This window comes from Neofelis nebulosa, chromosome 15 (genome assembly GCF_028018385.1).
Source record: "Neofelis nebulosa isolate mNeoNeb1 chromosome 15, mNeoNeb1.pri, whole genome shotgun sequence".
Classification (NCBI taxonomy): domain Eukaryota; kingdom Metazoa; phylum Chordata; class Mammalia; order Carnivora; family Felidae; genus Neofelis; species Neofelis nebulosa.
In genome coordinates, this window is record NC_080796.1 from 36,384,667 (window position 1) to 36,456,755 (window position 72,089).

At 45.8% G+C, this 72,089-nt stretch overlaps 1 long non-coding RNA gene and 1 pseudogene across 1 annotated transcript; one reads left to right on the plus strand and one right to left on the minus strand.

Moving 5' to 3' along the window:
- Positions 1–7,439: 7,439 nt before the first annotated feature.
- Positions 7,440–24,651, plus strand: LOC131495829 (uncharacterized). The gene is made up of 9 exons (XR_009254141.1): positions 7,440–7,643; positions 8,092–8,171; positions 10,190–10,281; positions 12,761–12,790; positions 14,344–14,481; positions 17,111–17,279; positions 17,760–18,093; positions 20,337–20,437; positions 23,204–24,651. It is a non-coding gene; the product is annotated as an uncharacterized LOC131495829 (long non-coding RNA).
- Positions 24,652–47,450: 22,799 nt separating this feature from the next.
- On the minus strand, positions 47,451–49,213 carry LOC131495546 (small ribosomal subunit protein RACK1-like; annotated as a pseudogene).
- Positions 49,214–72,089: the final 22,876 nt, after the last annotated feature.

Genomic DNA, 72,089 nt, shown 5'->3' on the forward strand with positions numbered 1-72,089 from the left:
GCGGCTTCCAGTTCCAGTGCTCCTACTCACTCCCTCTGTGACCTTGAGCAGGTCCTTAGCTTAGCCAGGTTCACTCAACAGTATTGCGGATTCAAACCTTTGGTACTATTCACTCTCAGGAAGCTGTGGGGCTCAATCAGGATGGGGCCCCGCTCAGCAGTTTGGAATGCGAAATTCATGTGTAACTGTTGGCAGCTTTGACTGAAAAGCACAGAGGAGGGAGAAAATCTGAGCGTTCCACAACCTTCAGCTCCAGCCAGATTTTTTTTTTGTATTCATTAAGAAAATTGAGGCTAGCAAGGGTGATGGCCCTCAACTTTCCAACCCCAATCCCTACCTATACAGGGATCTTTAAGCACACCCATCCTAGTATCAAAGGATGGGGAGTCAGTCCCTCTTCTTCAGGTCTTACCGGGATGATCTTGATTCCACCCCCACCCATATCTTCAGGACCTTGTTCCACTGGCCATTTCTAACCTCTTTCTCTATGAGCAAGGCTTCCTTTCAGTCCATGCACATGCTCAATATATCTCATCCTATAAAATAATCAACAAAAACTCTCCATGCAAAGAAAAACATCTCCATACAAAGATGCCCACAACCCACTCTCTTTCCTCCCTTTCTCATCCACTTCATGAAAGATTTGTCTAGACTCCGAGCCTCTCTTTCTATAGCTCCCTCTCCTTCTCATAGTAATTTCAGTCTGCTGGCAGCCTTCACTACTCTACTGAAAGGACTCTTGCCAAAGTCATTAGAAAATATCAAGTGCCAAATTCAAATCTTGATCATACCTCTTCACCGAAATAACACACTTAAAATGCCATTTTTCTTCAAATTTTAGATTACCTTAGCTTCTGTGATTGCATACCCCTTTGGTCTTCATCATATCCCTCTGATTTATTGCTCCTTCATTTCCTGAGTGGGGACCTCTTCTTCTGCTCACCCGTGAAATACAGGCGTTCTAGCATTTTATCCTAGACTCTTGTCTTCTGACCTCATCCGGTCTGAATGTTTCAACTACCACATGTAAACGAGTAACTCTCAGATCAATATTTACAGCCCCAAACTTTCTCCTCAGCTTCACACTTGTATAGTTGGGCTAGATTTTTTTTTACCCAGATGGACCACTCAACCTATCCAATTGTGAACTCATCATTTCTCATCGGCAAACAGCATTACTTTGACCATTTCCAATCTCAGTTGCTGGCGTTTCCATTCACCCTGTGACCATACTACCAGAAATTTGAGAATCCCTGTCCCTCCACTCAAATGCCATCAAACTTGAAGTCCTGTCTGTTGCACCTTCTTTAAAAACTCTCAAATCTGCCCCATCCTCTCTATTTTTCCCATCAATATGAAACATTCTCCCAACTGATCCCCCTGCCTCTAATCTTATCCCTCTCAAATCCATCCTCTAGACAGCCACCAAATTTAAAAAAAAAAAAAAAAAAAAAAGTCCATTTAAATGTCGATCTGACCATGGCACTTCCTGGGTTGAAGCCTTTTTTTTTTTTTTTTTTTTTTTTTTTTTTTAATCTTATCATAACCCCACCCTGGTTCCTATGGACCTCCAAGACCATTCTCTTGCATACAACCTCAGTCTCATTTTCTAGTTTTCTGTCTTGCATTTCTAGGGGTCTTTGTTCCTTCTAACTTCTCTACCCAGAATATTCCCATCATGATGTTAGAACCTGGATATCAACAGTGCGAGAGAGAGTTTGGGGTTAGGTTATGCTAGGAAAACTCAAGAGCCTGCCCAAGTTCCAAGTTATATACTTCTTTCCCTTCTGTCTTTGTTTACTTCTTTAAAATATAAAAACATAGAATTTTCATTTTCCAAGATGCAATATTTTTTTTTTATCCCATGAGCACCCAGCTCTGTGGCACGGAGGAAAGACTCTCCATAATAACTCTTCCTTGGGAAGACCATCTATATAAGGAATCAGTCAACTTATATATGCTGGACTGAGTGGGGCAGGTCTCCAAATTCACAATCCTTCTTCTAAAGGGAACCCTACTAAAAACTCACCAGTGACTATAAGCCAGTCTCTGTATGATGGGACAAAACAACTTAAATAGAGTTGCCTGCCCTTCCTCTGGCTTGGCCCATTCATTGTTTTTCCTCTCCTACCTTTTAAGGCCAAGATGGGGCAAGGATGAGGGATGGAGTTTGGGGTAAAAATCCCAAGAGGAGCTCTTGTAAATGAGGAAGTGAATGAGAGAGAAAAAAAGAGGAAGTGGGGATAAATTGGCATGGTCAATGTATTTATTCATTAATTTAACAAAAACATTATTGTGCATTTAGTATGTATCAGTCATTAACTCAGAGGCTGGGGATATAATAGTGAATGAGGAAGACAAAGGTTTGAAAATACAAGTAGAAAACGAGTTATTTTTAAAGACTTTTGCTTGTTGATGATTTGTTTTTAAACAACAATAACCCAATGGGACTTGACCACATGGTCCATAGTTATAAAATTATAATCTGGGGAAATGTCATCTAGAATTCTAGACTTAGGGTACCATAACCACCTGTACCCAACATTAGAATGATTATCCTAAGTTGGTGCTAAGAATATTTGAATCCCTAGACGCTGAATGTATGGATAAAAAAAGTAAATGTGGGCCCAGTTATGAGCCATGATGACTTTTAAGAAAATCATAGGCACCTTGAAAAGACCATGGTAAGATTAAAATTACAATTTAGGGGAGAATACCGTTAGGTAGAGAACTTTTCATTAAAAAAAAAAAAACTAGACTTATATATCATATTAAGTTTATAAACCTAAGAGAGGGAAAAAGTAAAACCTCCCTAAGAAATAAGGGTCAGAACTGATTTTTATCTGGACCCTACAAATACTCAATTTCTTTTTTTTTTTTTTAACATTTATTTGTTTATTTTGAGAGAGAGAGTGGCAGTGAGCAGGAGAGGGGCAGAGAGAGAGATTCCCAAGCAGGCTCTGCACTGTCAGCAGAGGCTCGAACTCAAGAACCATGAGATCATGAACCTGAGTCCAAACCAAGGGTCAGATGCTTAACCAATTGAGTCACCCAGGTGCCCCACAAATATTCAATTTCTTAGTTGAGTCCTTCCAGTTTGAAAGAGGATATTGGTGCCAGGTACTCTCAGGCCAGTTCAAGGCATTCTTTTTACTCCCCTGGTTGCCACTAGACCCTGTGCCTTGGACGCTAGTCTGGGTCAGCCAAACATTCAGTCTGTGGAAGGACCAATGCAGACAAAACACATTATCTTCCGTCAGATCCTAGAGAAACCTGCTAGAATGTGGTGCCAGCTACAGGTGGCAAGCACCTCCACAGAAGCTACACAGGGATGGACAAACTGTGGGCAGAGGGAGAGAGAGAGAGAGAGAGAGAGAGAGAATTATGCATGAGAGAGCCTCCAGGGCTTCAACACTAAGAATTTTTCATGGGCCCAAAGCCATGAAAGACTAAAGTTTCCATGTGGTTCTGATTTAGAAGCTCTCACGCAGGGGTGACAGCAACTGGGATTCATATGCTAGATTCATAACCATGGATCAGCGGCCCCGTGAGATGCCCTGCGCTGTTACTCCTGATTAGAAAAAATGCCTCAACTCCCCATCTGCCAGGGGACTGTAGAATAAGGCAAGTCAGGTCTTCTCCGGGAAACACACAATCAGACACTGTGTGTCTAAACCACCCTGGATTTTAAACAGCACTGGATTTCATTGCTTGTCTAGAAGCCACTTAGATTTTCACTGTTGGTAGATCTCATCAGTGTTGAAGAGGAAAGAGAGGTGAATCTGTCAGCCACCTGAGAACAAGACAGACTAGCAATGCTCACACTAGAAAAACTTCAGTGGATGTTAGAAGCTGGAAGTGATGAGGGTTTGGCTTTAGAATCTGATGACATATCCCTGGCAGGTGTGGGTTCTGAGCATGAAATAGGCATGTTCCCCAGTCAAGGTCAGGCACTCTTACAAGCACTATCTATAGAAATTCCGACCAGGGTGTCTGCCCCATGACCAGACCTAGATGCGCAAGAGGAGGGTAAGACTCTTAGTACAAAGACATCTCCCTATGTCACGAGGTTTCAATATGTGCTGGAGAAACAGCTCCCTCTTCCTGGCTATTAGAGAAGCCCTCTACCTTTAGTGTGAAGTAGGTTTATTTTCCCTTTCACCAAGTTTCTCTCTTTCTAATGCATCTTTCATATTGCTGCTGAAGTGATCTTTCTAAAATATATGTTTAATTGTATATTCTTCTCTCAAGCCTTTTTTTTTTTTTAATGTTTATTTTCGAGAGAAACAGAGAGCGTGTGTCAGAGGGGCAGAGATAGAGGGAGACAGAGGACCCGAAGCAGGCTCTGTGCTGAGAGCAGCAGATGCGGGGCTCAAACCCACAAACCATGAGATCGTGACCTGAGCCGAAGTCAGACACTTAACCAACTGAGTAACCCAGGCTCCCCTCTTGTCTCACGCCTTCCAATGGCTTCTTAAATTTCTCACTCAACTGAATCTACACTATCCTTTGTGATCTGGCTCCTGTCTTCTTCTCTAGCTTCCTTTCCAATTCTCTTAAGGCTCTAATTGAAACACGTGTCATTCTCTGAACAGAACATGCAGAATTGGGGCCTCCATACCTTTGTGCATGCTGTTCTCTTTTTCTAGAATAACTTTCTCTTTCTTAATGCAAAAATCAGCTTAAGCATCCCTTTTCACTCCCCAGGTTGGTGAGTGCTCTATGCCTCCAATGCTCTAAGCTCCCTCCCCTTAGCACTGGTCACATGCGGCCCTACTTCTGTCTCCTAGAGTCCTTAGAGTCCTTGGGGGAGTACCAATCATTCGTCTTCGTGCCTCCAGTGCTCAGGATGGTGCCTGTCACGTAGTAGGCACTACAAATGTCTCATAGCAATTTTGTCTGAGGAATGGAGATGAAAGAAAGGAGCTGCATGTGCGGAGTTGTCTTCCTGTGGGAGAAGGAAGGTAGGAAGGCATCAAAATACTTTGCAACAACTTAAAGTTGTGGTGAGGGCTGAGCTCTAATTCAGCAATGGACAGATGGTCACAGTCCTCTGCCCCGTTGGCCTTTAGGTCCCCTAGGTCAGCTGTTCACACCACTCGAAGTCACCTCCCCGTTGCCCAGTCTCCCGTTGTATTTGGCCCTTTTGGATGAGGGCTTTGGATTTGACCTGTTTGGAGCTGCTTTCTAAACACTGGAACCTTGTCACTTCTTCTCCAGCTTTTCTGTACCTCCCACCCCGCCCCCCCCGTACACCTGTTCGTTTCTCTGTGATCAAGTTTTAAAATGCATCAGTGAAATATCCCCCAACCAGAGCTGATCCTTCTGCTAATACAAAGTGGCAGCTTTTAAATAGGGTAGCCTTCAATTGTCACTTTCAATCACAGGCTCTGCTGAGGGGGACTTAGAAAGACTTAATCGTCTTAAGAAAACAAACAGAAGCCCTCTGCCATGGAACAGCGTGCCGGCAGATAGACAGATAGGAGAGAGGACAGGCACTGGCAGGCCCAAGATCCTTCCTGGGATCCACCAGGGTTGCTCTAGCAGGCACAGACCAGGTCCCTGCGAGTGAAACTGACAACTCGACATGTCCCTTATCCTTTCCAATTAGCATCCAGCTCCCGTTCTTTCCCTCTTGCTGTCTGCCTCCCTCTGTGCATCTGGCCCTTATAAAGAAACAAGGTCTGTGCTGTTATTCCCCACCCAACCCTCCCTCTTCATCTGAGCTGACCCCGGATCATTAAAACTTAGAATGTGATAGCTGAAAATAGACTAGTCCATGAGAAATCCAGTCCAGCACCCTCACTGTACGGGTGTTAGGAAGCTCAGCCAGCGACAGCCATGTGTAAATGGTCACATAGGCTAGAGTGAACCCAGGTATCCTTCCAATTCCTAGCCCAGTTCTCTTCTGCTACAGTAGTACTTCTCAATGGGCTACACATTCAATCACCTGGGGATCTTCAAACAAACAAAACTTTGCCAGTATCCCTACAGAATTCTCATTTCATTGGACTTTGGGGGATGCAGGCATCAGTATATTTTAGGAACTCCCTATATGATGGTCATGTGGAGCTAGAGTTCAGGATCACTGTATTGCATGCTCCTTCTCAGCCTCTTTCCCAGCTTCTGTTCAAATTCATTGAGTCTATGTTTGGGGTGGGGTTGGGAAGGGTAATTAGGAAGAGGAAGGCTGGGTTGCTGTACATTGGGAGGCAGAAAAGAACTCAGGTAAGAACCTCCGTGGGCCAGGTCAGAGACCCCCTACTGGTGATTGCTTAACACCTTCTGAAGGAGGGATTTTCCCTTTTGTTCAAACCCAGGCTATCAACCATTTTTACTAACTACGGAGCCAGGTACTAAGCGTCATTAGTTTGTATGGGTCGTGTTTTAAAAACAGACAAAGGGGACTGGCTCTTGATTTCTGGGAAAACAGATAACAGAAAAACATATGCAAAAAACTTAAAGCCTCTACAAAGAAACATGCCTCCAGAACCTTGCATACACACAGCCAGCTCTGGACTATGAACACAGTCATTCCAGCGGCCTTAAGTTATTGGTCTCTTAGAGCAAGGGTGTCCTGCTCACAATAGGCACTCCATAAATATTTGATGTGTGGACTGAAACACTGAGTCTGAAGGTGAGGAAGGCACCAGAGATCAAAATGGCCCCAGAGGACAAGGAAGTAATGAATAAGCCATCTGCAAGGTCACTCTGGAGGGCAGCTGGGCATGTGTCCTAAAGCTGACTTCCCACACCTGGTTGATGACAAGACTCAACTGAGGATTGAAAAAATACAGATTTTTGGTCTCGCCTAGACCTACAGAATCAGTCTCCAAGAGTGGTGCCTAGGAATCTACATTATTTTATAAGCACCCTGCACAATTCTGATGACCAGTCAGGTTTGGTCATTTCTGCTTGAGGGAACCTTAAACCTGAACTTGATTCACCACGTGGTGAAGCAATTTAAAGTTCTACCTGGGATCACCCTGACTTAACTGATTTCAGTCATGACGTCACAACTTGCTAGCTATCCCCTTTGAGTAAGTCACCCCACCTCTCTGAGCCTGCCCCGTCGTTTGTAACATCCACAAAGGACAGCAGTCGTGTGGGTAAAATGTTTAGCGAGATCCCAGGCAAAAAGCAAGCCCTCAATAACCGGAAGCTGTTAGCATTTCAGCATCCTTTCTATGCTAAAGAAGAGAGAGGAGTAGCCAAATGTCAGAGGCCTCACATCTACCGAGTGGGAGGCTGGCTGCTTCCCTCTCCAGCCCTGGTCAGTTCAGGCTGAATAACTGGGTGCTGGGAAAGGAAGTGAGGACTTCCATTTTATGCCACGTTGCCCAGTGTCTAAGGGGCGAGGTAAAAGGCCGCAATGTTTGTGTTCTTAGAACTCACTGGCCTCTATTCCTACGTCCTTCATTGTGTGGCTAGGATCTCTTTGGGTTCCAGTATTCTCTTTGCGAAATGGGGATGATAACATCCAAAGTCCCGCCAGCCTCACTGAGAGCCTGGGAAGATCAAAACACACTGAATCACAGTCTACCCCGTTCAGGCTGGTAGTCAGCGCATGTTTGCGACGATCCGGCACCACGCTAAGCGGCTTACGTGCACTATCTCGTCTGACCATCATAAGGGCATTAGAGGTAAGTTTTATCTTATACCCACTTTGCAGTTAGAAAAGGAAGGCTTGATGAAGACTAGTGACTCTAAGTCTCACAGCTGGTAGAAGGTGGAGTGAGCAACCAAACTCAGGCCGGTAGGACTTCCAAGTATAAAGTCATATCCATGACAGTGTCTCATGTCACCACAGTCTGTCACTGACATCTCAGTCCTCTCCTCGGCCAAAAGGGCTAAATGACCTTTCTCTCTGAGTGTCTGAGTGTCCTATTTGGAGCCCAGTTTTTGACTCTGAGGCCCGAGTTTTACAACTATCCCCATGCTTTCCCCCAAACCAAACGTGGTAGATAGGGGAGAGCTGGCTACATCCGACTGCACTTTTAAGAATCAATTCATCATAAAAATCAAACTTGCTGAATTTAGCTCTGTACTTTCATTAAAAAATAAAACCACCCGGCTGTTTTGATTTGCTAGGGTGCTTTACCGTGGACGGGCCTCTATTTGGGAAAACTTGGCATCTAAAAGCCCATAGTGACAAAATCGATATATTAAGGGTGAATATTCACACGTTGTAAAAGGATTCGTTTCAATGTTCGTTTCAACTGCTCTTTCCTAAATTGGTTTCTTTTTCTCTTACTAAGTATTTGGCAGAGTGACTGGGGTGGGGAGAGGGAGGCAGAAAAAGTTCACATGGTACAGAAAGAGCAACCCGGAAAGTCTCTAAATGAGTCACTGGAAACACAGGATCACGTTTACCCAAAGAAATGATTATCTACAACTTGTCAGGAACGCGACAGTTGCACAAAGTACACGTGAAGCTTCTTGATGTTTAATCGAAGGTTACGACTAAGACTCAAAGGGCTGGATTTGTGCCTAGTAAGTGAAAAACGGCACGAGATGTGAGTCAGTCGACATCCCTCTCGTGCTGAATGCTACCTTCTGAGTCCCAGTCTGGCTCTCCTGGTCCAGAGATCTGTTTCACAGGAACCTGAAAACCTGCCAAATCCATCACCGGTGATGAGCAGGTGAGCTGAGGAGCCCCTGATTTATGTCAAAGCATCCTAGGGGCAGAGCTGCCTTGCAAAGGACTGTCAGAACTGATCAATGACTAAACGAAGTCACTGACCAGGGGGACAGCTCACTCTCTTCGTTTTTAGGGATTTTGTAATGAGAGAAATCACTCAGATTCATTTCAGGGCACGATGATATTAGCATACCCCCCCCCTCCCTTTTTTTTTAAATACTTTTCTTGGGGCTAGGGAGGAGAGAAAAGGGAAGGATGGAAGTCAAGGGATTTTTACCAAGGGAAAATCTATTCACCCAACTGGGGGGGGGGTGAGTTTGAGATGCTGCTCAGGGACTTTTTGAAGTTGTGAGGCCCTGATCTGCATGGGAAAAGACCAGACGTGTTGCACAGATACTCATGTGTCAACTTCCTCTGCGGCTGGGCTCAAAATGGCTGTGTAAATAACTCAGCCAGGGAGGATGGCAGAACAAAGCTCTGGCAGTTATTGCGCTACGAAATATGCACTAACTGCATTAAACATTCAGTCTGAAACTCAGCAGGGAGGCCCCTTTTGTCAGTTTTCATGGGGCACGGACAGAGACACCAGGATGCGCATGGCAATGGCCTTCTGTGTAGACCCCGATGCCGCAACAGCCCAAGCTTCTGCTCAGATGCTCCAGGAGAGGCGGGCGGCGCCCTGCTCGGCAGCACGGTGCACACGAGGCCAGGGTCACCCGCTCTCACTCCCCAGGAGCCCCCCACCTCTGCTCTGCTCCCCAGACGCCACCCGCCCCGTCTTGAATTCCAGCCAGTGAGTCATCTCCTACATGTCCGCCAGTGACAGAAGGGTTGGATGTGGAGGTGGAGGGCTCCGTGGCGTCTGTCCCCATGAGGGGTAAAGCGACTTCCCTCAAACAAGGGAAGGGAGCTCTCGTTTGCAGTTGATTACGACATTTGAAAATTCGAGGTGTGCTTTATCAGGGGGAGACATCATGTCAGGGCAAAAGAGCCGGAAGTGTAACAGATGCTTTTGAAGAGAGATATTGGAGAGAGAGAGAGAGAGAGAGAGAGAGAGAGATTTTTTTTTTTAATTTTTTTTTCAACGTTTTTTATTTATTTTTGGGACAGAGAGAGACAGAGCATGAACGGGGGAGGGGCAGAGAGAGAGGGAGACACAGAATCGGAAACAGGCTCCAGGCTCTGAGCCATCGGCCCAGAGCCTGACGCGGGGCTCGAACTCACAGAACGCGAGATCGTGACCTGGCTGAAGTCGGACGCTTAACCGACTGCGCCACCCAGGCGCCCCGAGAGAGAGAGATTTAATGTGTGCTAGAGGAGTCAAGCCTTAGGATGTAAAGTGCCTTTGGTCTTACCACTTGCACAAAATGAATCACAAGAATCTCACTGGGGCATTCAAGGCCCTCTTCAGTTAGGCCCAACGGAACCTCCCTGACCTTGCTGTCTACGGTTTCCCTACGCTGAAGCCACTCTCTAACCAAAGTGGATGACGCGTTTCTTAACTTGGCTTTTCTATCTTCCTGCCTTTGATTACACGATTCTGCCAAGCAACCAGTCAATCACGGTTTGCCGAGGACTGATAGGATTTTAACACCGAAAGGCCCAAGTCCCCGGAAACCCTTCAGTGCTAAGCACACCAGGTCAGTTGGTTCCCCCCTGCTGTTCCCTCTGCCTGGAATCAGTGGCCTTCCACTCTGCATTTTCGCTCAGATAAATCCTTCCAAGTCATGTCAAATACCATCTCCTCCATAACCCATTCCATACTTTTCCACATCGACTTCTCTCCCGCCACAGACCTCTAACAAACCTACCTCATTAACGTCTGTCACTCTGTCAGAGCGTTCAGTCCCCAACGTTTACAGAGAACCTCGTCCTCTTCTGCCTGGCCACTCGCCACGTCCTCTTCAGGCGCCTGCCCACAAGGAGCGCCCGGTCTGTGGAGGCCGCAGAGAGGTCAGCACTCGTAACACGGTGGAATAAACCTTTAACAAGTGGATGTGCAAATTCCATGGTCTAAGGATGAAAGAGTCGTCAAGACTGTCAAAGATCAGAGATTCAGGACTAGGGAAATTGCTAAAAGGAAATACAAAGTTCTGCAAATTCTGCAGACTCCCTTCCAGAACAGTTAATTCCTGGGAGGTCTAAGGTCTTTGTTAATTTTTTCCCTTCACCAGAATTCTTGGTGCAGTGAGTGGGGATTCTTTTGCATTTATACATCTAATCTTTATGGGGGGGGGGATAGAATCTCCTAATTCTATGTTTAAAGAAAAAATAACATGTTTTTAAAAAAAGTTTTTTAAGTGTTTATTTTTGAGAGAGAGAGAGACAGAGACACAGAGAGCAAGGAGGGTAGGGGCAGAGAAAGAGGGAGACACAGAATCCAAAGCAGGTTCCAGGCCCTGTGCACAGAGCCTGACATGGGGCTGGAACTCATGAATGGTGTAATCATGAGCCGAAGTCAGACGCTTAACCAACTGAGCCACCCGGGAACTCAACATATTTTTTTTAAGTGCAATAAAATCAATGGTCATTTTGTTATACACACACACACACACACACACACACACACACACATTGTGTGTGTGTGTGTGTGTGTGTGTGTGTATTTGTGTTTATCCTATGTCATCATCCAAGGATAACCACCATTCACGTTTTGACGTATAATCTTCTAGACTTTGTACAGAAGTGAAGATAGAGATTTTAAAGCAGAATGAGATTTTACTACACATACTGTTTTCCACCCCAGTTTTTTTTTTTGTTTTTTTGTTTTTTTTAATTTATTTTTGGGACAGAGAGAGACAGAGCATGAACGGGGGAGGGGCAGAGAGAGAGGGAGACACAGAATCGGAAACAGGCTCCAGGCTCCGAGCCATCAGCCCAGAGCCTGACGCGGGGCTCGAACTCACGGACCGCGAGATCGTGACCTGGCTGAAGTCGGACGCTTAACCGACTGCGCCACCCAGGCGCCCCTCCACCCCAGTTTTAACAACAAAATACCTCTCCACATATTTGTGCATGTGCATGTGTGTGAATGTATACACACATCTGCCACATCATTGCTAATAGTCGTATATATTGTATTGGGTAGATGTGCCTTCATTTATTTAAACAATCCTGTAATAGGATCTAGTAAGATCATTTTTTATTTTTACCATTATAAATAATACTGTAATAAACCTCCTTAAAAATGCACATTTTCATAATTATCCAATATGATCAGACAGATAAAACCCTCCCAGTGGAATTACTGGGACAAAGGATGGGCATAATTTAAGGCATTTGACGCATATTGCCGTTTACCCATCTAACTTACATTTCGTAAAAATCTGTTTTTCTGTACATTTTTTGCCAGCCAACATATATTTTGTCCAGCTACAATAGCTAGAGATCCCAAAGAGCATTTTTTCTCAGCGAATGCCAACTTCCGTGATCGCCACCACACAAAGTAAAGGAGAAATCAATCCAGGGGTGGCGTAAGTGAAGGAAAACCCCAAACAAGCCTACTCGCAAGGCAAAGTAGTTAAGCTGTCTTCTTAAGCTCACTCCATCAGAGTTATTGCCACTTATTCATAAGGGCATCCAGCAACAGCTGTTCACCTGGCCAAGCAACCTCTCCAAAGAAAGATCCCCATATGTTGCAGGGAGATGCACGTGAGCTGGTTCTTAGAGAGAAAATGACCTTGTTTCCTGGTTCTGTGTGATGATGCTTCAATCAGAGAAGGGGGCGGCGGGGGGGGGGGGGGTGGGGGGGGGAAGAGCCCAAATTCAAGGCTTGTGGAGGAGAAACTTGTCATCTTCATTATTTTATTGGGTTCAAAGGGCTCACCCATGCTTTGTTTCATCTGGAGGTGGACAAACAAAGCAGGTCTGTTAGTGACACTTTTATCACTGGGCTTGCCCAGAGCCCACAGGCAGCAAGTGGCAGAACCAGGCCTGGAACCCAGGGTTTCTAGAACAATCTTGTCATTGTAAATCTCAAAAAAAAAAAAAAAAAAAAAAAGTTCCGTGAAGTTACAACAGAGAGAAAACAGGAGTAGAATTCTAACATTTTTGCAAATATTTATATACGTAATCACAATATGTTTGTGCTACTTTTAATTTCTTTTTTAAATGTCAAAGGAGGTGCGGGACCTCTGCTGCAAGGGACAGGTGGGTATGGAAGTTGTACAGTTGTGGTTGTCTAAGGGCTATGGGGAAATGATTGGCCATGTACTTAGCCCCACCTTGTGTTGCTAGAAAAGTCTCAGTTTGGTCATCTGAAAAATGGGGATCTACCTCCCAGGGTTTCTGTGAACATGAAAATGCCTCAGAGCCAGTAAGTACCCAATGACACTCTATCCTGTGCTTTTTATTCTTTGAAGCAATTTCATCCCCTCTCCTGGACTCTAAGCTCTTTAAGAGCAGGAATAACATCTTGTGGCTCCACTGCTGAGACCAGGGTCCTGGATGACATTCCTCCTACACACCCACAAGCGTATGCAGACTACATGCTATCTTCTGAAATTGTACTGGAACATTATTTTATGTTATACACAATGTTTAATGGACATTAAGTAACATTTCATAGTAATATATAGAAGTTTTTAAATACATGAGTTCATAATATGGATATTTTTTCTTTAACTTTTTTTTCCCATTTAACACTACAATTTGGACATCTTTTTATGTAGGTGCATGTAAATCTTCCTTATTCTTTGTATTGGCTACATAATATTTCATCGAAATATTGGACTAAAATATCCAATGGACTAAAATATCATAAGTTTATTTTAACTTTTTTTTGGTAGATTGTTGGATACTTCAAATTTGTCACTTTCACAAATATTGTCATGAAACATTCCATATATATGCCATTGTCTACATATGTAAGTGCTTCTTGGAGTCAAACCTGGAAGTCAAAATTTAGGGTCAGAATTCTTGTATCTTTCACATTTTCATCAATATTGTCAAACTGACCTTCACAAGGCTGCTCTGAAATATTCTCCTATGCATCTGAATATTCCTGTTTCCCTGGGTTTATAGACCAGCCCTGGGTTTTATAATCTTGGACAATTGGGAGAAAAATTCTATCTGTTGTCATTTTAATTTCTTTTTTAAATAGTGAAGCTGAACATTATACTGGCAATTTGTACACTCTTTTGTTTAATTGTCTGCTCCTGCTTGTCAATTTTTCTATTGATTTTTTTCCTTATTGATTTATTTGAATGCTTTGTGTACTAAGGATATTAACTCTTTTATCTGCAAGTTTTAGGTACTTTTGTTATATTTTTAAGTTATTTTTAATTTTGACATAGGGATTGTCTCTTTACTCTCTCTGGCTTGGTATTATGCTATAATTGTCTTATTTCGTCCTGACCTAATTAATGCATTCTCCATTCGTAAAATGATAGGACTTGAGCAAGGTAATTTCTAAAGATGTTCTATAGAGTCAGGATTTTACATGATCTAGAACTGCATTGATTCAGACAAATATATGGCAGCCAGTGTAACTTTCAGAAAACACTGTATTGAAAAGATATATCTTAATAAAACATTTAGTCCTTCCATATGTTAAAATGTAACCATAATGTTGGCCAGAAAATATTGCACACGAGGGGCCTTCAATGGATATTTTTAATTTAAAAAATAAAATTAATTCATTCAAAATTCAACATATTTGATGAACTCCAAACTAACGATTTAATCATGACTTGCTTTCGCAGTTCCACGAGGGGGCATCCCAGGAGTCCACGTTTTATGCTGAGCGGCTGTGTCTTCTAAAGCTACAAATGATTGGACCCGAATGGACACCTGACCCAGAAGCAGCCAATCCATTGGCTGGACAGCAACGAACGACCTATGTGACTTACTTATTTATTTTTAATTTATTTTTGAGAGAGAGACACCCCCTCCCCCGCCACAAGTGGGGGAGGAGCGGGGGGGGGGGGGGGGGTACAGAGGATCTGAAACAGGTTCTGTGGGACAGCCCCAGAGCCCGATGTGGGGCTTGAACTCACTAACCCACTAGCTATGAGACAATGACCTCAGCCAAAGGCAGACACTTAACCAACTGAGCCACCCAGGTGTTCTCATGTGATTTATTTTTTAAAAAAAGAATAAAGAAAAACAGTGGGGCCAGTCAGATTTCTATTTCGGCAAATTAATTTTGGGAAACTGAAAGAATAAACCAGCTTGCAGTAGAAGGTGCAACCCCAAGAGTCGTCAGATAGAACTAGGCTCTTCCGTATGTATGTTGACCCCTTTAAACTCCGAAAAGGGCCAGCTTCGTGGAGAGGCAGCCAGTGGTCAAACAGGGCCCCATGCTTGGATTTAGTGCTGAATTTTATTTTTTTTGAGTTCGGGTTTTGTTGGTGAAGTGGATGGGACAATGGAACATGGACCAGGCGCTCGGCTTCCCGAGGCTGCGTCCCAGCCCTGAGTTCTCAGACCTGCTCCCCCTCGTCCGTCCCACCTTCTCCTTCCTTCCTCCTCCCCACACTGCCCAGCAGGGAGCCGAGTCTGGGCTGGGGAGTGCTGGACCCCTGTGCCCTGTGGCATCTGGAAATGGGGTGCGGTGACAGCTGTCCTTGCCCCAGGCTGGCACACCATGGTTCATTTGGCAGGTGATTCAGTGGAGCAATCTCTCAGCCTCCCCCAACCCAGGTACTTAGTGCATCATCACCCGCAGAGATTGGGCGTTGGGGATGGCCGTCTGCCTTGGGTTGGGGCAGTGGACTTGTGGGAAGGGATGATGCCTGGCTCAACTCCTCCACTCCTCCCTTAGGCATGGTGCTCACCTGGTGGACGGCAGGGAAGGGGAACCCAGCCGTGGGTGCCAAGTTTCAGGCTTGGGCCCCTAGGCACCAGGAGAGTCTGCACTGCCCTGCCAGTGTCTCCGTGCCTGGGGAAGGTGGTGTTAAATAGCAAATATAAAACACCAAGGAGGTGGAGACAGAAAGAGACAGAGAAGAGAGACAAAGGGCCGCTGAAGAAAGAAGTGTTACGTTTTAGTTTGCATTTTTTCCCTCCGTTTTAAACAAGGGACCCTTCATTTATTTTGCAACGGACCTACCAAATTATGAATAGGTCCTGACTCTAAGTCAGCTGCAGAAGCCATTAGTGAGGAAGAGAGAACAAAATGGATGTAGAGAGAGGAGCTGACACATAGAGAACAAGAGCTACCTCTGGAATGTGATGAGGCTTCACTTCCAGTCTAGACACTTATAATCAACCCTCTTCTCCTGAGGTAACAGAGAAGAGCTCTGTGTCTTGCAAGTAAATAAAACTGATTAAAAGATGAAGGCAAAGACCCCCTGCAAGGTTCTAGAGAGTCCCAGCCCTTGTCTCAAGGAGAACGAAATGAGATATAATAACACAATAAATAATAATAGTAAGGACAATAACATATCACATTTAATCCCCACAACAACCCGACTACCCCATGAGGGAGGAACTATACGTTCACAGATGGGGGAACAGAGATGTAGACAGTCCAGAAGGCAGAGCCGGGACCTGACTTGCTGCCTAGGAGAAATTTTTCTCAGAGTGGTAGAAAACACCAAAATATCAGTGAGAGGGGAGCAGACTGCTTCCAGCTGGGGAAATCAGGGGGTGCTTTTTTCAGAAGCTGTGCCCAACATTTAGCATGTACTTGGTAAAGGTTTGCTAAAAGAACCGAATGAATGAATGAATGAATTTGTATTGGATTTAAAAGGAAAGCTTTGGGGATGGGGGAGAAATGAATGAATGAATGAATGAATGAACTTGGATTGGATTTAAGAGGAAAGCTTTGGGGATGGGGGACAAAAACAGGTGGGCAGATCATTAGCAAAGGTCTAGAACAGAAAATGGCAAAGTGAGCTTGCACATGGGCAAGCAGGCCAGCTTGGCCGGAGTTTAGGGCACTTAAAGGGAGCAAGAAGGATGTTTGGACCAGTAGAGTCTCCAGGCCGAGAAGTGTGTGCTGTATTTGGTAGGTAATCTTGAACCACTGAACATTTATAAGCAGAAGAGATATGATCAAAGTCATGCCGTAGGAAAGTTAATTAGTTGATAGTGAGTAGAATGAATCAGAGGAAACAGAAACAGAGAGCAAGGAGATATCAATAATGTGTGAGAATAGACCAGGCAGGAGGTAAGGAAGGCTCCAAGAAGATGGAGGGAAAGGATCTGATAAGATACTCGTCCCAGGAACAGACAGGAGTTGTCATGTAGTTGTCATGTAGGTGTGTGAGCAGGGGTGATCAAAAAAGGTGGTTCTCGGGGTGCCTGAGTGGCTCAGTCGGTTAGGCGTCTGACTTCAGCTCAGGTCATGATCTCACAGTCTGTGAGTTCGAGCCCCGTGTCGGGCTCTGTGACGATAGGTCAGAGCCCGGAGCCTGCTTCAGATTCTGTGTCTTTCTCTGTCTCTGCCCCTCCCCTGCTCATGTTCTGTCTCTCTCTGTCTCGAAAATAAATAAAAACATTAAAAAAAATTTTTTTTAAAAAAAGGTGGTTCTTGGGTGTGTAGCCTGTGTGCCTGGGAAAAAGGAAGCCAAACCAGTAATCCCAAAGTCAGACGGTGGATCTTTTTCTTATGTTGACAAGGAGGGAAGGGAAGGAAAGGCCCTGAAAACACCGGGTTCTTCCTGCGTTTAACTTCACCCTGGGGATGGATATGGTAAGCGCTTTCTTCAAAATTTCAGTCCAGTTCCAATCACATGAACATGAATTCGGTCGGATCTATATTTCAGGGTTTTATGAATATAGATAGTTAGAATCTTAACATGAAAACAGAGGTATCGCACTAATTCCAGCTCCACGAATTTGCAATTTGTGACTCTTCTAACTGGCTAGGCAAAACTTTACCTTCATTTAAGCCAATTCATGCTTCATAAACCAGGACACGTGGCACGTTTAAATATTTCAGGGGGGCATCTACCACATTTGAGAGAGTCAAACGTTTTCACGTTTTTCTCCCACATCCTGACAAGCATCGTTCACGTAAAATGGCGGAGGCGATGTTCTTTATAAATCCCTCTTGTCGTTTCATTAAAGAGGATCCTTTGGCTCCTCAACAAGACCCGATCCAGGTGCTTGAGCTATCATCTGCCCTCATAAGAAGTAAAAGTGCATTTCTTAAACTCCTCCTCCATTTCAGGCTCCTTCCTGATTCAGGCTGACCTTTACCATACATCACTGCAAAGAAATCCCTGCGGGGTTGGTTATCACGGTGAGCTGCTAGTCATCTGAAAGGCGAGGTCACTGCCTCTTTGTAAGGTCTGCTCACACTGTGAAAAGGGCCATTGGAGGCATGACAAGGAGGCTCGCCCAGGCCGTTCCACTCCGCCGACTTCCAGATCTGGGCCGAGTCGATTGCTTTTCATTTCCCAGTACCTGAGATCCTGCCATCACATCGGCCTCCTTGACACTGGCCCCGGGTTTCCAGACTAGGACATGGCTCCAGCTCACCCAGTTCACGCGCCAGTAATTGGGTCAGTCCTGTAGTTATCGACTTATTTGTAATTTCAAAAAGGCTGCATGTCGGGGAAGGGAGTTCCCATTTGCCAGGGTAAAGAGAGGGGGGTGGCCTCAGCTCTGGGATCTGGAAGCGGGGACAAGATTAACCAGTCGTCGGAGCGACTTCAGCCATACCTTAAAGCATTTCCCTTCAGATGAAAATGTTCCAGACTAGAAGAGGCTCCCAGGGAAGGCTGGGAAAACAGCCCTCAAGGTTCAAACTGACAGAATGGAGCCTCGCTGCTCAGAGTTGGTTTCTAAAGGCAGAATGACCTCTGAAATCTTGCCGCAGGACTTACAGGCTGCTAATTGGCACAATGGGTAAATATGCCGCATGACCGTAATCGATGAGAACGATTTCTCCAGACCCTGGATGAAGCCGGTGGTGTTAGCGCAGCGCCCTACTGTGCACGCTGTCGGGGAGGGGGAGGCCGGCCTGCACGGTTACCCCCTGATTTCTCCGGGCCACAGAAGGCAGTGTGAACAAAGGGATGCATAAACCACAATCAGAGGACATGATTCTTCATTCCTTCTCTTTTACTAAAGTCACGATGCCAGCCTTCTAAGCGTTTGTGTTATTTGTATAGGCAACAGGCTTCCTAAGCGGCTTAAAATGAACCGCTGAGGGTCACCTAGGTGGCTCAGTCGGTTAAGCTACCGACTTGATTTTGGCTCAGGTCTGATCTCCCGGTTGATGGGATCCAGCCTCCGGTCTGGCTTCCTGCTGACAGCAGGGGTCTGCTTGGGATTCTTTTTCTTTCTCTCTCTGCCCCTCCCCCATGCGTGCTCTGTCTCTCTCAAAATAAATAAATAAATACACATCTAAAAAGAAATGAGCCACTTACAATCTTCTTTGCGGGTTGGCTTTGCCCACAGTAGGTACTCAATAAATGTGTGATTAATTAAATTGAGTCAGTGAGCAATGACTGCTTTTGTTTTGTTTTGTTTTGTTTCCAAATGGGTCTCCTTTTTCTAAATGGAAATCCTGGGGCTGCCCTCGTAGGTGAAGATCACTTTCTTCCCTTCCGCATTCCAGACATGTGCCCAGAGGCCTTGGGCGGGTGACGGAGAGGAGGGTCCAAAATGAGCTCGCTGACATCAAAATCCCCTAAGGCTTCAGAACCCGGCACTTGACATTTTTCACATTCTCTAGAGATACTGGCTTACGTTTAAACTTCATTCCCTTTCCCGTTTCTTCTCCCTGTCCCCCCCCCAACGAAATGAATTATCTTTGCCTGTCCCTTATACAGTCAACCATTTCAAAACAAACTCGCCTCCTGGACAGAGGGTAGCTTTAGGGACCCTTGTAACCAGGCTGAGGCACCCGGAGCTAATATTAAACCAGTGACCTCGGATCTCCCCGAGAGCACATGGGGGCCACCACACCTGAGAAGCTTGTTCTTTGACCCAAGACACACACCTGCTGTAGGAATAAAGTGGATTTCCCATGTGAAATTGTCCCTGACGCCCCAACTTGAATTGACCCCTTTGCAACCTGACCTTAAAGAAATCAGTTAAATGCTTAATTGGTGGACATATCAGGTGTAAACAAGGGATGGGGGAGATAGTTTCCCTGAAGTCAGATAAACTATTTCCTCTTTCCCTATCGTTTTCTTTTTTAAAACTTGATAGACTCCAAGGTATCCGAAGGTATTTATTTCTGAGAGGTGTTGTGGACGATACGCCTTTACAGGCATTTATGTGCCTCTGGCATGGTCACAGGTAATAACCGTCTCGAGAATAAATGTTGAGAAAGCTTCATTGTAACAGACAGAAACTTGAACGTTTGTGTCAGTGAGAAGTTAACCCCCCACCCCCCAAAGGAAGCAAGATTCTTAAATCAGTAACGTGATCTGTTTCTGTTTGAATTTAAAGATTGTAGCAACTTTCCTTCCGACCACTAGTAATATAATAATTGTACCCGATTATAACTCATTTCTTTCTGAGAGAATATTCTTTGGTACCTTGTAGTCATAGAAGACAGTCTGAGAAGCAGAAATGACTAATTGGTTTTTTGAATCTGTATTTTGTGTTGTTGGAATGGGGTCTAAAGGAAGGATTCTCAGACAGCATAGGGCACCTCACCCCTAGCAAAGCTTGGAGGAGGACGAAAATGTTATGTTTCCCCACATCCCACTCCCACCCAGTCCTACTTGTCTATAAGACTATCATCTGGATGAACGACTGTTACTAATGCAACTTTGTTCTCGCTGCGTAGGGCCAGCAACAACATACAGAACCAAAGTCAAGGTGAAATGTGAACACAAGCAACGAGAAGAGCTGGGTGGAAAGAGACAGGGAATAGAGACATCCTAGCAGGTATCTCCCCCAGTTTCCTTGGTCAAACACCACCATTACCTTTTATCGCTGAGTTAATCGCCTTTGACTTCTTCACAGTCCCTCCATTTATGCAATCCAGAATAACGTTTGATTTCTTTTATTGCTCCAGATCCTGGTGCCAAAGGCATTAGAATTTTATCTTCCTCTGCCCTCGGATTCCTCCTCTCAAGTCTACTGCCTGTGGCCGTGGAGGGTCTGTTTGACCTCTGAATTTCTTGTCCCTAGTCTCTTTGCCTTCTTTGTCACTACACTGAATTGGATAATCAAATTACCCATCTCTCCTGGTGGACCGCTTAGAGTTTTATTGTCCTTCCTGACCGCCTTTGTTCCTGCCTCAGGCACTTCCGTGCTCTTCAGCTCTCGCCGGGGCTTCCCTCACTCTGTGTGGGGGACTGGGGGTCCCCTAGACGAGTATGCCCAGCTCAGCCCCTATATCTTTTCCCTGTGGGTCGAACACTCACCCCTGCTCTAGTCCCCAGGTTCAGCGACACAGTCATCACTCACCAGCCTCATCCAGGAATGGATTCCCCAAGCTTTTGCAGAAATTACCGCATATAATGTGATGGAAGGAACTCCTCGAATATCTACCCCCAGATAACCCTTACCGCCAGCACCTGACTTCATGCGAAACCTTTCAACTCTATACAAAACTAAACAAAACCCAACACTCTGGGGCCATTATTCTTTACTGTGATTCTAAGAAGTCTTAATGTGATTCATTTCCTCCTTCAGGTGGAATTTGATGGCCTCAATCCAAAATGACCACCCAGCTCTCTTTTCCTACCCAAAATGACCACCCATAGTTCCGTGGCTTCTGGCTACATCCTACAGCTGCACACTGAGCATGTGCACTCCGCTGAAATGTACACTCCCTGAGGCAGGGACCACAGACATCTTATTTGTCTACGCACCTCCCCAAATAGAAAGCATAATGCCGAGCATGTAGCAAATCTTCAATATATATGAAAGTTATATATATTCCAATATATATGGAATTCCAATATATATATTCCATATATATTCCAATATATATGGAAGGAACATAGGTAAGGAGAAGAGAGAGGACTCAAATATGAGGTGGGTCTAATGATGTAAGACGGCTAGGAGCCATCACTGACCATTTGCTGATGGGATTCCCCCCTCCCCCACCAAAAAAAAAAAAAAACAACCTTTTGCTTTTCAAACTCTCCCTTCTTAAGTTCCTGTTATTTATTATTCAGGTGTGATAGTGTATGTTCTTCCTTGGACTGAAGTCTCTAAAGGTTCTTTCCATTTTCCGTGCTTCATTTCTGACTCTGTCAAAGTGACATTTCCTCGCTAGTCTTCGATCTTTCTTTGGTTTCCCCTAGAAAATGTATGTCAGTTTCCAACGTTTGTTCCCCATCTTCCTGAAAGTTCCAGGGCAAAAAATTTATTTAAACCTTTTTAGTCACCTCTACCGCTTTTTTTTTCCTTTCAATAAATTACCCTTCCCGTGTCTTCGCCACCCAGCTGTCTAGCTCAATGACCCCTGTGTTCCTTACGCACTAGGGAAATTTTCCCATGATTTCTCTTAACCTTCAGTGCAATCTTTTTCATTCGCTACCTTTGCCTTTCTTATCTTTTTTTTACACTCTCTGGACTTTGTTCGGTAATCCTCCCCGGCCGCCTCTGTACCTGATGCTTAATGCCTCACATACGCCTCTTTCTTACCTTTGATTACTTTTTTTTAACTTGTTCATCCACATTGTGGATTCTCTTATTGCCAGGACTGCATGCAAGATGACCCCTGGGTTTATATTAATTTATATTTGAATACTTTTCATTTCCAACCGTGTTCTCCATTTCTTCCCTCACCTCAGCCCCTGTGCTTTTACCCGGCCCCTCCGATGCTCCTCAGAAATGCAGGGGCGTCTGGGGCGCCTGGGTGGCGCAGTCGGTTAAGCGTCCGACTTCAGCCAGGTCACGATCTCGCGGTCCGTGAGTTCGAGCCCCGCGTCGGGCTCTGGGCTGACGGCTCGGAGCCTGGAGCCTGTTTCCGATTCTGTGTCTCCCTCTCTCTCTGCCCCTCCCCCGTTCATGCTCTGTCTCTCTCTGTCCCAAAATAAATAAAAAATGTTGAAAAAATTAAAAAAAAAAAAAAAAAAAAAAAAAAAGAAATGCAGGGGCGTCTTCATGAAACGGTATAGTGACAATGAACTCTGCTTCTAGTCTCAGCTACATCACCCGCTCCCGAAAAGTAACGCGAGGGAGAGAAGAGGGTGCTCCCAGGAAATGTGTCCGTAAGGAAACAATCCTTGTAGACGTAGGACAAAAATTCTCCTCCATGAGTCATTGTCTACCCAGATGCCACCCGGGGAGCAAACATTTCATGAGAAGAACCACAGACAGAAGAAGGCTTCTTTGCACTGAGCTTCCTCCCGCTCCCTCAGTGATTTGGAGCCCACAAGGAGCCCACAAGGTTACTTTCAGAGGAGAGGGCCCCGGATCTAGAATCAGGGCAATGGCGCCCCAGTCCTGGTTTTGCCACTAACCGGCTGTGAAGTCTCAGTACCTTCTTTTCCCTTGTCCTAAGTCTGTTCTCCCAGCCTCAGTTTTCCTTGGCTGTAAAATGAGGGATTGAACTCCACAATTAAGGGTCCTGCCTGCAGTTGCAAGGGCATCCACTGTGACCATTTTCTTTCAGCTGCTGCCATAATGAAGACATAAGCAGACTTTGTCCTCATTATTCACACCCTCCCTTTTGTTCTTTTTGCTCTCTTTTAGGCTTCCCTTCCTCCCCAGTGTACTTGGTGCACCTGTTTCCCCCCAGTGCTACCCTGTTCTGTAAGATGTAACTCCATTCATCCTCCCGGCCTTTCCCTAAGGAGGAAGCCTCCTGAAGCATGCAGACCAAGGGGCCAACGAGGCGGCATGGTGCAGAAAGAAAGCCAGGAGTCAGACTTCTTGATTTCATACATGACCCTGTGGCTTCTGACGTCCTCATCTGCAAAATGGGGACAACATTCGCACTTAAGTCAGAAGGTTCCTGAGAGGATTCAGTAAATTACTCCTCATAAAGCCTTAGAAGAGTACCTAGCAGGAAGTAAGCACCATATGAATGTTAGCGAAAGGGAAAAGAAGTATTTGTGTTACAGAAGTCTCCAAATCTTAAAACAAGAGACTGAATTCTAATGCACCAAGTTTCAAGAAACAGTAAACTAAATGAAAGGTTTGGAAGCTAGAGAGGACTATTGTGTTTCCCTAAAATCACAACACACAGGTTGGCATCCCCAACACACACACACACACACACACATACACACATACACACACACACGGCAGTATTCCAGGGACTGATTTTGGAGCTCAGATTTCGGATTTTAACCTAGCTGTATTACTTTATATCAAAACTTCAGTTTCCACAGAGATATTCAGTATATATTTTTTTATTTTGAATGTAACAAACCAATTAAAGAATGTTTCACAGTAGGCCCCTTTTGGGCTCCCAACCAAAGACCGCGTATGATCTCCGAGACCTTTTAGTTTCTGTTATAGATACAACTTGTAACCATGAGGTGACCTAATTTTAAATTTCTCTCTGCCACCAGAACCTGAAATGTATCTTCTCCAGCAGGTAAACTCAGTCAACTCATACAATCTAACACGTTTTAGAATATCCTTCTCTACGGGTAAGAGGATAATGGGTGAGGGAGATGCCTTCAAATAATAAAAAGCTCACGACTCCCAGCCACTTTATTGTCAGATGTCTGGACACAGGACGGATACAACAACTGTTGGGGTCTCTGGTGCCGTGATTCTAGATTTCAGGGACACTTGGGAAACATATCATCGTCCTCAAAGGCAAGTCACGCTATACTGCAAGACGGCAAGACTCAGGCAGTTTATTGGAGATTTAGCCCCATGAAAAGTGATTTTTTTGTAGGACTTGGCTCTAACGTACCCAGTGGGTGAAAACTGTCTCTTGAAATGAAGTTGATGTAAATGCCAAAGTCATAGTGGAGGCACCTCAATGACCTTGTTCTTCTAATATCTAAATACTAATGTGTGGAAAACTACAGACTGATAATTTGGAAGGAGAGAGCTCTTACTTGAGGAAATAATAATGAGAAAGATGAGAGAGGCAGCAAAGATTGAGGACACATTTTAAGGCTCACTGTTATTAGAAATATGACTTTTCTCAAATATTAAAAATAAACCTTTAATTCCCCTCATGCCATCCAGAGTCTTTTCTACAAACATCTGGATAAAGGAATCACATCAAATCCATGGCGTTTTGAGACATTCCTGGAGCATAGATGTTCTTGAGATTATGTTTTTGGATTACTTGACTAGAAATAATAAATACTTTCAGTACTTAAAGCTGTAATGCTTTGGGTTGGATTTGGATTTTTGTTTCATTTTAGTAAAAGGTGGAGATTCAAAGTCAGCTCCTTAACCAGAATGATATATTGGATGTGAATATAGTTTATTGCTTTCTGACCTACATTTCCCCCTTTTTTCATCATTTGAAAAGTTACTTGACAAGTTGAACGCCTGCAGCTCAGCATTTCCAAACATCTGCCTTGAAGGAAGCACTTTGCTTCAGATTTTCACATGATGATCAAAAGTGGGTTTAACTTTCTCAGGTTAAATGGGAACAAGGGGGATGGTCTGACGAGGATAGAAATATATTTGAGAGCAACATGAAAGAGAAAAAAAAAAACACTTGGAGCTGGCAGAAGCTTAACCCTAGAGCCAGCTTGGACTCATGAAGACAGATTTCAGCTGAGAGATGAGTCATCTGTGGTCCGGCACTGGCTCTGGCCCAGTTTGCCCATCTGTACGATGGGGACTTCAGAGTCTACCCTTTGGAAGAATGTAAAGTCAGTGGATGACGACCATGTGACCTAATGTCCCGACTCTGCTGTAAACCAGCTGTGTGACCACGGGACATCCTGCTATCCTTTGAATGTCCTTTTCCTATTAAAAAAAGGCCCCCTGCCCCCGCTAGCATTCTGTAATTGAGAATTTGAAAAGGAAAGCTCAAACATGTAGATGAGGGCTTAATACCAGCCTAAGGAAACCAGAAGTTAAGATAAATTAAAATTCACATTTTTAATTCAGGCCATGGAATAGTACGTACTGGACTCCTGATATGAGCCAGAACAAGGGCTACAACCATGAGCAAAACGAGACGGGGTCCCTGACCTGTCTGAGTTCATAGGAAGACCCACATCAATCAAATAATCATACAAACAACTGTAAAATGTCAAGGTATGGGTTGGAGAGCCTTAAAAAAGAAGAGAACACAAAGGATAAAAAGTTAAAATGTTGGGGCGCCTGGGTGGGTCAGTCGGTTAAGTGTCTGAGTTTGGCTCAGGTCACGATCTCACAGCTTGTGGGTTCCAGCCCCATGTAGGGCTGTATGCTGACAGCTCAGAGCCTGGAGCCTGCTTCGGATCCTATGTCTCCATTCCTCTCTGCTCCTTCCCTGCTCAAGCGCGCGCTCTCTCTCTCTCTCTCTCAAAAATAAATAAAAACATTAAAAAAAATTTTTTTAAATGTTAAAATGTCAACAAGTGACTTTATAACCTATTCTCAAACTGGGTCAATAAGGACTTGAAAACAAGTACAGAAAATTAAGAGTGCCAGTGTTTTGAAATTATCATCTGTTCTGGTATTCCACAGTGCATCACGTGGAATGGATTCCATAACGTATTGTATAGCCAGCCACCATCTTTCAGGGGTCTCCCTGGTTCAATTCCACTTCTGTTTATTCACTAAGTTGACACATTTTTGCCATGAAAGCACAATGAACCAGACATCTCGCCAGGCACGAGGCATACAATATGAGCAAGACAGTTCTCGCCCAGTTAGCCTTTGCTGTGCGACAGAACTTCTCAAAACTTAGTGGCTGAGCACAACCATGATTTATTAATTTTCATGATTCTGTGGGCTGGCTGGCTGGTTCCCCTGCTGACTGCCTGGCTGGGTCGTGTGCTTGCCTTCAGCTGGAAGCTTGGCTGGGCCACAAGGTCCGAGATAGCCTCACTCTAGCGACAAGTCCAGCAGTGGGTGCAGGCTGTTGGCTGGAGTGTCTCTGTTCTCCTCCAGCTTCTTTATGCAGTAGTCCCAGGGCAGCATTCTGAGACACACACACACACACACACACACACACACACAGAGCGCAGAAGCTGCAAAGTCAAGCCCTAGCCTTGGAAGTCATATAGCATCGCTTTTATGGCATTTTGCTGGTCAAAGCAAATCACGTGAGCATCCCAGATTCGAGGTAGAGAAACAGAATTCACCTCTAAGGAGTGTACAGACCGAGATGGGAGGACTCTGTGGCCATGATCATGATTAAGAGCACTTGGGTGGCTCCCTTAGTTAAGCATCCAACTCTTGATTTCAGCTCATGTCATGATGTCACAGTGAGGTCATGAGATCAAGCCCCTCATGGGGCTCTGCACTGGCCATGGAACCTGCTTAAGATTCTCTCTCTCTTTCTCCTTCTCCCTCTGCCCCTTCCCTGCTTGCGTGCACATGTACAGGCTCTCTAGCTAAAAGAGAGAGTGCGCGCGCGCGCGCGCGAGAGAGAGAGAGAGAGAGAGAGAGGGCGTGCGTGGATTCTGGAACCAAAGACCCCCTGAGTTCATATCCTGCTCTGTCACTCGCTCAAGCGCTAGTGAAGTAGCATCGGGCAAGTTCCTTTATGTCTCATTTATCTGTAAAATGGGAACACTAACAGTTACTATTGCAGACCCCTTGAGAAGATTAAATGAGTTAACATATGTAAAACCATTAAGAGAGTGCCAGGATTGTAGGAACCAGTGAATAGAGGTTAGGTATCGGTATTAGTATTAATCCAGTCTATGTGGGACACAGAGATTCATCAATAAATTGCACGTGAAGATTAGCATTGGTGCAAAGGGCTCTGAAGGAAGGATGGAAACTAACAAGAACAAATAGCACAGGGCGAGCCGGGGAGCTGCCCCATGAAGTGGCTGTCGGCTGAAGCCTGAATGGTATGCACACGGGTCCAGATGAAGGCAGGAAGGCATCTTCAGGAGGCAGGAGCTGTGTCTACACAAGTTAAGGTGGAAGGAGCACAGGACACAAGGAATTGAAAACCCACTCTGTCCTACTTCTATTCCCTCAGCACTTAAAAGAGTTGAATATTAGTAACTCCACGTTTTGTTGACCCTTCCTTTAAAGCGCGGTAAAACCTTGGTTTGCGAATGTCATCCGTTCCGGAAACACGCTTGTAATCCCAAGCACTTGTGCATCGAAGTGAATTTTAAGAACCATTGGCTCGGTTGTGATCAGATGACATTCGGCGTCACGTGCTACCCGTATTGCAAGCCATCGCTCGTTTATCAAGTTAAATATTTTTAGAAACACTTGCTCGTCTTGTGGAGCACTCGCAGAACAAGTCACTTGCAATCCAAGGCTTTACTGTATTCTTAAAACTATCATGGAAGCAGTGGAAATGAGCCAGAAATGGTTTGTCTTCAGAGTCAGACAGACCTAGTTCCCAATTCTGCCCCTACCACTTACCAGCTGGGCAAACTTGAGCAAGCTGCTTCACCTCTCTGAATCTCAGGCTCCTCACCTATAAATGAAAACCAAAGTACTTTACCTGTATATTGCCGTGCGTAGAGTACGATATGCAAAATATTGAGCCGTCAGAGCAGACAGCGGTGGGCTTGTGTACCCGTGCTCGCCACAGCTCAGGCCTGGGTGGGAGGATGAAGTGATGGAGACTGGGAGTCTTCCGCGGTGCCTATAACTTAGGCACCGGTAAACAGTTGCTCTTATTATTATTATGGTCAGTGTTCCCTTTGTCTCCCAGCTCCCCAGTGGGGCTCTCTAAGCACCGTGTCCCCTCCCTTCTCCCAAGCCCCCTCGGTGTGACCAGCCCAGGTCTCTGCAGCCAGCTGCTGGCTCCCCGAGTGGGGTTAGCATGCTGAGACTCAACCCGCTCCAGTGCCGTGGAGACGGCTAAAGATGAATCACACAGACCAGTGCTGAAAGGAGAGGGAGGTTTAAAGCTGGAAGGTTTTAAGGGTCTGGGGCTCCCCTTCCTGGGGGCTCCTCGGTGCGCCCTACCCTTCTCCCCACTCTGTGCCCCTCACTCCCAAAAGCACCCCCTCCCAGGGCAGTGACAACGTCAAGGATGCAGCCAGCCTTTTTCTTTACCCCCTACCACTGTTCTCTCTCTCTCTCTCTCTCTCTCTCTCGCTCGCTCTCTCTTTCTCCCTCCCCCCCCCTCTTTTTTTTTAACATGCAAGTTGCCATGAAAAATTTGTTAATGAAATATTTGCTCAGAAGTCTGCTCTGGTCTAGACTGATAACCTATCTGTGTTTGAGTTTGGCTTCCCATATTCTAAATACTCATCTTCTGTCTGTTTAGCTTATTGATTGGTTTGGCAGGAAAAGAAGCCTTGTCATCAGTGACCAAGGTCAAACTAAACAAAAAGGGAAGGGTGGGGAGGAGAACGAGAGCTGAGGGGCTCTGAGGAGCTAGGAGACTTCTCCAAGTTTCCCCGAAGGGCCGACCCCCTCCCGTCGCCCCACCCCAGCCCTGGGGTTCAGTTCCGCAGGCCACAGGGAAGCCCTGCAAATGCTTCAAGGTGGGAGGTCGGCAGCTGGTGTCCACGAAGGGGACTTCTTGGACTGTCCCAGGCAGGAGTGTTAAGAGGGATGTTCACGCATATCTTGGTGAACAGAGCTGAGGGCTTCTCAGGGTGCCATTGCTGATAGTTCTGGTAAAGTCTAATTTCTCAGTAAGGTGCATTTGTTAATTAAAGGAACGAGAGTTGCTAAATTAGCAAAAATAAAGCACAAATTCATGCCCCCAAACAAACATTGATAACCCACAGCACTTAGGACTCTCTTGGGATCTGAATGTACTACTTACCGGTTTTGCTTCTGCCCCGCCGTCTTAATCATGTCTCTGGAGGCTGATGACTGAGGTGGCGGTCCAGGAGCCTAGACAGGCTGGGCCATGGAGGGGTGCCTGGGTGTGTGGAAAGGCGCCGGGGTGGGGCCGGAATCCTGCTTCCACCGCTATCAGCGGTGTGACCAGGGCAAGCTTACTTCGACTTCCTGCGCCTCAGTTTCTTCATCTGTCAAACATAGGTCATACTACCTACCTGAGAGTTGCTATGAGGAAGAATGAGATAGCTTCTAGAAAGTGCCATGCATGCTCAGAGATCTAGAGGAAACTCTCTGGGATCATGTATCTCCTACAGGGACGTCACGAGGCAGACCCTCCACCCCACCACTGCCGTGTGGGGAGACTGAGTTACCAAACCTCATTCCCTGGCTCGCTGCCTGGGGGTCATGGAGATGCACCAGGTATTCTGGGCACTGGAAATGCAGGTACAATTAAGGCACAATCCTAGCTCTCCAGGAGCTTCTGATATTTGCTGGGGGGGGGGGGGGGGGAAGCACAGAAACATGGAAAGTAAATGGTCACAGACACTGGGACTCGAAGGACAGCTGAAAACACAATGGAGGAGTGACCATTTCTCCCTGGTGGGCGGAGGAGGGAGGGAGAGTCCGGAAAGGCTTCTCAGAGGACGTTTTGAATTAAGTGGTGCTTACCAGGTGGACCAGGGAGAAAGTGAGCGAGGGGAACAATGACATCAAAAAGTGGCCTGCACAGCCTGTTCTGAGATGGCAGGTGGCTCCTGCGGCTGGAGGGCTGGGTGGGGACAAGTGAAGTGACAGGCTGAGGCTGGAGAGGGTAGTGAGGGACTGGGGCTGCCTGCAGGGAGTGCAGGAGTGTGTGGGGGTCAAGAAATAGAGGCAGTGAGTACGGACTCCTCGCCAGAAATGCGTCTGCTACTGCAAGGAGGATGGTCAGGCACCAGTTATCGAAAGGATGTTGTCAGAGACTTTTTTTTTTTCAAGTATGAGACTTAAAACACACTCATAGGCTACATGGAAGGAACCGGCAAAGAAGGGGACGTTGAAAACATCACAGGGAGAGGAAGGACTCAGTCAGTGGAGCCAGATGCAGGGCCAGGAGTCACGGGAAGGGAGGGGATCAAGGCCCCAGAGCGAGGGTCTGGCGCAGGGGCGATGCCTCTTCCTCGAGCCTGGAGGGACAAAATGAGAAGGTGGGTTGCAGGAGGGAAGGCCTCGCGGAGAAGGCCTCGCAGAGAGGCCGGAGCTTTGGTGCTTGCTTCTCAGAGCTCTGCGTTGCTCTGAGCTACAAGGTTATCTGCTGAGCAAGAGAGGCTGGGATGAGGGAGGAGAGTGGAGAAACCAGGCAGTGTTTTACTGGGAGCTGGGGGGGCAGACGGGAAGGGGTTTATCTGGTTGCGTTAAAATGTGCCCTGGAACCTAAGGGCCCAGCTGAGGCCACAGATCACCACCCGCCGTGGCCCCAAGGCACCCGTTTGGGGGACTACTTCCTCTGAACTCAGTTGAGAGAAGGCGTGATGCAAATGATTCGTTGGACTGAAGCAAGGAGGAGCTTCTGCAGGATTGTAAGCCACTGAGGGCGCTGGGGAGAAGACGGCGGAAGGGATAGATCCTAGGGCTGGCCAGAGAAGTGAAGCCCCCTCGGGAGATTAACAAGAAAAAGTCAGGAGACAGTGGGTCTCCATGACTTCAAACAGCAAGTGGGCCGGGAGCAGGGACGGAGCCCAGTGGTGGGCAGGAAGACGGGACAGCAGAGTCATATCCTGGGCTTTCAGAGGAGGGCGGAGAGTTCCAAGGGCTGACAAAGCCCAGTGTGTGCCCTGAGAGCAAGCAGGGGCCACAGTGGAGTCAGAATGAAACTTGCCCATCTCTGGAATGTCAATGCTCAGCGCTGGGACGCGGGGAAGATCACCCTGGGTGATTCATTATTTAACAGGGCAGGATTCAGAGAGGGAGTGCACTCAAGTTTTGAAAAACATCTCATTCTGTGCTTAGCCCACGGATTCCAAAAATGTCTGCCGCGGGGAGGTGCCCGCGGTACCACTGAAAGTGAGAGGGAGACCTTGTACACTGATTAAGGCCATGGTTCCCAAACCGTGCACCCAGGCACCCCAGGGCGATGCCGCAAACTCACCAGGGGCTCTGGGAGATTTCTGATTTTCAAAGAAGCACAGCAACATCTGCCAGACGCTACACAAACCATATAGTTCGAGGTTGTTCACAGTTTCAAGATAGATGGTGCTATGCTCCTTTCGGTGACATCATAGCTGTGAAAAGCTAGACTTTAGTGGTTGCTGCGATAAAAAGCAAATACTGAGTAAACAGCAATGCAGAAAGAACAGGAAATGACAGTGCTGTGGTCCAGTCTGCCTTGAAGATTTGAGAAGTTGGGCAGTAGTCGAAAGTCACAAGCACCTGTGAGTAAGTGTGGTTATGTAGGCGTGAAATAGCTTCGAATTCATGTCACTTCAACTCATGTGTATTATTTTTTCAAATGGCTACTAAATGATTAGGACATAGCTATTTATTGTTTGGGCCATTGAACAGATGGAACTTTGGGGTATTTATTTCGACCTCAGGACACCACGAACCATATCACTGAGGCCCTAAGGATGCTGTGAACCTTCAGGTTAATGGATTACCCACACTTGGGTTTCCAATGCAACTTTCTTAAATCACAGAAAGTTAGAGTTGGAAGGAACCTGAGAGCTGATTTAGAACAATCTCTCACAGAGGACGCAGCCAAGCAAGGATAAGGAGTGTTGTCAAAGGTGATCAGTTTCGGGTATACGTAGAATAAGAACTCCAACGCAGGTCTCCTCCTTCCCTGTCTGACGTGCCCTCTGCTGAAAACAAGTAGCTTAATCCACTCATACCATTTGTGCAATAATAATCACTCATTCATTTTCTCTGGAAACCCGATTTATAGACGTGAAAAGTGCCAACTCAGGAACGTGCAGATTGTTCCTCGCTGGTGTGAGCCAGTACTGATACCCGTTCTTATTAACAGGGACACGTCTTCCCTTGCTGACACCCTTCAGGACCCTGTAAGTTGAAAGCAACCTCTTTTGATGGAGTGAGACTGAATTCTGGAAATGAAATCGGTAGACTCTGTAGATTCTAGAGGGCCACCTTCCCAAAACTTTTCTAATCTTCCCAGTTTGGGATATTGTTGAAAATAGAACCCGCCCAAGCACGTAGAGAACAATGAAGCTGCTCAGGACACGAATGTAGGCAGTCAGCGGGGCTCAATCACTAGCTCCTGCACAGAAACTTCGATGGCTCTCGGATTCAAATTGTGCTTCAGAAATATCATGAATGTGTGGCTCGTGGGTGGCTCAGTAGGTTAAGCATTCGACTTGGGCTCAGGTCATGATCCCATGGTTCCTGGTTTCGAGCCCCTCAGTGGGCTCTCCCCTGTCAACACAGAGCCTGCTTTGGATTCTCTGTCCCCTTCTCTCTTTCTCTGTCTCTCCCCTGCTCATGCTCTCTCTCTCTCAAAAATAAATAAACATTTTTTTTAAAGAGGGGTGCCTGGGGGGCCCAGTTGGTTAAGCATCTGACTCTTGGTTTTGTCTCAGGTCCTGATCTCAAGTTTGCGAGTTCAAGCCCCACATCAGGCTCTGCACCGATAGTGCAGAGCCTGCTTGGGATTCTCTCTCTCTCTCTCTTTCTCTCTCTCTGCTCCTCTCCTGCTCGTTCTCTCTCTCCCTCTCTCTCTGTGTCTCTCTGTCAAAAATGAATAAATAAACTTTTAAAAAATCTTAAAAAAAAAGAAATACTATGAATGAGAACACATTATTCTGAGTCACATTGTCTAAGCCGATGAACTAGCTGAAGTCCCTCTCCCATGAACTGAGGGAGATTGGTTGCTTTCTCCAGGATCCCTGATGACTCCTGGGAGAGTTCAGGCAGGCGCCGGGGGTGGGCTCGGTTTCTGTCCTCTCCCCCCTTCCTCCTGCCCGGGGCAAGGGTTGTGTGCCCGCTGCACCTTGCCTCCCCTCTTGCTTCTCTCTGTTGTGTCATCTGCCTGATAGCCCCGCCTGGAAGACACACCTTCTAATTAGCTCCCCAAGGCAATGCCTGTATCAGACCCAGACTAACAGTAAGGGGCCGGGGGCCCACACAGAACAGGAACCAGCTGAAATGTGTATGTTCGGAATCACTGGCTGGAAAAGTCACCAGCCATTCCTCCCCACAAGGCTTTCTCGCTGGCCTGGTCCCCAGCTTCCAGCTTTCTACCACCTTCCACATCTTCCCCTGGTCTGCAGGCCCCTTCTGCTACCTTCTCGTCCCCAGTGAAGTCTCTCATCCCACGCAGAAAATTCCACGTTGCTCTCACCTTGATAATTAGAGAATGTATTCCTTTTGTCACTAAAGTAGCTCGGGTCCTGGGTTCCCACAACCAAGTGGTTGCATCCAAACAAAGTAAGGTACCGACACCGCTTCCTGGAGTTGTTGTTCTTCTTCCTTTTTTCTTTAAATCTTTTAATGTTTATTTATTTTTGAGAGAGAGAGAGAGAGAGACAGAGCGTGAGTGAGGGAGGGGCAGAGAGAGAGGGAGAGAGAGAGAGACACAGAATCCGAAGCAGGCTCCAGGCTCCGAACTGTCAGCACAGATCCTGATGTGGGACTTGAACTCACAGACCACGAGATCGTGACCTGAGCCGAAGCCAGACGCTCAACCAACTGAGCCACCCAGGTGCCCCTGGAGTGGCTCTTCCTTAGCGTTTACCGCAAATCATGCAACAGGGTTGCTTTAAAATATTCAAAATTTCCCAGGTTAGAGGCTCTACTTCGCAGGCTACCCAGGTTAGAGGCTCTACTTCGCAGGCTAAAAGCAGCCGTATGAGAAACAAAGGGATTTTCAAAACCCCAGCTTCGGGGGCCACTGCCTTTGTTTCTCCCTCAAGCTACCGGAGCCCCTGTTTGCGAAGACCGACTGAGTCGTCTCTGACAGTCTCAGACCCAGAACCGACCCCCAGGAGTGTGGGCTCATTTCTTTCCAGTTCAAGATCGTGGGAGGTGTGAACCGGAGGCTGCAGCGGCCGGCCAGGCATCTGGGAGCTTTATTTCGATAAGTCGGTGCTGCTGTTGACACATGAAGCTTCAGTGGCCTGGCCAAATTGCTCAAATATAAACCCAATTTCCGATTTGCAGGGTTGGGTGGGCTAACAAATTGTATCAGAGGCTTTGCACCGAAGCCTTTAAGAAAACGGAGCTATTGCCACGAACCCGTGACTCCCTACCCCTCCCTCTGCCTCTTCTACCTCCTTGCTGTTATTAATACACAACCTGGCGAGCAACAAACCTTACCCCGGGGAAGCGGATGACACAGAGGCGGGGCGACTACTCGGGGACAAAAGCTAATGATAGCAATACTAGATACATTTTGAGGATGCTCTCTCTTTGGTCCCGGCACCCTTCTGCACACGGTCTCAGTGAATTCTCACAACAGGCCTAAAAGGTAACTACTATCATTATCCCCGTGTGTCAAGATAATTTTGTGAAATGCCATTTACCACTGGAGTTTTCGCCCGTTAATGGCTTTTGTTTAGCTGGTCAGCCTCCACTTGCTTCTAAAATACACCTTGCCGGGGCGCACGGTGGCTCAGTTGGTTAAGTGTCTGCCTTCGGCTCAAGTCATGATTTCGCAGTTGGTGAGTTCGAGCCCCGTGTCAGGCTCTGTGCTGACAGCTCAGAGCCTGGGGCCTGCTTTGGATTCTGTGTCTCTCTCTGTCCCTCCCCTGTTCACGCTCTCTCTCTCTCTCTCTCTCTCTCAAAAATAAAATAAACATTAAAAAAATTTTAATACACTTTCCCATGCAAAGCCCTTGGAATAAGATTGCTAGAGCAAAACAAAAACAAAAACGAAACAAAACAAAAGCAAAAGCAAACAAGAGAATGTTCTTAGCATCTGAACTTTATAACTTATGTCTACTCCGAACATAAGATTTGGAATTTAGATATGACTACTTTCCCTTGTAGTTTGAGAGGAACTCAGGACAGAGGGAGGTCTAAGGGACCAGAAGTGGCCTCGCAGCTGGCTTGTGAAGGATGGAGAATGGCAGGTGTAGACCGTCGGCCAGTGAAGACTGTGGGTGTCCCTGCAGCTACCAGTAGGATGGATGCTAATGTGTTGGGTCCGTGTATCTTCCTGGTTTACTACTCACCGGGTAAAAGTTCAGGGTTGTTTTTTTTTTAATTTATTCTAAAATTTCCTTCACGAACAAACCCCTCTGCAGCCTTGCTACTCAAAGCGTGGTCCGGGTATCAGCGTGGGCATCACCTTGTATTTCGTTCGAAACGCCAAGTCTGTGGCCCAACCCCGGACCCACAGGACCAGAGTCTGCAATTGAACAGGCTCCCCGGGGAATTTCAAGTGCACATTCAAGTTGATGAGGCACCTCCACGGTTTTCAATTCTCTACCAGAAACAAAACCCAGTGTGCCAGCCTCAGCCCAAGAGACTCTGCTTAGTTAGTGGAAGAATGGGCTGGAGAATTCTGATGTGCCCTCAGATCTGAACACCGCCTCTCTTTCTCTCTTTGCCCTTAGTCAGTTTAGTTATTATTCTTTGTGTTATGCTGGTTAAGAGAAGAAACTTGGAATAGAATACCGTTGAGTATGAATGTTGGCTAAAGTGGAATTTCTGGTCCTGACACTTTCTCTGCTTCTGGGCTCAGCACCCACCCTCTTCTTCTGGGGAGCCGTTTCCTTGCCCCATTCACACCGTTTGCTTTCAGTGGAAGCTGCCAATCACAGTGCCATTCAAAGAAGATGATATTAGTTCCTCTCTGAAAGCAAGGCTATGAGATGTAAGGCCTGAGCAACTGGCTGCCCTGAGCCCTGATAAGCAGAGAAAGCTGGTCTGAGAAATGAGGCTGACCCTCTGGAGGAGCAAGGAAACCTCCAAAGCAGTTTCTGCTTGTTCTGGAGGCCAGCGGCTTCTCTGCCTCCCCAGAGTTCTGCTGGCCTAACTACTGAATTCCTTGTCCAATTTAAGTCTTTCGGGTTTTTACCACTTACAATCATGATAATACCCAGTCTGTGATCTTCAACAGTTAATGAGGTACAAGCCCCAGTTTCCCCATCTGCATAACATGGACACAGAGTATTCTCAAGGTTAAGTAAGATATTTACACGAAATACTTTGAACAGAGGAGACACGCACATTGTGAGCTTTTACTTTTCTCGATTTTCCTTGAGATGTATTTCCAATGTAAGTTCTATGAGTTTACTAATGGAATAATGGATGCTTTTTCATTTGTTTTCAATTTTCTTCTTAATGCCCAGAATTTACATATGTAAAATATATATATATATATGTGTGTATATATATATAAACATTTGGCCAAGAATATGGAGGGTATGGACTGTGGGAGGAGGTGAAGGATATATCTTTCTTATGTTGCTTTGGTCTTGCACTATTGAATGGACCTCATCTGATAAGTTCATCATGTGACAAATAGAGGTTGGATTCTTGTCCTCTGAAAAGGCTTATGTATAATTGCTTATACTGGCACTCTCCTGTTTTTTTCTGTGCCCCCCTCTCCTTCCTATAAACCCAGCTTCATGAGACCTTTCTGAAAACTACCCGTCTAATCTTAGGGCTTGGGGCAAGGGAGTGAGCATTGGCTGTTTTAGTGACAGCACCATTAAGCCACCTCACGTTTCTAAATCTCAGTGGCCCCATCTGTAAAAGGGAGGCATTGGATTGGCTGAGTTTCATGGTTACTTCCTACTCGAACTTTCTGTGATCTGGCTACTTACTTGGTATCGGTGAGATCCCTTGTGCTTATGACGTCCTCCCTGCCACACTGAGTAATCGTCTTCTCTTTCAGTTCAGTCATCTTAAGCATGTGCTCTTAAGCATCCAGACAGGAAAAAGGGAAGGGGTTAAAGGTCTAAGAAAACAAAAAACAAAAAACAAAAAAACAAAACAAAACAAAAAAAGGGCAGTGGCTAGCTGAGTCTACACCCACCTCCCTCTTAAACTGCTTTCTTGGAAGCCATACTCCATGACTTGTTTTCACATCTCATTGGCAGAAACATGTCACATTGTCACCCTTGTCCATAAGGGATTCTGGAAAACGTAACTAGTCACAATTCTCTTTGATAAGAAGACTACAAATGAAAACTGTAGTAAAGTACCTGTTTTCTCACCCATCAGAGTGCCAAAAATCAAAATGTTTGATAACACTGTGTTGGAAAACAGTGTGAGTAGAAAGGAAACCTCAAGAATTGTTGTGGGCATGTAAATTTGTACCATTTCTATGGAGGTCAATTTAGCAACATTTATCCAAATCACAAGTGTCTTTTGACCCACTTCTAAGAACTTATCCTACAGACATCCTCACCTGTATGTAAAATGATATATGTAAGTATTTACGCCTTATAGAAATACTTGCGGTTGTCCACTAGGAGTAGACTGATTAAATAAATTATGCTCATTCATACAACGGAGTATCATGAGGCCGTTTAAAAACTCCAAATGAGGGGTTCCCGGGTGGCTCAGTCAGTTGAACATCCAACTTCGGCTCAGGCTATGATCTCACCATTTGTGGGCTCAAGCCCCGCATTAGGCTCTGTGCTGACAGCTCAGAGCCTGGAGCCTGCTTCGGATTCTGTGTCTCCCTCTCCCTCTGCCCCTCCCCCACTTGTGCTTTGTCTCTCTCTGTCTCTCTCTCTGTCTCTGAAAAATAAAGAAAAATGTTAAAAAAAATTTTTAAAAACTCACATGGAGGAAATTCTTTTTCTACTGAATATGAAATGCTCTGACAAATATATTTTAAGAAAAATCAGTAAATTAAAGCACACATACATAAGAGACATGTATGTACATAGAACATGTAAGGGACATATATGCACACATATATACATCTGTTTATAAAAGCAGAGAAGATAAAATTATATGTGTGTGTGCATTTGCTTGTGTATGCTTAAAGTATCTCTAGACGGATACATAAGAAACTGATAATATTTATTCCCTGTGGAAATAGAAATTTTGATATCGATACTAGACAAAAACACTACAAGAAAAATGTTATAAGCAATTTCATTTATAAATATAGGTGTCAAACTTCTAAATAATTTATTAGCAAATTAACTCTTTGTTCAATTCAATATTTCTGTGTAAAAAAGAAAAAAAATCACCACGGCACAGTAACCTAAGAGAGCAAAGATGGTTCCATTTTAGAAAACAATTAATAGGTTTATGCAATCTGAATAAATGCTGAACAATCGTTTGATAAAGTTCAATATCCATTTGTAATTTAAAAAAAAAATATATTACCCAGGATACCTGGGTGGCTCAGTCAGTTGAGCGTCCTACTTTGGCTCAGGTCATGATCTCGCAGTCCATGGGTTTGAGCCTCGTGTCGGGCTCTGTGCTGACAGCTCAGAGCCTGGAGCCTGCTTCAGATTCTGTGTCTCCCTCTCTCTTTGCCCCTCCCCTACTCTCTCTCTCTCTCTCTCTCTTTCAAAAATAAATAAACATTAAAAAAATTTTTTTAATTATTACTCAACATAAAATCACCTTCCTGAACTTGATTAATACTATCTACTGGAAATCTATAGCAAGCATTACACTTGATGGTGAAACATTAAAAGAATTCCTAATGAAATTGAAATAAAACAAAGATTGTTTCTCTCTTCTCTACATTTAACATTATACTGGGACTCCTAGTTAACACAAAACACACACACACACATGCACTAAGGAGGAAAAGAGAGAGATATGGAATAAAAGAAATAAAAAGTCATTATTTATGGAAAATATGATCATATACCCCATAAATATATAAAGGTTTAATTAAAAAACTGCTGGAACTAATAAATACATTTAGTAAAACCCTGGATACAAGATAAGTATAAAAAAAATCAATAGTATTCTCATATATCTACAATAATCAAGGATAAAATAAAAATAGAGGGGCGCCTGGGTGACTCAGTCAGTTAAGCGTTGAACTCTTGGTTTCAGCTCATGTCATGATCTCACAGTTCATAAGATCGAGTCCCACATTGGGCTCTGTGCTGTTAGCTTAAGATTCTCTCCCTCCCTCTCTCTCTGCCCCTCTCCCACTCATCCTCTCTCTCTCTCTCTCTCTCTCTCAAAATAAATAAACTTTAAAAAACTAAAAATATTGGAAACAATACCCTTTAAAATATCTATAAAATTATACAATATCTGGGAATATATTTCATAAAATGCCCACACATCTCCATGGAGAAAAAGCTATAAAGCTTTCCAGGAGAACATAAAAGGAGACTTGAATAAATGAAGGTATACACCATGTTCATAAATAAGATGACTCGAATACAGTATTTATAAAAATTCTCCCCAAATTAACCTATAAATTTAATGCACTTCAATATCCCCCAAATTGGTTGATTCTATAATTTATATGAAAGAATATAAATGCCAGGAATATTAAGGGCAATTTTGAGAAAGAAAAATGGTTAGGAAAGTCACTGGCTTATTACTTACTAAAGCATATTATAAAACCACATTCATTAAAATAATATAATATTTTGAAAGAACAAATGAATAGGTCAGTGGAACTGAATATAATTCTAAAACAAAGCATTGTTGGGGTGCCTGTGTGGCTCAGTCAGTTAAGTGTCGATTTTGACTTAGGTCACGATCTCCCAGTTTGTGAGTTCGAGCCCCACATCAGGCTCTGTGCTAACAGCTGAGAGCCTGGATCCCGCTTTAAATTCTGTGTTTCCCTCTCTCTGCCCCTCCCCCACTCGTGCTCTGTCTCTCTCTCTCTCTCAAAAATAAACATTAAAAAGTTTTTTAAACAAAGCATTGTGTATATGGAAACTTAGTAGTTGATAAAATCAGCAGATAAAATAAAGTATAATAAATGGTGTTGGAAAAAATGGCAACATATTTAGGAAAAAATACTAAGCTACATCCCTAACATATATCATTCACAAAAAATAATTCTAGTGAATAACATGTATAAATATAAGAAAGCAAACATATGAGTATTAGAAATAATAGGTGAATATAATAGCGACCTTGGAGTTAAAAAGCCCATCCTAAAAAAAAAAAAAAAAAAAGTTACCAAAAACAGAAGTCAAAGGAAAAGGTTAATAAATTTGACTAATTTATCAAATTTATATTCTTGATTACATTAAGAACATTAGCTATGAACAATTTAAAACCAAACACAGGAGGAACTCAAGGGTAAAACGTATTCGTCACATAGAAAATAACCAAAGCCTTCCGATTCAGGATAACAATCTCCTACGATTAATAAGGGGGAAAAACCTAGGAATTAAAAGAGTCATAAGATATGAATATTATTCACAGAAGAAAATACGTGATGGGAATTGATAACGTGAAAAGGCACTCAATCTCACAAATACCCATAGAAATGTGCATTCAAACAACAGTGAGGGAGCCAGTTCCAGGTAAGATGAAGTGAGCACACACCATACTTGCGCTTCCATTGAATGCAAGTATAAAACCTGGACAGAATACATGGCCAACTACTAGAAGACTCTAAAAAGTAAATAGCAGTCAACAGCCGAGGTGGAACACCAAAAATAAGGTATCTTCAAACTAACGGTCACCTTACTAATTTTTTCCCTTCTGTGTCCTTCTAGCCCAAGTTCATTGGAAAACCTACACTGAGCACCGTGGTAGACAAGGAAAACTCTAGGAGAAACCCTCTAGTGCTGGTTTCAGAAGTACTAAAGGGAAGTTCTAAAGCTCAGAGAGACTGGAGGAAATTATCCAGCTTTCCCTGTCCTTTTGCCTCTTTCTCTTGCTCCCTCCCAGGCAATTCTGTGATGGTAGCCTTCAGGAGCCAAAATTCCAAGGGAGGAGAACTTTCCTCACCATTCAGTGAAGCCAGTGCTTCCATGGAGGTGAGGCCAAATCTCACTGCCTTTGTTTTTTTTTTTCTTTCTTTCTGTCCTCCTACCACTTGGCCACAGACAAACTGCAATTATATGGGAGATGGAAAAAAAAAAAAAAAGTGAGTCCTAGGGAGCGGAGAGGCACCGGGGAGATCACAGAGATGGCAGAGCTTAGGACAGTGACCCAGTGAATTTCTGGGCTCACCCCCCAACCTGCGTATGTGTGCACTTGTGTAGATCTAATCCTAATAAGCATATCAAAGACATTAAGAACTATACTAACAAATATATTTCCACCCAGGTCCTGGAGTGACTACTTGGTGGTTACTCATGAGACAGATCTGGATAGTATTACAAAGACTGAAAGCGGAACTGACATTGTAGCCTCAGCCTACAGAAGGCAAGTAGAAATTTGTGGTCTAAATATAATCATCAATTGTCCATTGAAACAAAAATATCAGCAATACTCATGTGATTCAAGCAAGACCCAAAATCTCATAACCTAATAATCATAATGTCAAGAATACAATCCAAAATTACTTCCTATGAAGAATCACAGAATTCTCAACTCAAGTGGAAAAAAACAGGTAATAGACACCAACAAGGAAATGATGGAGATATTGCAATTACCTGACAAAGATCCTAAAGCAGTAAAAAAAAAATTCTTGAAAGGGCAATACAAATGCTCTCAAAATAAATCTTAAAGAGAAAGAATCAGCAAAGAAATACAAGATAAAAAGAAAAACTAAGTGGAAATTTTGGAACTGAAAAGTACCATAACTGAAATTTAAAAACCAACTGAGTGGACTTATTAGCAGATTGGAGACGATAAAGGAGTCCATGAACTTGAAGATAGGTCAATAGAAATATTCCAATGTGAACAACAGAAAGAAAAAAGATTGATAAACAACAACACAGCCTCATTGATCTGCAGGAGAGCAACAAAATGTCTACTGTTTGTGTTCTCACACTTCCAGAAAGGGATAGGAAAGAGGGAAGCTTTGAGGGGCGCCTGAGTGGCTCAGTCACTTAAGTGTCTGGCTTCGGTTCAGGTCGTGATGTCACAGTTCTTGTGTTCGAGCCCCTCGTCAGGCTCTGTGCTGACAGCTTAGAGCCTGGAGCCTGCTTCAGATTCTGTGTCTCCCCCTCTCTCTGCTTCTCCCCTTCTCACATTCTGCCTCTCTCTCTCTCTCAAAAATAAATAAACATTTAAAAAATTTTTAAAAAGAAAAGAGAAAAAGTACTTGGAGAAATAATGGCTGGAAACCTCTCAATTTTGGCAAAAGACAAAACCTAAAATTTCAAGAAACCAAATGCATCCCAAACAGGATCAGTCTAAAAAAATCCATACCCAGACAAATCATATTCAAATTGCATGAGCCAATTCCTATAATAAATTTCCTCTTAAATCTGTTTATATCCTATTGGTTCTATTTCTCTGGAGAGTCCTGAGAGACATAGTTGTTGTCAGGATACAAATCTTTGATGGTAGCTGGACCGATGGCTTCACTTCCTTTTAGACTATTGGCTCAAGGACATCTCAGTTGTTTGTAATAAAACCTTTCCAACATAGCAACTTGCTTCATCAATGCTAGAAAGGGAGGGAGGCACTCTGCTAGCAAGACTAATCTTCTGTAATCTAATCATGAATATGACATCCCATCACTTTTGCTATGTTCTATTGGTTGGGAGCAAGTAACTAGGGTCAACCCATACTCAAGAGGAGGGAATTACATAAAGGCATGACCACCAGAAAGTGAACTTCACTGGGAGTCATTTTAGAGTTTGCTTAACCACAAAGGTTATATTAATATCAAAGTAGGTTTCAGAGCAAAGAAAGTTCTCAAAGGTAAAGAGAGATATTACATATTACTAAAAGTGTCGATTAACCCCAAAGGCATAATAATCCTAAATATGTGTACACCTAAGGAACAGGCTTTGAAAATACATGAAACAGGGGCGCCTGGGTGGCTCATTCGGTTAAGCGTCCGACTTCAGCTCAGGTCATGATCTCACAGTCTGTGAGTCCAAGCCCCGTGTTGGGTTCTGTGCTGACAGCTCAGAGCCTGGAGCCTGCTTCAGATTCTGTGACTCCTTCTCTCTCTGCCCCTCTGCCTCTCATGCTCTGTCTCTCTCTGCCTCTCTCTCAAAAATAAATAAACATTAAAAAAAGAAAATACATGAAACTAACATGGACCAAAATGAAAGAAAAGGTAGACAAACACATAATTATAGTTGCAAACTTCAACACCCTTCTCTCAGTAATAGTACTAGTGAGTAGAAAAAAATCAGCAAGAATATACAAGAATTGATTGATATCATCAACCAGCTGAACCTAATTATTAACCCAAAACAGTAGAATACACATTTTTTCCAAGTGAACAACAGGAAAGTCTCCAAACACTTGAAAATTTTAAAAACTTAAATATAATCCATGGATCAAGGAAAAAGTTTCTGTGAAACTGAACAAAAAAGAAAATGCCATATCTGAAAATCTGTGGGACACAGCTAAAGCAGTGCTTGGAGGGAAATTTATAGCACTAAAAACGCCTATACTAGAAAAGGAAAAAGGTATCAAATAAATAAGCTAAGCTTCTACCCTAAGAAACTAGAAAAAGGAGAGCAAAATAAGCATAAATCAAGAAGAAGAAAGTAGGGTGCCTGGGTGGCTCAGTCAGTTGGGCATCTGACCTTGGCTCAGATCATGACCTCACAGTTCGTGGATTTGAGTCCCGCATGGGGCTCTGTGCTGACAGCTCAGAGCCTGGAGCCTGCTTCAGATTCTGTGTCTCCCTTTCTCTCTGCCCCTTCCCTGCTCACACTGCTTCTCTCTCTCTCTCTCTGTCTCTGAAAAACAAATAAACATTAAAAAAATTTTTTAATAAAAAAAGAAGAAAGTAAGTAATAAAGATAAAGGCAGATATCAATGAAATTGAAGAAAAAATAATAGAGGAAAATCACTAAAACTAAAAGCTGGTTCTTAGAGAAAAAAATCAATTAACTTGATAAGTCTCTAGAAAGACTGACAAAATAAGAAAGAAAACACAATTTACTGCTATCAGGAATGAAAGAGGCAGTATCATTGCAGAAGCCACAGACATTACAAGGACAGTAATAATAAAAAATACTACAAGCAACTCTGTGCACAGCTATCAACAACTTAGATTAAATAGACCAATTCCTTATAAACCACAAACTAGTAAATGCCATTCCAGGTAGAGTAGATAACTTGAATAATTCTATAACTATTAAAGAAATTAAATTTGTAGTTAAAATCTTCCCCAAAAAGAATCTCCAGTTCCAGATTGTAGCCTTTGTAAAATTCTACCAAACATATAAAGAAGAAGCAACACCAATTTCTACATACTTTCTTTCAGAAAACAGAGGGGAATAATTTTGAACTCATTTTATAAGGCCAACATTTTACTGCTACCAAGCCATAAAAATACAGTATAGAAAAAAGAAAACTACAGATCAATATTTTTCATGACCATAAATGAAATAAAAATCCTCAACAAAATATTAGCAAATGAAATACAGCAATATACAAAAAGAAATACTCACCATAATTAACAGAGATTCATCCCAAGAGTGCAAGGCTGATTCAATAATCAAAAATCAATAATACAATTTACCATGTTAATCATCTAAAGATGGAAAACTAAGTGATCTTATCAAGACATGCAAAAAAGCATCTGACAAAATATAACATCCATTCATGATAAGCACTCATAGCAAGTTAGGAAGAGGGGAATTTTTTCAAAAAACTTTCAGCTAACATTATACTTAATGGTAAAAGATTTCTCCCTAAAATGTTTTCATCCTAGGATCAGAAAGAGGGCTAGGATATCCATTATCAATACTCTTAATTCCACATAATACTGGAAGTCTTAGCCAGTGCAATAGTGCAAGAAAAAGAAATTAAAAGCCATCAATCTTAAAGAAGAAATAAAACCATCCCTATTCACACATGACATGATCATCTATATAGAAGATTCCACAGCTCTACTAAAAACCTTCTAGAACAAAGTGTGGCTAGCAAAGTTGCAGGATCCAATGTTGACATACAAAAATTTATTGTATCTCTATATACTAGTGATATGCAATTGGAAACTAAAATTACAAAAACCATTCCATTTATAACAGCTAAAAAGAATGAAATACTTACAAGGGCATAAATCTTAGAAAACATGGACATGTTACAAATGCATGCATAAATCTTATAAAACATGCTAAAAGCTATACAATGATGATTAAAAAGTCAGAAGACCTAAATAAATGGAGACACATCTTATTCATAGAATGGAAGTCTCAGTGTAATTAAGTTGTCAATTCTCCCTAAATCTATGTATGGCTTTAGTGCAATACAAACCAAAATCTCAGTAGGCCTTTTTGCATATATTAATGAGAAGATTTCAAGTTCATATAGAAATGCAAAGGACTCAGAACATCCAAAGTAACTTTGAAAAGAATAGGTTAGAGGAATCTAACTACATGATATTAAAACTTACTATAAAGTTACAGGACTCAAAACGGTATGGTATTGGTGAAGAGGTAGGAAAATAGATCAGGGGAACATAATAAACTCCAAAAATAGACGCATAAAAATGTGCATTTAATCTTTGGCAGCCATGCAAAAGCCATTCAGCGAAGAAAAGAGAGTCTTTTTAACAAATGATTTTGAAACAATTGGCCATCCATATGCAAAACAATAAACCCTGCCTTATACCTCAAACCTTATACAAAAATTAACTGAAAATAAATCATAGATCTAAGTGTAAAATGTAAAACTTTTAGGAAAAAAAAACATAGGAGGAAATCATAATGACCTGGATTATGCAAAGAGTTCTCAGACATGACACCAAAAGCATATTCCATAAAAGAAAAACATATAGATTGAAGCCTATCAAAATTAGAAACTTTTGCTCTGAAAATGAAAAGGCTACAGCCTGAGAGAAAATACTTGCAAATACTGTGGTTGCAAGTCACAATTCCAACCATGGACCTGTTCCCACAATATCTAAAGAATACTCAAAACTCAACAATAAGAAATCAAACAACCCAGTTAAAAAGTGAGAAAAATATTTGGATAGATCACCGAAGAGGATATATAAGGACGGCCAATAAAAGAAGCCCAGCATCATGAGCTATTAGGAAAATGCAAATTGAAATCACAACGAGATATCCCTACACACTTCTCAGAATAGCTAAAGTAAAAATACACTGACAATATCAAGGGCTGGCTGATGAGGACGGGGAGCAACTGAAACTCTCGAGTACCTGCGGGTGGGAGTGCAAACTGGTATAGCGACTCTGGAAAACAGTTGGACAGTTTTTTTAGAGTTAAACGTACACTTACCATTCGACCCGGACATCCCACTCTGGGTATTGACTCTAGAGAACTGAAAATGTATATTGACATAATGACTTGTGCACCAACGTCCAGAGTAGCTGCATTCATAATTCCCCCAAATTAGACACATGCCACACGTCCTTCATTCAGTGAATGTATAAACAAAACGTGGTACAACCGTATGGTAGAACAGTCCTCAGCAATAATAAAGGCAAAATGATCACTGTTAGGTAACAACTCTTGTGAATCTGAAAAGCGTTGCGCTAAGTAAAAGAGAAAGAAGGTGGTGGACATCACCATAGGAACAGGTGGTCACGGGCTCCAGGAAGGCTCAGCTACTGTAGATCTGAGAAGTCAGGCCTTGGCTGGGGAAGTCCTGGATGAACTGGATCTGCCCCATGTCTGCAGTAAGCGGGGAAGCCCCGACTTTTCTCCCAGCCCCAGAAACCTTAGTGAGGAGCCCTGAAAAGACTTCATAGAAGCCAGGCGAGAACGGGTAGGGAAACAGACCAGTCTCCCGGGCCTTTCCTTATTCTGGTCCTTGCAGCTTCCCCACACCCTGCTGCCTGCACCCTGCTCCCTGACTGACCTTCACCGTTAGGAACGTTCACATGCTCTTAACACCATCAGGGGCCTCTGACTCCCTGCCCAGCACCCCCTGTGGCTCCTCTGTGTTGCTCCAACCTTACAAATGACAGCGCACAGAGCAGAAAGCCCTCAAGCCTCCCTTTGCTTTTGCTGGCATGTTTTCTCCACCTGGAATTCCCTCTCAGGAGTCAGGACAAGCACTGCTTTCTTGGGAAAGCGCTTCCTGGCTCTCTATCCACTCCAGCCTCCTCCCGTGTTCCTCCGGCATCCTAAGGGACCTCCGTCAAAGCCCTTGCCCGTTGACTTTGCCGTCGATTGGTGCCCTTTTTCCTTGCCGCTGCATCACACTCATGTTCGGCTCCCTGGTGCCAGCAGCACAGCCTCTAGGTAGGGAATGAAAAGTGCCTGTTTTTGGAAATGAACTCTTGAACTCTGTGTTGGCATGTGAGATAAAAATAAAATCTGAATTAGATCCAGGTTGAAAATGCTCCTCCCGGAAGTGGTGATTTGGTTCTCTCCTTTCCCCAGGGGAAAACGGGTCAGGGGCAAAGCGTAGCTGATACGTCAGAAATCCCGGGGGAAAGAAATTCCCGGGTAAGAAGCATTTACAGATGCCTGCGGTGTAAACGGTGCCGTTTGGGTCCATTTCAAGCTACCCGCATGATGTCACGGGAAAGCAAGTTGAGAAGAGATACACAAAGTCGGCTCTCCCAAGCATGTGCGAGCCAGCTCCAGAGCACCACTGGCTCAGACCAAACCCGTACCAAGGACAACAGGTGGCTGGGGCTAATAGCAACCTACAGGCTGAGGCAGAGGTCCCCTGCCTGCCCATATCGGACTGGCCAGCCTCTCTCTCTCTCTCTCTCTCTCTCTCTCTCTCTCTCTCTCTCCCTCTCTAGCAAACCAATGTTTTATTTCTAAAGCTCTGCCACATATTTCTAGTGGTGCTGATGGTCACCTGTCGCACTCACACCAGGTTATCTGTTGAAGCCAGCAAACAGAGTCTGGCCATCAGCAGACCAGGCCAGACAGGGACACTGGGGTGACTCCGCCTTGCTGCCGGTACTGATTACTTCCTGCTTCAGTTCCTCTACAGTGACCTTGCCTTCCATGTCCCAGATCTTGATGCTGGGGCCCGTGGCAGCCCAGAGGCAGCATCCATTAGACTGAAGCACAGGGCATTGATGATGTCCCCACCATCTAGTGTATAAAGGTGCTTGTCTTCGTTGAGGTCCCACAACATGGCCCGGCCATCCTTCCCTCCAGAAGCACGGAGAGATCCATGGAGAGACAGTCACAGTGTTTGGGCAGCCTGTGTGGCCGATGTGACTGGTCTTCAGCTTAAAGTTAGCCTGGCCCCATACCTGGACCAGCTTGTCCCAGACGCAGGAGACAATGATGGGATTGCTGCCATGGGGTGAAAAGCAGACACAAGACACCCACTCCGAATGGCTCTCATCCTGGACAGTATATTTGCATGCACCCAGAGTATTCCCCAGCTTGATGGTTCTATCTCAGGAGCCAGAAACAATGTGGCAGTTGTCAGAGGAGAAAGCCACACTCAGCACATCCTTGGCATGCCTTACAAATCTGCTTGTGGTGGTACCCATTGTGAGATCCCAGAGACGAGGGGCCAGGAGGCTCCCAGGAGCCTGAGAGGGCAAACTGGCCAGCTGAGGAGATGACCACCACATCACTAACAGAGTGGGAATGACCCTTAAGAGCACTCTGTGGGATGCCAGAGCTGTTCTCAGCCCTGGTCAGCTTCCACACGATGACGGTCTTATCTCGAGGGGCAGACTGTAAGCACCACGTCCGGGAACCGGGGAGTGGTGGCGATCTGAGTCACCCAGCCAGTGTGGCCCTTGAGGGTGTCACCCAGTGTCATCTGCTCGGTCATGGCAGCCGTGAGTGCGGGTGTCGCTGCGGCGACAAGGATGGAGTCGGATAGTCTATCACCACAGCCGCGGCCCCGCGGAGGAGAAGAGTCCGACTGGCCACTCTTGGAGGTCTTGTTCAAAACTCCCCTCCTGGGCACGCTTCCCGTGACTTCCGAGCGCAACCAGGCACCCTTCCGTACCAATGAGGTGAGTCTAGACTGCAGTTAACCTCTTCCCATTGCCACGACTCTTTCACACTTTACATGCACACTCTCACAATTGTTCTCGTATCACGACCCACTTGTTTCTTTTCCATTTTTCCTCCTTTGCTCAGCTGGATTATAAGCTCTGTCAGGACAGAGACCCTCTCATATACTTCTCTTGGATCTTTCTCTCACCCGGCACAAGGCTGTGCATACAAGTAGTCCTTGCTACAGAATTCGTGCCTGGCCTAAATGCCCCTCTGGAGGTTGCGTCACAGAGACTCGGTGAGCACACCTGGGGGGCCTGCACGCGGTCACCTCATCTGCTTGCCCCGTGTCTGGCCCCTGGCCTCTGCCTCCTTCCCCATCTGCCACCGAACATCAGGCCCCCATGCCGCCGGTCCCCCCTGTGATCCCACTTCCTACTCTGCAAATGCTTTCTAGCTCCTACTCACTGCTTCCACAATGTCAGTCGTCCCCCCTGGTTTGTCCCTCACTGCCAGTGTGACGTCATGGATGGATGACTCGATGGAGAGGATGGTGATGGATGAAGAAACGGAACGGCTGGCTGCCCCCCTCGACTCACCAGACCGGCTGCGAGTGGCAACTGTCACCCACCGTGCCTGCGCCTTGCCGTCGCTTCTGCCTGTGAATTCTTAAACCAGCCTTCCCAGGCCTGCACCCATGCCCACCTTACTTAGTAGTTCCCAGCAGGTACCTATTGAATACCTAAAGTGTCTGGTAATGAGTTCCTAATCAAAAACCGCATTTTGTCATTTTTCCGACTCAGCAGGACAGGTCCCTTTGCAGAATCCCTGGCACACCTCCGGTCAGCTTCCCTTGTTGCATTTATCACAGTTCCCCTGGCCGAATCTATGCGTGCCTTTGCTTTTGCCGCTTCCTCCGTCAGGTGGGAGGCTCTCGGGAGTGACTTTTTATACATTACTACCTCTGTATTTCCGGCATCCCTCGAAGGCAGGGTTTGTGGTTAGTAAAGCTCAGTGGGTAGTTCTGATTTGGTTTGATTCACGAAATTGAATTAAATGGCTAGATAAAGATGGATGAATGAGCTATTAATACACGGTCCTGCAAATTTCCCCGCAGTGCCCCGTCCACACTTCTTCACAGAATAGACCTTCAGTCAATGCTGTTGACACACCTTTTGATGTGCTTGAAAACGAAGAGTGAAGATTCCTGGTGAGTGAGAGGTTTTCATTTGCTCGATATGTTTTGGCTTCAAACCCTAAAACAGTCCTAGCCCCCGAGGTTTCAAAACCAGAACTGAAACCATCTTCCTTCTAGAGCCAGGTTGCCACAGAGAAGGGCCTAGAGAATAAAGTGCTTCTGAATGGCTCCATCCGAGGCATATCTGAAGACAGAAAATTCCAAAGGCTTTCCCGGACGGCCTCTAGGATGGGCTCTATTATTAACCTCCTGCGCGAGGCCGAGCTTCTCTCTGGCCTTGCGTGACTGAAATGAGCTTCTCCCGGGCTCACGCCGTGGCTTTGTGGGCCACAACCACTTCCTAGAAGCCAAGTTCATCTGAGAAATGAGGGAGGCCCTGGTGGTTTGTGGTTACAGAAGGCGTTTCCTTTGACACTCAGCTGGGGGAAGGACAAGCAATCCACAGCAGGCCGGAGAGAAGGGGAGCAGAGCCTGCTTTGGGATGTCCAGAGGGCGTCCAACCCTTCTAGCAAGAAGAGCCCTCCCCTGCATCAAGTGCTTATTGGGGGGTAAGGGGGCAAATGCCCTGAGACACCGGCAGCCACCTCGGGGGTGTCCCCGGTATTCAGAGGGTGTCAGAGAAAGGACAGTGCAGGCCTGCTGAGAAGTGAGCTGTGTCCTCTGGAATTGCTGAGTGGTCATGGAGGGGTAGGGGTGGGGTGGATGAGAGACAGACGACAGGTGTATAACCAAAATGCAACTTAGCCTGTAGGCAATTCCCAGCCTGTGGACAGTGTCTAAGCATGTCCTACCATCCACCCTTTCGAGAAGGGTCCTCCCAGCCCCGTTCACGAAAGACGAGGCTGACACTCGCACCCTCCAGGATAAACGCTCCTGACAGCAGAGAGCCACAGGCCTCCACGACTGCCAGAGTGACTGGAGGCCTCTCACAGCGTGATCTCAAGGGCTCTGGGCAAACCTCCCAGCTTATTAAAAAAAAAAAAAAAAAATTAATTTTCCCATGAATCAGATAATACCTGAAATTCCATCATCACTTTGCCTGAGGCTTAAACGTCTGGAAAAATACAAACACGTAGGGGGAGCACTCCAAATAGTATCATTTACACCTCAATGTCTGGAACCCTTCTGGATCCTTTCCTGCCCGCAGGTTTCCTGAGGGGCGGGGCTGGAGCAGGGGAGAGAGCCAAAGAGTAATGGGTGACTGAGGTAGGAGGAGGCCTGGAGGGGCAGAGGAAGGGGCAGAGGCTGGAAACCAGCTCCTAAACAAACTGGCCCTGCACAGTTTTGCCTGGGGCCACCCCGCAAGTCACTGTCGGATTCACTCACGGTTGCTGCGCTCTAGAGAAATTGGGCACCGGCCTCTCCCAGCAGGGCCCGCGTCTTGGGCACAGACTCGCATCGTGGCTCAGGGCCTCCGCACTCAGAAGGGCCCCGCGCTTGTGTGGTTTAATGCTTTGTTATCACCATCTTGAAGATTGTATTAAATGTTTTTTTTATTTTTCATTTTGGAGAGAGAGAGTGCACAAGCGGGCGAGGGGCGGAGACACAGGGGGACAGCAGATCCCAAGCAGCCTGTGCACTGACAGCAGAGAGCCCGTTGGGGGACTTGAACTCAGGAACCGTGAGATCGTGACCTGAGCCGAAGTCGGACGCTCAACCGACTGAGCCACCCAGGCACCCTTTAATTTAGAGATTTTTAAACAAGGGACCCCACGTTGGCATTTCACACTGCGCCCCACAAATTATGTAGCCAGTCCTGCTTTGCAAATCGCAAAAGCCCTCTGAAGGGAGGTCAGCCTAACCTCGCCATACCCCTTCATCACACACATTATTTCCTTGGGTCTATTTTTACACATCAGGGGATATTTGAAGAAATGTCCTTAATTCCGAGCACTTTAATTCACCTCCACCAACTAAGCCTCTTTCGAGGTGACTTAGGTGTCATGTGATCCGTCCTATTATTAGCCCATGCCCAGCCTTTCCCAACCCCCAAACTCCTGTTTCCCTTGCCCTTATATATATCTCTCTCTCTTAGCAGAAAAGTGGCACATGACCTCGTAGCCTCAAGAATACTTGGCACAGGTCCCTGTTTCTCAGCCGTATCTATTGTCCTCGTCCAGAATGACACTGGCTTCTAAGAGTCTCGCTGACATTTCTGACTTTTAGTGGGGAATGCCATTAATCAATCGGCTGCATCTGTTTTGGAAAAATTAAATAGCTCAAGTCAAGGCAAACACAGTAAATAATCCGTCAACAATCCAGGGGAGGAGTGGGGGCAGTGAAGGCAGCGTTTTGTCTTCTCATTATTTGAAATGCATTTAATCTGCTGCTGGATCCTCCACACCCAGGCTAGGGTTACTGGACACAGAGAGAAGAGATCAAAAGCGTTTTAAAAATGTGGGGCCCCAACCAGGGCATTAAAAGTATAAGTGGGCTATTCAACACGTGTGTCGTGGAGAATGAGTTCGCCAACAGGAGGGCCTTGAAATGGTTCTTCAGAGAAAAGGAGCTGTAATCTTCCTTGTGGCTTAAAAATATAGAAACATACTGTCTAATTCTTGGTAAGTGTGGCCTTCCTTAGGGGAAACAGTCAGGGGGCAGTGGTTAAGTACGGGTGCTGGAGCCAGACTGATTGAGTTCCAATCTTGACAGACACTTTCCCTTACTAAGCACTGACCTTGGGCAAGTTACTTAACCGCATCGTGCCTCCATTTCCTTATCTGTAAACTAATAATAACCACCTCAGGGTTATTGGGAAAATAATGAATTAGTGTCTGGTAGGTTAAAGGTTGCCCGTAAATTCTTTGACATTCTTCCCGTTACAAAGCGGGATCTTGTCCCCCTTCCCCTGGATTCCGGACTGGTCTATTACGACTTTAACTCAGAGCGTAGGGCAGAAATGAAATTTGCCAGTTCCGGGCTTAACCTTTACAAGAACTGGTAGCTTCCACCTTTAGCTCTAGCTGATTACCTCACTGGAGAAGCCACACAAAGAGGCAATAAGACTACAGGGGGGGGGGGGGGGGGATTGCCAGGCGGAGCCTTCTAGCCACTCTACCAAGCCACCAAGCTCGTGAGCCCAGCCATCTTGGACCCTGAAGCCCAGCCCAGCCACCAGCTTGAGCACCATTGTGCTGACACCGTGTGAAGCCGAACAATCGCCCAGCAGAACCCTGCCCGGATTTCTGACCCATAAAATTGTGAGAAACAATAAAGTGATTGTTGTTTCAGTTTTCTAAGTTTTAAAGCAGTTTGTTGAGCAGCCATACAAAAATGGCACAATCTACACACTGTCCAGGACAACCGATCTAGAGAAACAGGACGACGCCTGCAGCGGAACCTATAAGTTCCTACAATTTCTTCAGGGACATCACTTTTCCTCTACTACCTTTGTTCGTGAGGTCACCTCTCCCATTTCCTAGTCCCATTCCATTTTCATACACTTTTGCTCGGCCACCTCCTGTTCATGCCTCCTGTTTATATTGGGTTTCTCAAACCTCAGTGTGTATGCTGTTCACCTGGGCATTTCTTACAAAGGCAGATGCTGATTCAGTAAGTCTGGGACAGACCTGAAATTCTGCATTTCTAACAAGCCCCAGGCCATGTCCACGCTTCTTGTCCATAGTCCCCACTTACAGTAGCAAGGCTTTAGTCTCAGCCGAGGAATCACCTCCTCCAGAAAGCCCTCCTGCTTCCTAATCTCTCACCCTAAGGCTGTTAGGTGCTGTTGAGGACTCCTTTGGCTGCCTACCTCAACTTTTCTTTAGGGCTGGCCAAGCCTGTTTTATTTCAACGTCTACTCCTTCCCTCTCCCCCCATGGCTTGGGTAAATTTTGACTGATCTAAATGTCATTTTGGCATTGCCCTCCTTCTCTTTATTGTGATTTTTCACAGGTGTCTGTCTGGTGACTTGGTTAGACAAGGTTAGGAGAAGTCTGCTGTGGTGAAGGAGGGACTTTTCAGAAAGTTTTCTTCATTTTTTTTTCAATTTTTTAAATGTTTTTATTTATTTTTGAGAGAGAGAGAAACAGAGCACGAGCAGGGGAGGGGCAGAGAGAGAGAGGGAGACACAGAATCCGAAGCAGGCTCCAGGCTCCGAGCTGTCGGCACAGAGCCCGATGCGGGGCTTAAGCTCGTGAACCGTGAGATCATGACCTGAGCCGAAGTCGGACACTCCACTGACTGAGCCCCCCAGGCACCCCAAGTTTTCTTCATTCTTAAAAGGAGGTGCATGTGGGGATGCCTGGGTGACACAGTCACTTAAGCGTCCAACTCTGGATTTCAGCTCAGGTCATGATCTCACGGTCATGAGACTGAGCCCCTCATCGGGCTCTGAGCTGAGCACAGAGCCTGCTTGGGATTCTGTCTCTCCCTTTCTCTTTGCCCCTCCCCAGCTCATACTCTCTCTCTCTCTCTCTCTCTCTCTCTCTCAAAATAAATAAATAAACATTTTTTTTTAAAAAAAAAGACAGAGATGTATGTAGAAGAAACCAACCCGTATCTGTCCCCAGGTGTTAGTCTGTTGATACACGGTGCCTGTGGCTACTGCAGCCACCTTGCGATCACGAGGGGATCTGCACAGCAGGCTGAGTGACAATGGCAGTGGGGAAGGTGAAAAGCACCTGGGTCTGCATCCAGTCAGTAAACGAACCAACTCTGGCCTCTCCTCCATTAGGACTTCTTTTTATGGAAGATAACGAACGCATCTCTTTATTGTTTAAGCTGTTTGTAATCAAGCTTTCTGTCACCGGCGGCCAAGAGCATCCTATGGCGGATTCCTATGGCCCCCTCGATTCCACTCGCAAGCTGCATACATCATCTGGGTATCACTGCACTTCTCGCGTTATCCTGTGAGTACACATCTGCCTCCTCTGGTCGGGCACCTGTTGAGGTTTATTCCTCGCATTCCCGGGACCCGGTATGGAGTAAATGATATGAACTAAAGTGAACTCACCTAAGGGTCTTCAATTAGAGAGAAAGCAAGTGTTTGCCACTCCAGGTATTTTCCCCTGTCAAGGTTTAACCTTGAAGAACTGCCTCTTGGTGCTCTGCACTCCTTGGCCTTACCTCCCACCAACATGGGTAGTTCTGGAACACAATCTCATTTTGATATTAACCCGAATGAAATATCATTAAGAAGGTTGCAGAGAGGCCACAAGACTCATTCTAAGGCTGAAAATAATAAAAAGAATCATTATAATGATTATAGTAATGCCTCGCTTTTGCATAATAATAATGGTTACCATTAGCTGAGTCCACCATATCCCAAACGCTCCTGGGTACGCATAACCTCCAACTGACAGGGATAAATAACTTGTTAAAGGTCACAGGGCCAGTAAATAATGAACTCAGGATCTGAACCCAGGTGTCTGACCCCTGAGCCTGGGCTCTTCCCTTTTAGCTCCCAGAAAATGCCTCTCTGAGCACAGCAGACTCATCAAAGTGCTTTCACGCACATGATCTCATCCAGTGTTCTCGAAGGAACTGCGGGGACGATCAGCCGCATTGTTTTGATATTATTCATGCTGCTAAACTAAATAGAAGTTACAGTGCGGTCACTATCGAGCTCCCCCAGCCATTCTCTAGCGTATTGGTTTAAAACTCCACTTCAAATAAAGAACCACTTTTTAGAACAGGAAGTAACCTAATGTGACCGAATTGGGGGAACTTTTTTCTAGTGCTAAAGGCAAAAAAAAAAAAAAAAAAAAAATTAAGTTGGCCCAGTTTTTCATAGTGGCATGTTGATGAAATGCCATGAATGAATTGTGGGTTGAATGAATGAAATATTTCAAAGTGGAAAAATAAATCACGAGGAAGAACCAATTCCCCAAAGAAACAAGGCTGCAGATAGCAATTCCCTAATTTCCAGCCCCTCTACATTTTTCATTCCCAGGAGACCTCCCTGTCAAAACGTCTCTGATGGAGACACGGACCTGGAGCAGTAAGGGAAATCTCATTCTGTAGAGCATCTCTTTGCTTCCACCCCAGGCCTTAGGGCGGTGGACTTTCTTTGTTCCAGGGAGCCAAGCAGTCAGCACTCATCATCAGCCGGCCACTCAACAGGTCCCTTGGAAGTGAAGACAGAGCAGGTATCTCCCGGGGCTTGTGGGTAAGGCAATCATGGGGGCGTGGTTTTATCTCTCCCAAGGGCACGTGAGTTTCCCCGCTCACCACTCCCTTAAAACTAAAACCCTCCCTTCACGAATTACCTGAAGGATAATATTAATGCGTTCTTAACTCATAACCTCCAATATGTCATTATTGGAATCAGGGTTTGAGTGGCTCTTTCCCCAGTACAGCGGCACATGGTAACACCGGGCGAAGCACAGAGAAGGCACTTGATGTTTTTTTTTTTTTTTTTTAACTCAACAGAATGAGATCAGACTGATTTTCTTCCTTCTGCCTTCCCATCCAGGTCACTGCCTTTCCCTGCCCCCTCTTACCCTCTGGTATCAGTTGCATACGTTTGGTTGGCACAGACTCAGTTTATTTTAGTGGGAAGCCTAGAGGCGACACCCAGCGAATCACAGCTGTCATTCTCACTAGACGTGGTGATCCCCCACCCCCCGGCACAGAAGGGGAATGGTGCCAGGCGGTCACCACGTGGTGAGCTCCTGGGACGCACGCCTGGGTGACCCCTGGATATAGGGTGAACTTTGCAGCAGCCTGCCATTTTGCATTAAGAGGCAGGGGCCAGCCTAGAGAAACGGAAATGGAGGAATAAGAATATCTTTATTGAGGGTTTCTCCGCCCATTGGGCTGCGGAAACAGAATACCACACACAGTGGCTTCTTCGCTGCAGAAATGTACTTCTCACGGGTTCTGGGGGCTGAAGTCCAAGATCGGGTTGCCAGCATGGTCTGCTTCCGGTGAGAGCCGTCTTCTGGACCGCAGATAGACTGGCTTCTTACTGTGTCCTCACATGGTGGAAGGAGCAAGGGGTTCCGTGGGGGTCTCTTTTATAAGGGCACTAACCCCATTCGTGAGGGCCCCACCCTCATGACCTAATCACCTCCCAAAGGCCCCACCTTCAAACGCCATCACATTAGGATCTCAACATATGAATCTGGGGGTGGGGGGGAGGGTGGCCATAAACATTCAGACCAAAGCATGCATTTGGTCCGAATGATTCCCCCCACTCCGAATTCATATGTGGCTTATGAGTATGCCAGACTCAGCACACTGTCTGATGGGTGACCTACAGGGACTACTGTGCTACCTCCCTTATTGCCAACAAGGACACTGAGGCCCACAGAGGTTACCATCATCTCATGGTGCCAGGTTGGCAGAGCAAGGGTATGAACACAGGCCTGTCTGCTTCCGGAACCACGCCCTGCCGCCACTCACAGATCTGTCCTCCTGGGGTCGGGGACCCTCAGTGGCCTCAGCCTCTGGCAGTTTAGCCCAGTCCCAGCAGATATCCTACAGTGGCTGCCTTGCCACATGTACCCACTTCCCGCACTGGTGTCCACCTCGTGGTACATGTACCTGCTGCGTGGGTCGTATATGCCACCAAAGGATAAAGGATCTAGATTGGGACATTTATTAGCCAAGCATCCAGGGTCTGCAGTGACTGCTTCACCCTCCAACCTGACGCCTCTGTCCTCCCTCCCCGCCCAGGCACCTGCAGAGTGCATCACCCTGGTCTCCCTTCTTCCCAGCTCCAGGCCTCTCCCCTGCTGCCTGCACCCCCCCCCCCCCGCCCTTGGATTGTCTCCTTCCCTCCTCCTTCCCACCCTGGCCTGTATGAGAGCCTCCTGGTGGCCCAGCCCCCACGTGCCACACACCTCCCCTTCCCTGAACCCCTGCAGGTATGTCCCGCCCCACTCAGCATTTGCTTACATTCTCTCATGTGCATTAATAGCTTTCTGGTTTTAATATCCTTTTTCTGATTGGATTGTAAGCTCCTTAAAAGCCAGGACCATGCTCGCACTTTGCTTATGCTGCTTTTCCAATCCTGTCCTTTCCAAAGTCTCCCCGCCCCCTGCACCAGGCGGGGGGTGGGGTGGGGGGGGTGGGGGGGGTGGAGAGGACACATAATGTAACAGGATTGCTTTAAGCACCTGACCCCAGAGGCACTTTGCTCACTTCGGGTGTGGAACTAGAGTTGGTCGAATAACCAGCTAATTTTGCTTCGTCCCGTGATCTCCCCCATCCCAGAACCGTCTCTGCAGCCTTCTGCGCCCACCTCCAAGTTGCCCCTTGCAGAGAGTGGCCGTCTCTCCCCACAGTCCCCATGGAGATTGGCAGAGCCCGGCTCAAAGGGAGGCAGGCTGGATGCCTCCCCTGGACTCAGTGTACATTCTCGCAGGGACACATTCTGTCTTAGCAGCAGCTCAGCCGCCTCCCAGAGTCCCAGCCATCTCCTGCAGCAAGGCCCCCAGATGGCACGTTCTGTGGAGCATGCGGCGATGGAAGGAGCCACCAGCTAGGGAGGAGAGCAGCCTGGGGGCTCAGTGCCACCAAATCATTTGTCCCTTCGTCCTAGCCCTTCCACAAGGTGTCTTGCTCTTAACAGGCATCCGGGTGATGAGAGAAAGCCTTGGCCACATCCTGCCTGTGAGTGCTGGAGGCATTTTGGGCAGAGGGGGCTGCTTTCTTCCTTCTAATCAAGCCTGCCTCCCTTCCTCTCTCAGGCTGAGTTGGAAAGCTCTTGAAAGGTAGCAGATTGCAGGCACTGGAGGCTCGTGTCTTCTGTTTATCCACAGAACGAGGACATTGGCCGATGCAAGAGCCCCAGTACTGTTCCTTCCATGTGCTCCTGGCTCCAGAGCCCCCCAGAGCAGCCCGCCTGGGCTGCATAAGACTCCAGGTCCCCTACCCCCAGCCTCCCATCCCCCATGATGTTTCAGAGGGAGCTGTGTTCTCGGAGGCGGAGGCGGCGGTTTTCATATCGTGGGGTCGTGACCCATCCGTGGAACACAGTATCAGTTTACCAGGTCACAACTAGCAATTGTTTTCACGGAATAGAATGGAATGGAACATATCAGTGCATCACACATAGAGGTGGTACCGTTTCACCAGGTTTTTGTCAAACGCACACAAACACACACACACACACACACACACACATACACACATGCATGATATAAAATGCACTTCCTCCTGTGAGTCACAATCCCAAAGGTTTGTGAGTCCTTGTTCTGCGGGCTGGATAATCCAAGTCTTGTCCCTGACCCTGGTTCTCACATGGTGAATTTTCTAGGAGAGTGGGGGATGCTTTCTCCAAGCTGACCAGCCCTCTCCCCTCACCACCAACCGAAAGGAAACATCTACTGACGGAGAAATGATTAAGAAGTGATTTCTGCCCTCCGAGAGTATGAATTGGGAATAATGTTTGAAATGAAGCTGGGGGGAGTAAGATATACAAAACATCGGGTAATAGGGTGGAGGGAGATATTAATTCCCACTGCCAAAGAGACCCTCGGACTTCTGGTTTGACCAAAAGCAGTAAAGAAGCTTCGTGGTTGAGGAGCACTGCTGTCTACGGGGTGGTAACTTGCCTCTACATACCTAAATTTCCTTAAGCTGGGTTATTAGCCCTCAACGGCCCACCCTCTGGAAAAGCAAAACTGGTGCACAGGGCTCTCAAAAGATACCCCTAAGGGAGTATCTTTCCCCTTCTGGGTATCTCTATGCCCATCTAATTCCTGGAAACACTAGCATGGGGATCAGGATACCAGACTTTACGCCTGGGACCGACGTATTTTGCTCCGTGACTTTGGGTGAGCCATTTCACCTCTCCGGGAGGCAGATCTTCAGCTACTATAGTGGAATGTGCACAAAAATGGCCAGGCTCAGTCAATGACTTTGTGACCAGGTGAACTTGGCTGGGGACAGCACATGTCCAGAAAGGATGAGGGTTAAACAGACCCACACTGGTCCTTACATAAGAGAAGACCTTTCCTCCACGCAGTCCCAGCCAATTCCCTGCCGTCTTGGACATGTGTACCTTGCAGCTGTGAAAAATGCCTGTTTATCTAGTGAATCACAAAGGATAATTGAGCACAACTGTCTTGGCATATGAACCGATGTTCACGAGTGAACCAACCAGACTGGCCTCAGGAATGGCTTTGCTGGGTGAGAGCAATACCACCTGGGAAAGTGGGGTGGTGTCCACCATCTGGCCTTCTCGTGCTTTGCCCAGAGGTGTGGTTCCAATACACAGATGCTGAGGCACTCCGGCTCCACGGGCAGCAAGCTTAAAGCTATCCCTCAAGCCCTTGTTTGCAAATAGAGCTGCCCTGCCTTTAAGGTCACCATTAGGGAATCTATACAAAAGCAAGGGGAAGCCAATGGATACATCGTTTTACTGCATCGCTGTCCCACTGCCAATTATCGTATCGGTTCTAAAGCCAAAGATAGTCTTTCACGACTATCTAGCTAGGGTCTAGAGCTCGCTACTTTCCATTTCTGGACAATTCCCCCATGCTTTTGTCCCAATTCGTCTTAACTAGAGCCTGCACCCTGATCCAGGACTCTGAACTCTGACCCTTCCTGTCGCTCTAAGCCCAAAGTCCAACTCCCTCACGGAGGTAGGTCATGACTATGCTCTTTTCATAAGGGACAGTAAGGAGTGACAAAAGTGAGCCTGTAGGATGAGGGGTCTGGTGGCGGAGAGCCCAGCACAGTGATGGTGGTGCAATTTGGGACAGAGAGGATCATCTCAAAAGTTCTGCCCAGGGACCACCGAGGCAACTTGGCTAATTCTGCCATTCATAATTATGACTAGCTGAGTGAAAATGTGCTGATACCCTGATGAAGTCAAAAAAGGCCTTCTTGGGTAGTTGGGGACAGTGGGGGTGGGAGAGAATGAGTTATAACTGCTGAGGACATGGGCAATCTATGCAATGGCAGAAAATACAGAAGTGATGGAAGTCACCGTCCCGGAGGAAAGGCGTGCTGATTTCCTCAACCCGCTTGCAGAGGGCTCCGTTTGGAAAATGACATTGAAAAGTGGAAATTTCTTTTGTTTGTTTGTTTGTTGTCATTGTTCCCTAAAGGAGAAGCTAAGATTCCATCACGAGTAACTTGATAAAAATACTACACACCTTCCCTCTCCAAAGCAAACAGACCCCTTAATGTTGTGTTGGAGGAAGAGGTTCTCCCAACATGGTCCCTAAACCCCAAGTGGTTATTCAAGGATGAAATCTTGGAGTAAAGGCCGGGGCTGAATCCAAAACGGCTTTGGATTGGCGCTGAGACTGTAATTATTGCCAAAACCGGATTCAAAGACTCTCGACCCACTACTGGCCTCTACACATGTGAAACACCTTAACTTTTGTGTAGCAACTTTAGTTACATGTTTCAATTACTGTGTATGCAGCACCCTGAGCCCCGCAGGGCGTTCTTAGTCCCTCTGTTTTACCGCGGAGGAAAACAAAATGAATTTTTGGAGGATCCTCAGCAGAGGTTCTAGTCGGATCTCCTACCTCAGCCATGAAGTTTCCCCAGTTTCCGAGGTTTGTTCACACAATTCATCCGGACCCTGGTAGTGACCAGAGTAACTGATTACAGAAATGTCTGATGCTGACGCTCTTAATCAGAATGCAGACGTGGGTATTACATAAAGGGGTTCTGAAACTTGAGCGTGCATCAGAATCCCCTGGGGACTTGTTAAACCACTAAGCCCCAGCCGGAAGTGTCTGATTAAGTAGGTCTGGGGTGGGCCTCATCTCCCAGCACCTCTGCTGCTGAGGTTTCTGCAGGAAGGAGCCTGTACTGGGAATGCCGTGGGCCTCCTTCCCTCCCCACATTTCCAGTCTACACCAGGGATGACTTTTTCCCATCCCAGCTTGACGGCCACAACTATAGATCCTTCCCTTTCACTGTGGGTTCTGGGAAACATCAAAGGCATTAAGACGGAAATAAGGAACTCAAGCTTCAGCCTCGGGAGCAACTTCGTTCCAAAGGCTAAATCCCATCGCATGTCACACAGTCCCCCAGCACCCCCGTAAGATCCAAGATGCACATTAGTACACTCAGCACTCTCGGGAAGTCCTGAAGGGTGTAAACCAGTGTAACCTTGTTTAACGTGGTTCTTCCCGATTTTACGTGACTACGGACCCCTTGACTTTCCCTGATAATATCACACTTCTCATTTCATGGAGTAAAAGAGTTCTGATAAGTACTGGTTAGGAAACATTCCATTAAGGTCTTATGGCGTTGGCTGGATAATTCCAGTTTCGAGTTTAGTCCTCAACCACCTCTCCCCCGACGGGCCTGTCCTGTGAAACCCAAAGCGTGGAGGGTCAGAGCAAAACCTGTGTTTCCTGTGGGCAGCTGGACCCCAAGAAGGAGGAAGGAATTTCTCTCAAGTTGACCAGGCAGATGGGTCATTTCCTCTTTTCTGGAAAGGAGCACGTGAGGAGGCAGGGAGAGGCCAGGGAGTGACACAGATGGAACCTGCATGGAACGAAAGAAAACAAGGCAGGGAGGGAGCATTCCCTGTGGCCCCACCACCAGCAGAGCTGAGCAAGAATCAGACAGACAGAGACCAGCCCCTAAGGAGCCTTCAGTATGATCAGGGAAGCTTCCTGAAGAAAGCAATACTAGACATTATAATATGAGCGTTTCTGGTGTCACTGCCTTCAGGCAACCCAAGAAGAGTGTTATCATTCACGGACAGGCTTCAGACATTGGGATGTCACTTGTGTCAGTGCAGCTGGCAGATGGGCCCCAAACAGGAAAGAGGTTAAGTCGCTTCTGGTGGCCAGTGCAGGTGACTCCAGCTGACTTGATCTGTTGAGTCCTTGCACAAACAGATCTGTTCCACGGAAGCAAATTAACCCTCAGGGGATGACGTTTTCCTACCTGAACTGTCCGCACGTGTTAGCCGACAAATGTCATGTATTGTTTTCCTGCAATCCAGGATGAGGGGAGCACTTAATTCCTGTCCAGGGGAGCATGTTTCAGACCACAGTCACCCTCCACGATCAGAACACACATCAAGGTCACAAGCCAAATTGTATTTTCCTGCGGGAGAAGGACTGAATCATTATATAGGAAGCCCTAAGATGGCCAGGGGTCAGGAAACGAGTCCACGGCGTTTCCTCTGCGGAGACAGATCTCATATCTCTGACAGTGGGGGCGTCCACCCCATATCCTCCTGGCTCTTCTGGGGCCCCTCCGGGGACTCCTCCGTGTCTCAGTGCCCTGGGGATGGGGCGCCCCTGGCTCTTCGTCCGTCACCGGCCCACCCCCATCCCTCCTGTCTTCAGGCCTCCCAAAGCACTGTTCCAGCACCTTCAGTAAACAGGCCAACGACGTGAAGGGACGACGCATCCAAGAGAAAACAAGCTGGCTCAGAATGTATGGAGACACGGTCAACCTCATGAAGAATCAACAGTAAATGTCACCTTTTGCTCATCGCATCGACAATTAGACAAACGTTAAGATGCTCCCTCGGGGCAGGGTGTGGTTTCAAAATAAGGTACTGACAGTGAGAACGTAAAACCTTACCGGAAGCCACGTCACAAGATCTTAACGAAAGTGTTCGCGCCTCTGCGTTTATTAATTTGGAAATACGCTCACCACACCTCTGGGTTGTCTTAAAGAAGGTTATAAAATAGCTCAGACAGAATAATCTAATTTGTGGGGGGGTGTGGGTGTGAATGTGAGTGTAGAAAAGTGTCTAAAAGGATAAGTTCCCAACTTTTATTTCTGATTTTCTTGGAATCTATACCACCCATAAGCCTGCGCCTTCCTAGAGCCCCATCATCTGGAGGGTCTCGCCCTGGCCCTTCTCCAGCCTGCTTCTCTCTCATGGGACAAGGACTCTCAAGGCCAAAGCAATGAACTCCCCTGAAGGTCTGGCCCATCCTCCTTCTACTACACAGTCCAGGACCCAGGACATTGGAATTCTCATGCCTAGGACCCCACAGGTTTCTCCCTGGGGGTAGATTGTGAGGCTGGTGTGCATGCCCAGGGCCCGAGGAGGTGGCCAGAAGGAAGCTGTTTGCAGGGGTGTGGATGGCGTTTGCACATGGGACAGGATTGTCCACACGTGCACACAAGGGACCCTCAAGGTGAAGGCTGGAGTCATGGCCGAGACAAGAAAGGACGTGGCCGGGCCCTGAGGTCAACTCTCCCCATGCTACTGCACTCTGGCCCAGAATTTCAGGGAGTCCCAGAATTCAAAATTTGGGCCTAAACTTTCAGATTGTCACAAAAGGATAGACAGGACATATTTCATGTAGCAGTCAGCTGGACTTATTACTTCTAAATATTTAGATATAAAGGAGGTGGGCCTTTGCTTATACTCTTGCTACAGACCATAAAAATGCTAGGAATGGACCCACTTTGGGGAGAATTAAGGATCATTTTATTTCTCTTTATTTCTCTCTGCCTCCCCTCCCCTCTTTCTCCTTTTCTCCCCCTCTTTCTCTCCTTCCTCTTTTTCTCTCTCTCTCTCTATCACTTTTAATCCCTCCTCATGTTCTTTTTTTTTTTTTTGCCATATACTAACAAATTGATGTTCTTTGTTTTAATAGTTCCAGTCCTACGAATCTAATCTTAAAAAAAAAAATTAGAAATGTTGACAAATATCTGTGCACCTAGAAATGAAAATAACCTAAATGCTAAACAATGGGAAAACAGTCAAATGAATTATGATATATTCATACCATGTGGATAAACATTTTAAGATTTCATTAGTGAAACCATTTTACATTAATAAAAAGATTTAATGAAAAAATGCTCAATATGAATTGAAAAGCAGGGTACAAAATTATATAATATAGAATCAATATAAATTAAAAAATATAAATATGTGAGATTTTATACACACACGTAGTAGAAAACCATAAAGATATTCACTATGTGTATGTGGGATGAAATTTTTAAAAACATTTTTGGCTTTTTTCTACAATGGTTAAGGATTACATTTGTAATCAGGAAGAACATGTTTCAAAATCTAAACACGTGCCTTTGTCCAGTTTGTGTTTCCATGAGGAAGCCATACCCCGGTGGCCTTTGACGTAATCCACAAATGGGCCCTCCGTCCTGTCGCCACTGTGGAATCCTGATTTCCAACTGCTGCTTCCCTTCGGTGCCTTCTGACATTTGGGTTCCTAGAGCAGCTCTGGAGGCCTCATGCTAACCGTGAGGCTGCCTCCTTGATGGGCCACCGGGGAGGGTAGCTTCTATGGCAAAGCAGCACGGACGCTCTTACAAAAGGAGACCCACCTGCCTTCTCTCCGCAGGGCCCTGGCCTCTGTGGGCTGTGAGGTCCTCGCTGCCTTCACCCTACGCACGCTGTCATCACCGCCCCCTGGCCGTGCTCCAGCGCAGCACCTTTCATTATTTCTCGCCTCTTGCAAAAAGGTCTGCTCAGTTAGGTCACACAAACATTTCCCCTTCTAAAGGTCTTCACTTTAACAGGGAGATGACAAACTCTGCCCAGGGAGGAATCCCCAAAGGCAACATGTCTGCCACATGTAGAAGATGTTTGGGGACAGCAGCGGGAAGCAAGCTTTCTGGTGTCCCAGAAATCCAACCCTGTCCATTACCTCCTTTCAGCAAAGCCCACCAAGACCAGAGGATGGAAGGACTGAGAAAACCTTCCAGAACTAAGCATTAGAAAATGCAAACCGGAAGGAAAGCCGGAGGAGCCCAGATATCTCCTACTCAAGCAGAACATAAAGCATACAGATTAAGATGAGAAACTTCTGTGAGCCACCAATCCTCAACATGTACCCAACATTTCTACGAGTTGAGAGAAGACAGCTATTTTTATTGTTACTGCTATTGCATTGTTCTTGAAACTCTTTCAAGTCACAGACTGCCTGCCACCTTAAATGCTCCCTCCTGCCTGGTGTCCCCCATATCACACACAGAGCCTTGGCTGAGGGTGGTGGGAGAGGGCTTTGTTGGTCCCATGATCGCCAGTGCTAGGCAGGCAGGCGGGGAGCCATTCATTAGTTTAGAAGTTCATCGTCATTGCTGGAATACAGACCACTAGAGACAGGGGTCTACCAAAAAAACTATATAACCACCATAAGGGCCTTAATTTTCTTTTTTTCTAAAAAAAGGAGGATTATATTAAATTTCCAAATCCTTTATTCTCCTAAGACTATGTAGTTCCATGTAAATTTATGTGCATTTTTTTTCTAAAATCTAACGTACTTTTCCAATTTGTAATGCTATTGCCACACCCCCAAACTTTCCTGAAATTGTACTTATTTCCAACTTGGCTTGCAGAGGGCAGCACATCTTACTCTTTTGCACAAGGCCTCTTTGATGCTGAAAACACTGCTCAGCACATAATTCAGGTTCTGGAAGACTAACTGGACAGACTGGATGGTCTCAGCATCACTTCCTGGCGAAAACCTAGGCTTTGCAACCAAGCTGGCCCCGGAGTGAATCCTGCTCGTTTCCTCATCTATAAACAGAGATAATTGCGCCCCCCCTGCCCCCCGCATTGTTGTTTAGTGAGCTTTATTTTTTTTTTCAACGTTTATTTACTTTTGAGGCAGAGAGAGACAGAGCATGAACGGAGGAGGGTCAGAGTGAGAGAGGGAGACACAGAATCTGAAGCAGGCTCCAGGCTCTGAGCTGTCAGCCCAGAGCCTGACACGGGGCTCAAACTCACGAACCGTGAGATCATGACCTGAGCCGAAGTCGGACACTTACCCGACTGAGCCACCCAGGCGCCCCTGTTTAGTGAGCTTTAAATGAGATTATACACAAAGCGTTTATTACAATGCCTAGCACAGAATAAGGGCTCGGTAACACCAGCTCTTATGTTGGATGATCATCGTGAGAATTTCTTTTACTCTCCTGGAAGTACAGAGTTTAAAAAGCATCATCCCCACGATGAGGAAAACAGTTGGTGTCAAATATACCTCTGACGGCTCCAGCGTCTCTGGGAGGCCTCCCTTGTTGGTTTGGATTTCCACCTTGGCGTGTCAGCAGGGGCTCCTTGGGAGTAAGAACAGCTTGGCTGCTTGCCTTGAAACTTATTGGCACAATAATAAGAGATAATGATTTCCCTGTATGCACTCCCTCAGAGCACTTATTGTTTAAGTATTTCCCTTATTCCTCCTTTGCTGGAAAACAATACCTTATAGAAATCAGCTGAGGAAGACACTATTCGCAACTTCAAAAGTGCAGCCTTCTCCCTGCCCGGACTTGGCGAGGAAACCTGTTTGGAGCAGTTCACCTCAGACCCAGGAACAGAATGTGACAAAATGAGTCCCCGAGGACTGATGTGGGCACCAAACACTTGGCAGCTTTGGGGCCAGCGAGGCCAGCGATAAGAGATTGGTTTCCTCAATTGATGTCCCATTTGGACCATTTGCCAGCCCCAGAAGGTCACAGCCATGCTATGAAAATAAGGTTTTTTTTTTCTCTTTTCCACTCACCCTCCATGCCTTCCATGATATTTCTTCTCCGTCCCTCGGGAAATTTGTGTCTTTGCGGGATCTGTCCTCTGCCCTGCTTTTGTGAACATACCAAGGCAGAGATCCATTTAATTTTCAGAAACTGTGTCTGTCAATAAATTGCTTTTGCTCTATCTTGGAGGGGGGGCTGCCACCGTCTTCCCCGAGCGGACATTCCTTATGTACGGGAAGCGTTTCTCATTATCTGTCTTGACCCCTTGTGCAATCTTCTTTTCATCCTCTCCTTGAGCTTTTCTTATCATGGCTCACACTCCCTCCACCTCATTCTGTAATCGGCAGCATCCTTCTTAGCACCTGGCGGCGTATCCCTCGCATATGTCCTCCGCCACAACCTTGATTATTCCCCCTCATCATCCGCCGGAGCCTCTCGAACCGGGAGCGCCGTCCTTGATCTCACCAAACCCAGCACTTCAGCTCCTTTGCTTCTGAATCCTCCAGACCTGCCTCGTGAAGGAGATCGGGCGTGAGAAATTGGAGGGCTCTATGGGGGCGCCTGGGTGGCTCAGTCGGTTGAGCTTCCGACTTCGGCTCAGGTCATGATCTCACGGGTCTGTGGGTTCGAGCCCCGCGTCGGGCTCCGTGCTGACGGCTCGGAGCCTGGAGCCTCTTCGGATTCTGTGTCTCCCTCTCTGTCTGCCCCTCCCCCGTTCATGCTCTGTCTCTGTCTCAAAAATAAATAAATAAATAAATAAATAAATAAATATGAAAAAAAAGAAAAGAAATTGGAGGGCTCTATTTCTCCACTCTGTGTTTACTGAGCGCCTCCTATGTGCCAAGCACTTGTTGTCTATGAACAAGACATATGTTGCCATACTCACTGGGCTCACAATGAAATGAACAAGGAAAGAGACAAGTCAACAGACACCAGCGGGTGGGGAGCCCCAAGGAGCCCAGGCCACCACAACAAACTCACAGGCACTCTGTGGGGTATGTGAAGTCTGAGGGTCACATGGCAATACTTAGTGTCTGTCAGATACTACTGGCTTGAGGCGGTATAGGTGTCCACATTAGATCAAAGTGAGTTCCTTTCCACAATGTATCTGCAGTTGCAAGAAATAACAAGAAATACTGTGTAAAAATCAGTGTGGTGTCTTATATGATTGCAAAGTTTTGGACAGTGGACAGTGTCCAACAGCTCCACGCATCCCAAGAGTATTTAAGAATGAATTTTAGGGGCTCCTGGGTGGCCCAGTCGGTTAAGCATCTGACTCTTGATTTCAGCTCAGGTCGTGACTTCACGGTTCCTGAGATTGAGCCTGGAGTTGGGCTCTGCACCGACAGCATGGACCCTGCTTGGGATTCTCTCTCTCCCTCTCTCTCTGTCCCTCCCCTGCTTGTGCTCTTTCTTTCTCAAAATAAATACAACTTAAAAAAAAAAAATGAATGAATTTTAAATACCATATTTCCTTCAATTTGTGAGACTTATTTTTCAAATGGCTACTGAGTTCTTAGGGGTGCCTGGGTGGCTCAGTCAGTTAAGCGTTTGACTTTGGCCAGGTCATGATCTCGTGGTTCATGAGTTCGAGCCCCATGTCAGGCTCTGTGCTGATAGCTCAGAGCCTGGAGGCTGCTTCACATCCTGAGTCTCCCTCTCTCTCTGCCCCTCTCCCACTTGTACTCTCTCTCTCTCCCTGAGTCTCAAAAACTAAATAAACATTTAAAAAAAAAATTTTTTTTAATGGCTACTGAGTTCTTAGGACATAAATACTACATTGTTCAGACCTAGCTACTTAATCAAGTAACTGTTCAGGGCTTCTCTGGGCTTTGAAGCTCCATGAAAAATTAGAGACACTAAGAATACCGTGTGAGAGAAAATTTGGAAATCTCTGATCTAAGCTGAGACCTGCAGGGTGAGGATTTGTTCATTGGGCTGAAGGAAAGGGAAAGAAATCTCCAGGCCAAGTAACACTATATCCAAGTCCCAGCCGTGAGAAAGAACAGGGTGAGTTGGGGAACTGTAAATTGTCTCATAGTGCCAGCTTCTTGCTCCCCCGGAGGTGAGCGATCTGGCCCACCACTGCTGCACGCATGCACACTCATACTCTTGCACACCCCTCCCCTCCCCCAGACCCCTGCCCACGGCTTTCCCTCCTATTCTCAGGCCTCCAAGACCTGGGATCACACTGCAGCAGGGAAAACAAAGACCTAAAGATTTGACAAGCCTACTAGGGTGGGGCCAGGCAGATGGTGGCCGCCCAGCAGTGTCAGCAGCCTTCATGGCAGGTCTGGCAGCAGGTGCCAGAGAGTCAGCCGGGGAGAGACTGGATTTCAGAGACAGGACTCCAGTCCCTGGAAGGAACTGAGGCCCTGAGCAGGAACCCAGGGACACAGTTCCCAGAAATGGGGCACAGGGTGGAGGTTCAATGACAAAGAACAAAGTAGGAGCCCAGTTACAAAAACGGTCACCAGAGCTGAGAGGGACCAGCCGAGAGGAAGTGGTCTATTCATAACAGGAGAAAATCAGAAACAGCTTTCATATCCAAAGTAGGGGATTATTAAATAAATTATGGTAAACCTGCACTGTGGAATACTGTGTGATATGAAAAAAATAACCAAAAAACAAAAAACCACGTTCTATAAGACCATGGACAATAGGGGAATAATCAGGTATATGAAGTTGGGACATTAGGTGACCACCTAATTTGTAAAACAAAATGTCAACGTGGGCTTAGAGACAGCAGAGAGGAAAGCAGATATGGAAAAATTACTGGAAGGAGATATAACCAAATGCTATCTAAATGGGTAGAGCGTAACTGATCTCAATTTTTTCTTTTTTCTGCTTCTCTGTAATTTCCAAATTTTCTCAAGTGGGAAAACAAAAACTATCACATCGATTTCTTTAATGAAAAAGAAGCAAAAGCAGAAGCCGCTTGGAGTAATGACATGTCCCAACGCAGACCAAAGCCATTGGAGAAAGCCGTGTCCCCAAAGGGGTCAGTTCTCCGTACAAACATGGAAAATCAATAATTAGAAGGTGCAAGGTGGGGGTTACCAGATGTTTGGTATAACACCAAGGCCAACCTGGGAATTGGAAAGGATGAAAAATAAAAACCCAACAAACTAGAAATGTCACTACTGCTACTTCTTTCCAAAGTTCCCTTTCCTTCACTTCTTTTTTACTTGTATTTAAATTCAAATTAACATACAGTGCAGTCTTGGCTTCAGTGGTAGAACTCAGTGACTAGATATGACACCCAGTGCTCAACCCCAAAAGTGCCCTCCTCAGCGTCCATCCCCTCACCCATTGCCCCTCTAGCATCCCTCAGTCTGTACTCTGTATTAAGAGTCTCTTATAGTTTGTCTCCTCTCCTATTTTTACATTATTTTTGCTTCCCTTCCTTTGTGGTCATCTATTTTGTATTTTTAATTCCACATATGAGTGAAATCGTATGATATCTGTCTTCCTCTGACTTATTTCACTTAGCATAATACATTCTAGTTCCATAGACGTTGTTGCAAATGGCAAGATTTCACTCTTTCATTGCTGAGTAGTATTCCTTTGTATATATATATACCACATCTTCTTACTCCATTCATCCATTGATGGACATTTGGGCTCTTTCCATAATTTGGCTAACAATTTCCATAAATTGTTGATAATGCTGCTATAAACATTGGGGTGCATGTGCCCCTTTGAATCAGCATTTTTTTATCCTCTGGATAAGACAGTATGGTATTGGCACAAAAACAGACACATAGATGGATGGAATAGAATAGAGAACCCAGAAACGGATCCACAAATATATGGCCAACTCCTCTTCGACAACACAGGAAAGAGTATCCAATGGAAAAAAGACAGTCTCTTTAGCAAATGGTGCTGGGAGAACTGGACAGCGACATGCAGAAGAATGAACCTGGACCCTTTCCTTCATTTCTGTTCATGACCAGGTATGATATCTGTTTCCAGTGACAGCTGTGGCTGTAACTGCTTTCAAAGCCCCGAGCGTCTGATGAGAGGAACCCAGGAGGTGAGGTCAAAAGTTACGGTGGTAGCATCAGGACAGCACTCTCTGGGCAAGTGACATAGCATGGCGTCCGGGGCAGCAGCCCTTGCTCTGAAGCTGACCATGTCTTCTGCTGGCTGTACGACTTTGGACAACCCATGTCTGAGTCCATTGCTTCATCTATCAAATAGGGAGAAGTAGGGCCAAATAATATTGGCCGTACTGGGCTATTGGGGCTTAAATGAGATTAATCTGCCTGGCTGTGCTCTGGGAACCACAAAGTGTCATGCGTGTGTCAAGTTTACTAT